This window comes from Pelmatolapia mariae, linkage group LG2, assembly GCF_036321145.2.
Source record: "Pelmatolapia mariae isolate MD_Pm_ZW linkage group LG2, Pm_UMD_F_2, whole genome shotgun sequence".
Lineage (NCBI taxonomy): Eukaryota > Metazoa > Chordata > Actinopteri > Cichliformes > Cichlidae > Pelmatolapia > Pelmatolapia mariae.
The window spans coordinates 31,786,940-31,859,028 of record NC_086228.1 but is presented as its reverse complement, the minus strand read 5'-3'; the positions used below and the strand labels follow the sequence as shown (position 1 = coordinate 31,859,028).

At 41.9% G+C, this 72,089-nt stretch overlaps 1 protein-coding gene and 1 long non-coding RNA gene across 2 annotated transcripts; one reads left to right on the top strand and one right to left on the bottom strand.

Moving 5' to 3' along the window:
• Window positions 1-20,301: 20,301 nt before the first annotated feature.
• On the bottom strand, window positions 20,302-22,952 carry LOC134637178 (arf-GAP with Rho-GAP domain, ANK repeat and PH domain-containing protein 3-like). The gene is made up of 6 exons (XM_063487543.1): window positions 22,768-22,952; window positions 22,625-22,660; window positions 22,404-22,467; window positions 22,213-22,327; window positions 22,047-22,085; window positions 20,302-21,922 (listed from the first exon to the last, which is right to left on the bottom strand). The coding sequence occupies exons 1-6, from the start codon at window positions 22,938-22,940 to the stop codon at window positions 21,873-21,875; spliced, it is 477 nt and encodes a 158-aa protein (XP_063343613.1). The 5' UTR covers window positions 22,941-22,952; the 3' UTR covers window positions 20,302-21,872.
• A 396-nt stretch (window positions 22,953-23,348) lies between these two features.
• Window positions 23,349-52,355, top strand: LOC134637187 (uncharacterized). The gene is made up of 3 exons (XR_010095085.1): window positions 23,349-23,461; window positions 34,238-34,350; window positions 51,680-52,355. It is a non-coding gene; the product is annotated as an uncharacterized LOC134637187 (long non-coding RNA).
• The last annotated feature ends 19,734 nt before the right edge of the window (window positions 52,356-72,089 follow it).

Genomic DNA, 72,089 nt, shown 5'->3' with positions numbered 1-72,089 from the left:
GTAAAATGTATAGAAATCATACATATATACCAACAAGACAGTGTACATCACTGTCACAACAGCGTTTGTTTTCATTCAAAGGTTTTATGGCTTTGTGGTTCTCTAGTCAAAATGCCCAGGACGATTTTTTGTCCCAGTCCAGCCCTGATTGAATTCAAGCTACTTTGTATTCAGACATGGCTACAATTTAGATGGAAAACAATTATACTCTAGTTGATGAATATTAAAATGATTAATTACTTGATCAGTTAACTTGTTGTAGAAAAATCCATTTGTGAAAATTCATACTGGGCTCTACAACTAGTTTCTCATTGGTTTAGGGATTTTTATATTCTTTTCTTACTTCTTCACAAATAGGAAAATGAGATACTAAAAGAAATGATGAGTTGAATGCCAAAGTAGTCCACCCTTCCACCCTTATTTGAAATAGCCAAAGAATTGTCAGTTGACTACAACAGTGAAATGCTGTTCACTCATTAATTACAGTTAAAATATACAATTAATAGTCCATCAAGTAAATATTTTACTGTTTCACTTGTCAGTTCTTTTAGTAAATGCTCCATCACTGCTCATACTTACCAAACAAGTAGAACAATTGGTGATTGGCTACTTTATCGTAGGTGTGCATGAGCAGACAGTCAGGGCAGGTCTGCAGGAACCTGTGATAGGAACTGGCAATTTTCACTGTGCAACAAAACACAAGCATTCATGATGGGAGGATAACAATTCTGATAAACTGAGCATGCAAATTGTACTGTGACAAACCTCACAGACCTGAGTGACAGATGTAACTGATGTGATTACATGTGTACATACTGTATGTTATTTACTGAAGCAACTTACTGTAGAACTCTAAGTCTTTGCCATCAACTAGGGACATGTTCTGAACATTCCTGAGGCAGCGATCCTCCCTAAAACAATGATCAAGCAGAATGGAAGTGGAAAATGACAACATTAAAATTTCATCTGGATTGATAATGAGACACCAAAAGAAATATTGACTTGCACACCTGGCCCGATGAAGTTTTTCCCATCTGAATGCATCCTTGACCGACACTTTCAAACCTGATTTGACTTTAATATGAGAAGACTGAGTTCTAAACAGAGTAATCTGTGGCATTTTTTAATCAACACAAATGAGGGCTGCATGGTGGCTCAGTAATGACCACCGTTGCTGTTGCTGTTCCTGGGTTACCCCCAGAGTGGACCTCTTTGTGTAGAGCACAGGTGTCGAACTCCAGGCCTCGAGGGCCGGTGTCCTGCAGGTTTTAGATGTGTCCTTGATCCAATGCAGCTGATTTAAATGGCAAAAAATGTCCTGAAGTTCTCCAGAAGCCTGGTAATGAACTAATCATTTGATTCAGGTGTGTTGACCCAGGGTGAGATCTAAAACTTGCAGGACACCGGCCCTCGAGGCCTGGAGTTCGACACCCCTGGTGTAGAGTTTGCTTACGTGGGTGTTCACTGGGAGTTCTGGTTTCTTCTGCGACTAGATACTCTTAATCTCAAGAGTTTCACTTACTGACTAAATGAATATTTTGAAGAATATACAAAAATTTCATGATGCAACGACACTAGTTTTTATATAAAGTTGCAATCAGTTCATTTCAGTATCAAGCAGTTTTCTACCAACAGTATAGCAAATTGGAAGTATTGGAATTTCAGGAGTGGGACCACACCTCCAAAAATGCTCCTTCCGGTTCTTATCTATATATGTCCCCCCAGTTCTACAAGCTGTTCATTCTCGTTTACGTGCCACACCCTCCCTTGACTTTTTCTCTTCTATTTTGTACATCGGGAGCCGTCGCCAGTCCCCTTCGAGGCCTTCCCCAAACCACAGCTCAATTTATGTCCAAGCCATTCACCTTTATCTACTAAAACGCTGTCAAACATAAAATGAGGATGTGAAATTTGAGGTTAAAAAACCAGCAGACCTGTTGACGCAGCGCGAGGTAGGGAGTAACATACTAGCCGGAATAAAACAGTGTAAATGCAGATCTCTGAGTGAGAGTTGAGAAACAGGTGGAGAACAGGATTTATCCAGAGAACAGCTTTGCTATCAAAAACTATTCCACCATTATCTCCGCCATTATGATATGTAGAACAGCACAATACATCTCAGTGAATCTGATCACCTCTCAGATGAATGAGCTCCTCACCCTACAGTTGGGTCCATGATTGGTTGGACAAAGACACAGTTTTCTTAGTTTTGCCTCTGTGCACACAGTGGGGTTTTAATTAAACAATCTACTGTTCAGCTACCTGCGTCTACTATGAGAACAGCTGTCTTACCTCAATTTTCTCCTGACTTGTGGTGGCTATGGTAGCTATGATGGAGCTATGCACAAACAACAACAACTCACCTGTGTATGACACATATCACCTACCCGCCTCATAACACCCTTAAAAAATCCCTCCAGAAATGTGACATTGATGAAAAACTCTGGGAATTCAGTTCTGAACAGAGGTTAGCGATTCACAAAGGAACAGATGTATGTAAATGAAAGACAAAGGCCAGAGCCAACATTGCAGAGAGTTCCTTTGAGCGTGGTTGCCTGTGTGGAGCAGACTTTGGCCTGAGATCCCACACCAGAGTACACAAATAAAAAGTGGTTGTTGTTCTCTTTGACTAGTAAGTGATGAAGGTAAGGTTTAATTATCTCTTAATAATATTAGAAGCATGGCTTACTTCATGACCAGATGGGGTGTGGAACTGCTGACAGGGTGGGAGCTAGGGTTTGAAGAAAGCTCAGGTCCCTGGGAATTGGTTGGGATGGAGGCGTCCTCCATCTTTGGAACTCTAAAGTCAAAATGTAAAGAATTAGCTCAATATGCAAAAAACATGTAATTTTAGTCTTTGTAGTCTCTGTAAATTAAAAATATAGGTAAGTTAAATGTATTGGTATTGGCATAGATATAAGAGATATATCACTTTTTTAACAGCAGCCCATGTAGGTTTGGATTTTTTTCTCCAGTGTCTCGTGTTTCCGTTGAAACAGTGTCATCATCTAGTTGTCTGCCTCAACCAGTTTTTGACTTATGGCCATTTGCTTTTGCCAGGATCACCACTGCTATCTGAATATTTACTGCCCCCCCTCCAGATTAGAGAACAGGGAAAAATGGGGAAAAATACTTACTGTGGCTGAACAGACTGATCCAGCTGTTGAACCACTCGGCCAGCTATCTCTGCCTGCAGGGTCCGACTGTCTGATGTTGTATTCAGCACCATCCACGTACTTTCCACAAACCTCAAAGTGTCGCCCAAGCTACCGTTACTGGCAAGCCCCTGAATAAAGATCCACCTACCCAGGATCTATTCAGAGTGAAAGAACATACAGTTAGGTTCAGAAAGGTTTGAATATGGATACAATTTTTGGTATTTTACCTCTGTATGTCACTGCAACTGCTTTCTTATGAAACTGCAAACAATAGCTGCTTTTAAATTTTTTTTAAATTCAAAAATTCAAAAAGAGGAAAAGATATTGCATTAGCTGTTGTGAAGTAACAGCCACTTTTCTACATTGTCTCACTTTTTGGGTCGCAAATGTATATAACATTACAATATCATCATGAATAAAATGCTGCCTGTCAAATTTGGTTAATCTGGCTAAATGAGATTAGATCCATCTGCCTCTAAATTGCAAATCATTAGCCACATCTGGACACATGGGGACCAATCGTGTTATCGCACTGACAAATGTAGCATGTGTAAAGGCATCATTGTCTGCAGAAATATCTTGTCATTATAACTGTTGATTGTTAGTCTGTGCCCAACATCTGGGTTTGGGTCCACTTCCTGAAACATCCCACACTGTCTGATAGCTCAGTTTTTTGTGACTGTTCCTTTGACCACATTATTTTGTTTAGCGCCAAAGCTTCCATATTCAAATGCCAGTGTTCATAAAACATGGTTTAAATCAATGGTAAATGGACTGGTTATTATATAGCTCTTTTCTACTCTGTCTGAGCACTCAAAGCACTTCACCCAATCACACAAGCACTTTTTTCTGAGGTCTTAAGTATCTACCATTCATACTCCGATGGATGCATCGGAGAGCAACATGGGGTTAGTATCTTGCCCAAGGATATTTGGCACACAGCCTGGGATCAAACCACCAACCTTCTGGTTAGTGGTTGACCTGCTCTGCCAACTGAGCTACTGCCACCCCAATCATCCCACTACATGGCAAGGTGTGAAGAGCCAACGCTGGGAAAACTCTGTAACTGACAAAACAACTCTGGGCCTAATTGCCATATTGTGAGGGAGAAAGACAGCTGAGGTTAGAGGTGAAGGGACCTGTACCTGGTGAAGCTCGTTAGCTTGCAGAGGCTGGGTCAGCTGATTGCAGTCGTCTGCTGTTAGTGCTGCTGCGCTGAAGGACAGCAGAGAGATGAGCGCAAAAGCCCGGTGTGTTGCAGGCATGGTGGATAGCTGTCAACTGCTGTTTTCCCTCACATCTGAAATACCTGGCATTTAGAGGCACGCTATTACAAAACCTACTATGTTGTGCTGTACTTTGCTCTGTACAGCAGCTAAAAACTCCACTGGATTGAAGAATTCTGGAAAGCTGAATTGTGCAAACATGGTGGAGGCACATAAGCAAACATGTCACTTATCAGCTGTTTGAGTAATGTCTGCGTGTTGTTTTGCCAACATGTATTGACCTGCAACAAACTGCCGAGCATAACTAAGTCCTCCCGGGTTTCCCTACTACAGCTGTTTTCACATAGTGAGCCTGTGCTCATACTTCACATTCTTTTAAACATTTGAGCACAAATTTGGGCATGCATAAACCGAAAATACATGCCTGTTCATAGTGAACGGAAGGCAGAAAACAGCTTTGGTGTGTACAAAGTTTATAGGCCTATAGAATTATTTTGGCATTTGAATCACAGCTACATTAGGTGAACCTGTTTAAATATGAAGTTTCAACTCATAAGACCTTTTATAATCTCAAATATATTTTGACCACCTACTTCTCCAACTGCTATGACTCTGTTGGTTTACGCAAGTTTACCCTTTTTTGAATTTGTTGTTGTTGTAGACAACAACAAATAAACAAACACCCATAGATGAATTGGATGGATGGATGGAGACTGAAAAGATTCGGCATGAGCCCCCGCATCCTCAGGACCTTCTATCACTGTGCCATTGAGAGCATCCTCACTGGATGCATCACCACCTGGTACGGCAACAGCACCGCTCACAACCGCAAAGCTCTCCAGAGAGTAGTGCGGTGCTCTGAACGGATAATTGGAGGTGAGCTTCCCTCCCTCCAAGACATCTACAGGAAGCGGTGCCTGAGGAAAGCGGGGAGGATCATCAAGGACTCCAGTCACCCCAGCCATAAACTGTTCAGACTACTTCCATCAGGAAGGAGGTTCTGCAGCATCCGGTCCCGTACCAGCAGACTGAGAGACAGCTTTTTCCATCAGGCCATCAGACTGCTGAACACTTCATAGACACCTCACCCTCACTACTGGAACTTCAACATTATGCACTCCATACTGTATATAAATACCACTGTTTTGCACATACCAACCTCTGTATATTTTATTTTATATATCTTATTTTATTGTTTACTTTATTTCATTTGTAAAACATGTATATACATACTATATACACACTCAAACACACACACGTAGAAAAACATATTTAGTATACACATTCAGTAATGTATATACCTTTACATATTGTACATATATTTATTACTTTTTAGATTAGCCATTTTTATATTTTGCTTGTTTTACATTATTGTATTTTGCACAACTCTGTTGCTTGTGAAGCTCGCACACAAGAATTTCACTCACATGTACTGTACCAGTGTACCTGCACATGTGATGTGACAATAAAAGTGATTTGATTTGATTTGATTTGGATGGATGTTCTCCCCAGCTTCTGCAGACTCTTTCACGTCTGTCACATGTCCTCAGGGTGAACTTGATCTCATCTGTGAAAAACACCTGGCGCAATATGCCAATTTTGGTATTTAATGGAACATGCCAGTCTGGCTCAACTGTAACAGGTGTAGGACCCACTAGAGGATGTTGAGACCTCGGGACACTCGTGAAATCTGTTTCTGATTGTTTGGTCAGAGACATTCACAAAACCGGCGTGCTGGAGGTCATTTTGTAGGGCTCCAGCAGATACTGGTCATATTGATGGGTTAAAGACCTTCTATAGTCCTGTCCAGCTCTTCTAGGGTGACTACAGGTCTCCTGGAATCTCCTCCATGATCTTGCTGGGAGACAAAGTGTGAACAAACCTGACATGATTTGACATAGATTTGAAAACTGCGTTTTCGTCTGAAAACGCTCCGAGTCCACACTAGCGTTTTCAGTCGTTTTCACAGAGTTGTGCGTCCACATTGAAACGGCCCAAAACGCTTACGTTCCAGTCCTGCGCATGCGCAAAAGCGAGTGAGTACAAACTGATATTAATCTTTTTTAGGGCTGTCAAAATTGAGAGCAATCAAAACAACTGCTGTATAATGCCCTCCGCTATCGTTGTTTAATTGGTCACATGACTGCATCACATGCCTAAAGTGTGTCATCGTTTTAGAAAGTCTGTGTTTTTGAGTGTCCACATTGCGGCAGAACAGCTCCATTTTGAAATGTATGTGTTTTCAAGAGCGTTTTCAAAACGTTGCATTTTTCCTTGAGGAAAATGCCATCTCAGTGTGGACGGGAGGCCAAAACGGAGAGAAAACAATGCGTTTTCAAACGAAAACGCACTAGTGTGGACGTAGCCATAGTCATGTCTCCTCCTGGAGGAGCTGGACCACCTGTGCAACCTCTGTAGGCTCCAGGTATCGCCTCATGTAGTCAGTAGTTACACTGACTCTGATCCAATGCAAACACTAGTGAGAAACCAGAAGTCAGAAAAGAGTGCATTGGAGGCTGATTGACTCCAATCTGTGTGCCTAGTCTGTGGGAACCAGAATTTTGGCTGGTTGTAGGTGGTCAAATATTTATTTTACATAACTTATTCTCAGTTCCCACCCTTGACTCCACTACCAGTACATAAGGTAGGAGCTGAAAACTTGAGTCTGATGAGAAAGACTCTGTGGAGTAATTGCACCTGTGGAATAGCCTGCCTTTCTGGAACTGAGGCGTTTATTAACACTGACATTGTGTTTGAAGTCTTCATCTTTGCTTATGCTGTAAATAAACCTTTTGATCTTTTAAGTTAAAAGTCCTGCACTTGAGTCCAAATTGCTTTAGTGGCCTTGACATAAAAAGTGAAAACCTGCCATTCCACTATCTTACCAGCAATCATTTAGTTAGTTTTGTGATCCACAAAATGAATGATCAACATGTGCATAAACAATAGTGTTTGATGTTTTTTGTTTTATGACTGAAAAAAATACTTTTCATCTTCCCCAAAAGGTTGATTCTGTTCATCTGGATGTCGTGTTTTCAGTGCAAAAAAAGTTTCGGAATGGAGTCTAATAGGCGATGCCTCATCACATGAGCCACATACGATGTGCTGCCTTCCCCCATAAATCTGCAGCTGTGGTTTGGAAAGGACCCATCCTGCCTCCTGTGTACAGTCCCAGCAACACTCAAGCACATGTTGGTTGGTTGTAGGACTAGCCTTACTAAGGGCAGATACACATGGAGATACAACCAGTTCCTCAGGTGTCTTGCTGAAAAAGTTGAGTACAAGAGGGAATCCATCAATGCTCAGCCTTTCACAAACCAAGAGGAGCATCAGCATCCATTAGCATTTGTCTGGGACGGGGACAAGCTGAGGACTAGCCCTTCAACCCCGGATGTGGGACCACTGAAGGTCGCCAGGGATTGGCAGATGCAACTCGACTTGGATCAGAGACTCATTTTCCCCACAGAGATCTTAACAACTACTCTGCGACCAGACCTCATCCTTTGGTTTAACTCCCAAAAACTTGCTTACGTCATTGACCTGACGGTACCATGTGAGGAAGCAATTGAGGAAGCATTTGAGTATAGGAAGCTGCGGTATGCAAACTTGGGAGCTGAGGCAGAGGACAGAGGCTGGAAGATCAGGGTGCGCCTGGTGGAAGTGGGGTGCAGGGGCTTTGTTGCCAGTACAACAGCAAAACTACTTATAGAGATTGGAGTCAGGAGACAGCTGCAACGGCATGCTATAGGAGAGTTAGCTAACACTGCTGAGAGGACCAGTCATTGGCTATAGCTGCAGAGGGCTGACAACACATGGGCAGCCTAAGGCAGTCAGCTAACCGTGAGACACATGCCCAGGCTTGATCAACTTTTAGTGGGCCTGTCTCAGCAGAGGGTGTCATGTGATAAAAGGCCGAAACACCCTGTTAAGTTGAGGCACATAACTGATGATGTGTCCTGCTGGTAAAGCTTCCAGTTCTCCATTAGAAGTGATGCAATATCAGGGATTGTAACATCTAGTCCTTTTATTGAATCAGACTTTCAAATTATTCACAAACTGAAGAAATGTTTTCTTTTGGGTGAGAAAGGTGTCTTCTAGGCCATTTGGAGCGCATGCAAAAGTGAAAATCGGGTTGTTTTTGTACAACTTCAAAAAGATGGCTGTAATTATTTAAAGAAGACACAGACAAATATATTTATGTATGAATACGATAGAATTAAGCATAACCATTGTGGGTAAACAGGATTTGCAGATGTTTGACCTAAGACTGCAGTTTGCCTATCGCTCCAACCGGTCAACAGATGACACCATCGCCACCACCCTACGCCTTGCCCTCACCCACCTGGACAATAAGGACACATATGTGTGATTGCTGTTCATAGACTTCAGTTCAGCATTCAACACAATCACTCCTCAGCACCTGATCAGAAACTAAGCCTACTGGATTGCAATACCCTACAACAGATAGTGAGAGCAGCTGAGAAGATCATTGGAGCCTCTCTTCCCTCCATCACGGACACTTATTGCAGCCACTGCATCCGCAAAGCCACCAGCATTGTGGAGGACCCCACACACCCCTCACACACCCTCTTCACCCTGCTGACTTCTGGAAGGAGGTACCGGAGCATTCGGGCCCTCACTGCCAGACTATGGAACTGTTTTTTCACCCAAGCCATCAGACTCCTGAACACTCAGTGACTGGAGTGACACACACACACACACACACCTTCAGACACCAAGCTACTTTTTGCACATTACTCAATTTTGCACATTTCCATTGTCCTGTTCTGTCTAGTGTTGCACTGTCTTGTCTTGTTTTTTTTTTCCAATTTTTGCACATTGCACTTTATGTAATCCTGTGTTTGTCTGTCATATGTAGCACCAGGGTCTTGGAGGAATGTTGTCTCAATTCACTCTGTACTGTACCACTGTACATGGTTAAAATTAAACAGACTGTTCATAGCCTGTACATAGCTTGTACACTTACTACAACCTGTACATACTTATAGTTATAGCATATTCATAACATACCTTTATACCGTGTACATTGTAACATAGATCCATCCATCCATCTTCATCCACTTTATCCTGGGCCGGGTCGCGGGGCAGCAGCCTAAGCAGAGATGCCCAGACCTCCCTCTCCCCAGCCACCTCCTCCAGCTTATCCGGGGGAACACCAAGGCGTTCCCAGGCCAGCCGAGAGATATAGATCCATATTCTGTAATATATCTGTATTATTGCTAAAGCACTTTCTGGATGGATGCAAACTGCATTTCGTTGCCTTGTACTTGTGACATGTGCAATGACAATAAAGTTGAATTCTATTCAGACTTCGACTCCACGTTAACCTGTGCCGGTGTTTCAGGTTCCTCTCCTCTCCAACCTGCTCGATGGACTTCCGCGGATGGTCCAGGACAGAGCTGGCCCTCCTGACCAGTTTGTTGAGTTTCCCCCGTCCCTCTCTGCCATTCCACCACTCCAGCAGACCACAGCATAGAAAATAGCAGACGCCACCACAGTGTCGTATTGTGTTTCTCCACAGAGTGACGGACCAGGAGAGACGATGGACACTGAGATAACTACAGAGCACTTTAAAAGCCAACGGGGGGGTTCATGGTCTTTGGTTCATGTTTAATACAGGGTTCGTACACCTTTTTCAGGGTCAAATTCAAGCACTTTTTAAGCACTTTCAAGGTCCATTTTCAACTTTTTCCAGCGCATCCCCCCCCCCTTCAATTCACATCACCTCAGTAAGACCATGTGAAAATTAAAACAAATCATCCTAGGTGAACTTAAACACCTTTGTTCCCCTTTTGTTATAACATAGAAAAACGGACCACAGAAAAATACTGCAAAAGGAAAAGGTTGTCTTAGATACATATAGTAAACTCAAAAAACATATTTCACTTAAAAAATTAAGATGTGCAAATGTGAACAAATCAACTTGTTAGAGATATTCATCTTCTGTTGAAAAAATGAAAAAAGAAATTATTAAGTCTTCTCATCAGATATTGATGCTTCTTTCCTGTATGAGAAAAAATAGGAGACAGATGTTTGTTTGTTTTTTGAGTTAATTCCCAATAAACCTAACTGTAAGATGGTTAACTACATTGCTGTCTGTATTATTGCTGAAGTCCTAAATGATCACCTTTAAAGTGTTTGTGCTAATAACATCATGTACAGTAAGACAGGCATGAAGAACAGCACTGACTGAGAGGCTTTGAACAGATAACATACTCAGTTCAGTTTAATATATACGACTTAAAGAATGCACAAGCATTTACCTAAAATCTACTTATTTAATCTATCATCAGTGATATTATTAGGTACAATTATAATGTATTGTTCATCTCCCTTAAATGAACAGGCAGCCTTAATGTATGAAATATCCATATACAAAAAGACATATTTGTCTACTGCCTCAGTGGCTGATGCTGCCCCACAGGCCTCAGTGTGAGCTTGAAGCCATTTATAATGTTTAAGTAGTTTAATGTGTCGGTGTTGACGATAAACACATTTTGAATGAAAGCTGGGGAACTTGGTAGCACAAAAACAAGTGACTATTCTTTGTGACCATATGGATCGGTCCCTCATATTACCATTATTTCACCCAGCACAGGGATAAACCCTGCAGGTATGACAACAGCAGGTGTATCACTCCTAACGTTTTCCACCTGGAGACAGCATTTACACTGAAATCTGCCTTTAGTGGCTTTATTGCAGCAACTGTGACATTCACTTGTAGAACTGACACACAAAACAAAACAACGACTACACTACACACTAACTACACAAGACAACACACTAACTTGAGACTCCAAACACTGTAAACGTCACGAGTCTCTCACCTGTGAAAACTCACTTTCTCCCTTTCTTTCGCTCGCTCACTCCTAAAACTTCCCCCTCTTCCTAAACAACCAAATCTCAGGTTTCCATATATAATTTTGATTGTTTGACACAAATAGGGAAGGGTGTTTTTTTTCCTTTTTTGCTCACAAGCGTTGAGTGTTTGCTAGTGCTGTCCTTAGAAAACGCAGTTTTTACCGTCTCTTCCTGTAGTAAACGCCTGTTTTATTTAGGAAAAAAACATGGCGTGTACTTTTGATCATAACTCTGGTTTTACGTGGCCTATCAACACAGTTTAAAAAACTGCGGTCAAGTGAGCCCTCACTTGCAAAGTCACAGTCAAGCTAGCCGCCCCGCCAGCTGCACCTAAAATGTGGTTGCACTACTCTTACGCATATTACGGTATGGATGCCGACTGGCTTAGAAACGCAGTCTTTTGTGTCCTGACACTATTTAACTTCACAATCCACTCCGTTTTGGTTCATCTCCACTTTTCCCCTTGTGATCCACAGCCAAGATTACTGTACGAATCAGAGAAAATTAACAATAAAATTTGCCTAATATACAGCACTGTACTTTTAATATCTTCATCTTTGACCTCAGATTACATATAAACTGTAAGAGGTGCCGCAGATATCTCACTGGATTCTGACTCTAGGCCATCTCCACTCTTCACCCTGTGATCCACAGACAAATTTACTGTACTGTTTTTGAGAAAATTAATAGTGAAATTTTTCCATTTTGCTTTACTGTACTCTATATATTCCCAACTTTGACCTCAGATTACAGGAAAACTGTACGAGGTGCCGCAGATATCTCACTGGATTCTGACTCTAGGCCATCTCCACTCTTCCCCCTGTCATCCACAGACAAATTTACTGCACGGTTTTCCAGAAAAATTATATTAAACTTTGCACAATTTACTCTACTGTACTCTACATATTCTCATCTTTGACCTCAGATTGCAGGAAAACTGTACGAGGTGCCGCAGATATCTCACTGGATTCTGACTCTAGGCCATCTCCACTCTTCCCCCTGTCATCCACAGACAAATTTACTGTACGGTTTTTGAGAAAATTAATAGTGAAATTTGCACAATCTACTCTACTGTACTCTATATATTCTCATCTTTGACCTCAGATTACAGGAAAACTGTAAGAGGTGCCGCAGATATCTCACTGGATTCTGACTCTAGGCCATCTCCACTCTTCACCCTGTGATCCACAGACAAATTTACTGTACGGTTTTTGAGAAAATTAATAGTGAAATTTGCACAATCTACTCTACTGTACTCTATATATTCCCATCTTTGACCTCAGATTACAGGAAAACTGTACGAGGTGCCGCAGATATCTCACTGGATTCTGACTCTAGGCCATCTCCACTCTTCCCCCTGTCATCCACAGACAAATTTACTGTACGGTTTCTGAGATTGCTGTGTTAACAGAGTATGACAGAGGCTAAGAAAATATACTGCCTAAAATATTATCAAATTTAAACAAGAAATTACAAAATTTCCACATTTGCTGTCATTGCCGTGTGTTCAGTAGAGCATTATTTAGTCATAAAAAATACATATCATTGAAATATCATCAGTAAAAGAAATACTCTCACTATGTAAGACAGGTTAGCAAATTCAGTTAATAAATAGTGTATCAAATCTATACAGACCTAAGCAGACCGATCCAGGCGGGAGAATCATTTCTTGTTTGCATTTTTGAGAACACACATCAGGATGGCCTCCATATCACTGCCACGCTGGAAGAACCTCTCCGCGCAACAGGCTTTGGCCTTGCTTCAGGAAATGGACGAAGCAGATTCTGATGGAGGAGAGGTTTCATTTGTCCAGCAGGCAAATGACGCCTCCTCAGAAGAATCTGAAAAGGAGACGGAACAAGAACCCAACATGCCTCCACGGAAGAGGCCCCGTGGTACTGGGAAGCCCAGCCAGAGCCACACGGCAAAAGACGGCACTGGGTAGAGGAGGACATTGGAATGCCCAGTGCAGAAGCAAATCGTCCGTGCTTCACTGCACAAGCTGGACCCACAGAGTCTGCTAAGGTTTGTCACTGCCATAGTAGATATGATATTTATATAAACCCATTTAGAGTGAGGTTCATGTAAATTTACCATTTTCTATTTGTTTATCTTCCGACAGCGTAAGATTCCAAGTGTGCTCCAAAGCTTCCTTTGCCTTTTAGACGTGGGAATGCTGCAGACCATCAGAGAGTGCACGGCACATCAAGCCCGCAGAACAGAGCCGGACCGGAGTCATTCTAGTGTTAAACAATGCCTTTTATTAGAACATAAGCATTTAAATGGAGTAATTGTATTTGAATTAGTTAAATATGAATGGGCAACTCAGACCATGACAAGACTGCATTTGCTCTAAGAAATTAATAAAAAAAATTTAGACATATTGTTGTCATTATTTTTAGTCTTCAATTTTATGTGTTTTTTTCTCTAAGATAGTATCAGAAGATGCTCCTCGACCATGAAAAAAACCATCTGCATGTATTCTTTCACTACATCCATGATTCTCCTCTGTGGTCTTCCTCATTCATCCTGTTTGGAGCTTAATGTTCAACATCCTTTATCTATTAAAATTACAGAAGGGTAAGAAAATAATCATCAGAGCAGGAATCATGATAAATGATAGATTACCAGTACATAAAAACATATCATTTGCATAATTTCTCTGATAACGCTGCATTGGATGGGTTTATTAACGGTAGGCTGAAATTGTACTACAGTCTGCTGATGAGGAACTATTTTTAGTGTTGAATAAAAAGTCCTCCACAATCTGTATATGAATTGTCATTAAAACCATAGAGATTATTACTTGTAAAGGAATAAAAGTGGGACAATGCCCATCAACATATAGTGTATATTTTTGGAAACATTACAAAGATACAGGTAATTCTGGGTTCACCGGAATTGCAGATTAGACTGGTGGACAACTGGTGACAGCATCAGTGACAGGGATGCCAAAAGGAAGAACAAATTAATCATCAAGGCTGGAAGCAGAATTAGGAGGCGTCAGAGTCAGCGAGGGTCAGAGATCAATGAACAAATTGCCCACCTTAATGGATAATGCATCACCCTCAAAAGGATTCAAACTCTTGGCCATGAAGAACAGTTCAGGAAACTTATTTTATTGTTTCGTCTGTGAAACTGTATAAATGAAATGTAAATTATGTTAAAGGCAAACACATTTGTAAGCCATAAGAAACAAACATGCTTTGCATTATGCCTTTAAACATCTGTATAGATTTGATACAATATTTATTAACTGAATTTGCTAACATGTCTTACATAGTGAGAGTATTTCTTTTACTGATGATATTTCAATGATATGTATTTTTTATGACTAAATAATGCTCTACTGAACACACGGCAATGACAGCAAATGTGGAAATTTTGTAATTTCTTGTTTAAATTTGATAATATTTTAGGCAGTATATTTTCTTAGCCTCTGTCATACTCTGTTAACACAGCAATCTCAGAAACCGTGCAGTAAATTTGTCTGTGGATCACAGGGGGAAGAGTGGAGATGGCCTAGAGTCAGAATCCAGTGAGATATCTGCGGCACCTCGTACAGTTTTCCTGTAATCTGAGGTCAAAGATGGGAATATATAGAGTACAGTAGAGTAGATTGTGCAAATTTCACTATTAATTTTCTCAAAAACCGTACAGTAAATTTGTCTGTGGATCACAGGGTGAAGAGTGGAGATGGCCTAGAGTCAGAATCCAGTGAGATATCTGCGGCACCTCTTACAGTTTTCCTGCAATCTGAGGTCAAAGATGAGAATATGTAGAGTACAGTAGAGTAAATTGTGCAAAGTTTAATATAATTTTTCTGGAAAACCGTGCAGTAAATTTGTCTGTGGATGACAGGGGGAAGAGTGGAGATGGCCTAGAGTCAGAATCCAGTGAGATATCTGCGGCACCTCGTACAGTTTTCCTGCAATCTGAGGTCAAAGATGAGAATATGTAGAGTACAGTAGAGTAAATTGTGCAAAGTTTAATATAATTTTTCTGGAAAACCGTGCAGTAAATTTGTCTGTGGATGACAGGGGGAAGAGTGGAGATGGCCTAGAGTCAGAATCCAGTGAGATATCTGCGGCACCTCATACAGTTTTCCTGTAATCTGAGGTCAAAGATGAGAATATGTAGAGTACAGTAGAGTAAATTGTGCAAAGTTTAATATAAATTTTCTGGAAAACCGTGCAGTAAATTTGTCTGTGGATGACAGGGTGAAGAGTGGAGATGGCCTAGAGTCAGAATCCAGTGAGATATCTGCGGCACCTCATACAGTTTTCCTGTAATCTGAGGTCAAAGATGAGAATATGTAGAGTACAGTAGAGTAAATTGTGCAAAGTTTAATATAAATTTTCTGGAAAACCGTGCATTAAATTTGTCTGTGGATCACAGGGTGAAGAGTGGAGACAGCCTAGAGTCAGAATCCAGTGAGATATCTGCGGCACCTCTTACAGTTTATATGTAATCTGAGGTCAAAGATGAAGATATTAAAAGTACAGTACTGTATATTAGGCAAATTTTATTGTTAATTTTCTCTGATTCGTACAGTAATCTTGGCTGTGGATCACAAGGGGAAAAGTGGAGATGAACCAAAACGGAGTGGATTGAGAAGTTAAATAGTGTCAGGACACAAAAGACTGCGTTTCTAAGCCAGTCGGCATCCATACCGTAATATGCGTAAGAGTAGTGCAACCACATTTTAGGTGCGGCTGGCGGGGCGGCTAGCTTGACTGTGACTTCGCAAGTGAGGGCTCACTTGACCGCAGTGTTTAAAAACTGGTATATAGTTTGAAGTCAGTACTTTTGACAAAAGTTGAAATGGAGACTCTGGGTCCGTCGAAAGCCTTAAGTTGGCTAGCTATGTATCGGGCTAATGTTTAAAGCTTTCACTTGAGTAAAGTAACTCATATTACTGCTACTGCTAAGTAATGTTAGCTAAGTTCACAGCATGCTCCATAGATCTCCATGCCATAACTAACTGCTATAATAGCGCTGCCGTATTGCATCACACTCAGTGCATTTCAATCATTTATCCCGCGGGTTTGATAGCTAGCGAAATAATAATCATAATTTTAAAAAATAGCATGTGTAACGTACATGTACTGGAAAATTATTTACTAGCACTCACCTATCATGCGACTGGAGAACGCAAACTCCGCTATTGTCGTTTTCTGTCAAACACTCATTAAAACAGCAACCTCCAGGTATGTTAGCGCACTCATTCCCGACTGTCCGGGGGAGGGTCACACATTAAAACAGACAGCGGTGCAAGGCAGCCCAGGCAGAGAAATTTTGCTTTTACATTTTGCGACTCATTTTATTTCTCTATCTGATAAGAAAACTATTCAGTCAGATAGTTATTTGTGGTGAATGAAATACAGTTACACTTTCAAGCACTTTTAAGCACCACATCTGAAATTCAAGCACTTTTCAAACCTTGAAAAGACAATATTAAAATTCAAGCATTTTCAAGGATTTCAAGCACCCGTACGAACCCTGTTAATAACTTGTCAGTTTAGAAGTGATAAAGTTAAAAAATTGGATGTAGCTTCCTGATCTGAAGAGTGAAGCCGACATGGAAGCGCATTCTCTCTAAAATCCGGCAGGTGGCGAACCCGCTGACTGTGAATCAGAAGTCCATGAGAAAACCATCACGGACCATCGCGACCATCACCGACCCCTCCCTGTGATCAGTCAGCTGGTATTTTAGCTGACAAACTGATGCTGTGGGTTCCCTGTGAGCTTCTGGATGGATCGCTAACGCTGCCGCCACAGTTCTGACGTTCCTTTGGGAAATTTGTGTCTTTGTTAGGAAAGTGAATAAATAAAGTTGGATGTGATCTTTCTGTTCGAGTTTGCTCTCAGATCTGATTGATTCAGCTTCTTTGATGCGAGAGGCTGTCCACACTCTGACACGATGACTCTTCCCTCGGAGGAAACAGTTTCTCTGAAGACTTCCCTGCAGAATGTTTGAATACCTGCTGCCACCTAGTGATGTGCGGATCGATACTGAAATATCGATTCCTCCGATACCCGTCATGTATGTTCTAGAATCGATTCTCATATTAAAATATTGATATTTTAGTAATTTAGGGTAAATTTGTAGTTTATCATTAACAGGAACACAGTGGAAAGAAACTATATCATTCGGATTGTCAACATTGGAAGGAACTACTTCCTCTTCCGCCTTTCATAGTCATGTGCGAAACACGGCTGTATAAATGTGTCGCAGCCCCTGGCGTGTGCACTCACAACAATGGCTGAGCGTAAATGGAGTCATGTGTGGACGTATTTTACCTCCACAAACAGCCAAGACGCGGTTTGCGATACATGTGGCAAGACAGTGAGGTGTTGTGGCAACACCACTGACCTCATCAAACCCCTCAGAGTAAATCATATCACAGAATATGACGAGCTTATGTTGAGGAAAACTGAAGAGGAGGAGAGGGACAGGGACAGGTGCTGCTAGGGCGAGACACGTCTCTCACGGAGTCCTTTAGTGCTGCAGGCAGGCAAGATGTTCACAACTTCAGTTTTTTTTATTTCTATATGATGATTTTGCATTATTAAGTGATAAGAACAAGTAATCTGATGTCCTGTAATCATTATGACGCTATAATTTGAGATACAATAAAAGATACAATAAATAAAATAAGTTTTTGTACAAAGTATCGGTATCGGATCAGTATCGTCGATATCACCCTGAATTTTACTTGGTATCTGATCGGAGAGGAAATCAGTGGTATCGCACGTCACTACTGCCACCTGCTGCTCACTCTCTGCATCACATCCTGCCAAACCATCAAGAGGAAGCTTTTCAAAATAAGAGGAAATACTGGATAAGGCGTGACAGCTCTGAACCAATCAGTTTGCAGCAAACCAGCAGTTTAATAACACATCACAAATCTGTACAGGAACATGAGCACACGGAGGTTTCAAAACACAAACCAGTGAGGCCAGTCTGTCCTCACCAGCAGCTTTACTGGAACACTGTGGCTACTGGGAAACACTCCCATAAATACACACGTGTGTGTTACTGCAGATATGTTTACAAGTGTCTTTATATGAATAACACGTTTATAAAAATGTTCATACAGCTTCCAAAATAATACAAAGTGATAACTGATGGAAGTACTGCAGCACTCCTACGTTTGCAGTACTATGAACGGTGCAACCAGGGCAAAAGCACGGTCACCCCTAGATTTAAGTCTAGATCTAGGCTGAGCCAGGAGTAATTGGGCTGAAGACCTGAGGGCTCGCCCAGGGACATATAGACTAAGAAGATTGACAAGATAACGAGGGGCTAAATTATTTATAATTTTAAAGGTGAGCAACAATATTTTAAATTTGATGCAATATTTTATGGGTAACCAATGCAAATCAATAAGAACAGGGGTGATAGAGGCATGCTTTCTAGTGCCAGTCAGGAGGTGAGCCGCAGCATTCTGGACAAGCTGAAGTCTGTGAAGGAGAGCAGAGTGAAGACCAAAGTAGAGAGAATTACAGTAATCCAATCTAGAAGTCACAAAAGCACGAATGAGCTTTACAAGATCTTTATGAGGGACATAGTGCTTAGCCTTAGCAATAAGGCGCAGTTGGTAAAAGCTAGATTTGATTACTGAAGACACTTGTTTGTTAAATTTGAAAGAGCTATCCAGCAGGACACCTAGGTCACTAACTGAGTCAGAGAAAGAAGTGGCAAAGGAACCAAAGGTATCAGCTAATAGGCCCCTAGGGATATGGTTGCCAAACACCACAATCTCCGTTTTCTTTTCATTCGGGATAAGGGAATTGTCTGAAAGCCATTCTCTGACTTCTCTCATGCACACAAGGAAGCAGTGCAACGAAGGAGCAATGTCGTCATCAGTGTTGGGTAAGTTACTTTAAAAAAGTAATTAATTACTAATTACTTAGTCAATATTGTATTTAAAATACTTATCTAATTACTGTGTCAGAAAAGTAACTTAATTACTAAATAAGTAATTAAACTAAATACTTCTTAAAATCCCTATAAATCTTGAGTGGACAAACAATAGAAATTAAACTCTTTAAATAATAAATAATTTTTTTAAAGACGGAGACTCTACAGCAGCGGTCCCCAACCTTTTTTGCGCCACGGACCGGTTTGTGCCCGACAATATTTTCACGGACCGGCCTTTAAGGTGTCGCGGATAAATACAACAAAATAAAACTAGTACTGGTACCGAAAAAAGAAGATTTATTCATAACACACGTGAAAAGACCCAGGAAAACCGAGTTAACGAAAAAAAAACGATAACAAAATAACGCTAAAAACCGATCAAAACCCTGAAAACCATACATTTCACACCCGAGTCTCAACTCTCGCGGCCCGGTACCAAATGACTCACGGACCAGTACCGGTCCGTGGCCCGGGGGTTGGGGACCGCTGCTCTACAGTGTAGCCTGCAATCATTTTTTAAGCTCACCTTCAGATGCTTTCTGTGCAGCTGAAGTAAAATCAAGTTTTGCCTGCTTAGCAGGAGTTGCCGCGGTGTTATCCATGGATGATGAACAAGGATCACTCAGAAGTGTTCGTCTATGCTCTGGTGTCAGGCGCTTCAGTAGATTTACTCGTGCTATTAACAGCAGCCGATAGTTTTTTCTCCCCAGGACATAGCTTACATATTACTGTAATATTCTTGTCTGCTTGTTTACGAAAAGTGAAGAGACGGGAATATGTCCATTTCATAAAACAGCCACACGCTTCAGCCGAGTCCGACATCTTCCGCTTTAGAATACGACTATGCAGCAAACTGGCGCGAAATGACGTGCAGCTGCACTACAGCGATGTTAAAGCGGCAGAGTTTACTTTTACGTTTAGAAGATAAATTATTGAAATTAAATAATGATATTCAGCGAGTTTAATTATTTTACAATGTAACGCAAGTACATTGTAAGTAACTGTAATTAAAATACCTAAAAATGAACAGTAATTAGTTACTCTACTTTTTCAGTGGAAAAGTAATTTAATTACAGTAGAACACTACACTACACTACTTAGTAACGCGTTACACCCAACACTGGTCGTCATCATCTAATTGAAAATATATTTGTATATCATCGGCATAGAGGTGATAAGAAATGTTATATTTTTCAAAGATTAAGCCTAGGGGGAGCATATATAATGAGAATAACATTGGGCCAAGCACAGAGCCTTGGGGCACACCACAGCATAAGGGTGCAGTTGAGGAAGAATAAGTACCCAAGGTAACGGAGAAAGACCTGTTCAAAAGGTATGATTTGAACCAGTTAAGGGCTTCACCCCGAATGCCCACAGTGCATTCTAACCTCGTTAATAAAATATTATGGTCAACCATATCAAAGGCTGAGGACAAATTGGTTTCTTTTTTTACATAGCACTTTATCAAACTGTTGTTTGATAAAGAGTTACAAGTATACTACAGAGTTACAAGTATTATACTAGTAGTAATATAGCATCCACCATCTCCTGCTTGCATATTTCTGAAAAACATCTTAGTAGTGTGGCAGCCGTCGGATCGAGCCAGCCCTGCAAACCCTGTGGATGGACGATGCAGTGGACAGTGGGAGGAAGCATCCTAAAGCTCTTTGCAGACAACCCTGTGTGATTTTCCACTCGCCGACCAGAAAAGACAAACCGCAGGTCTCAGTTGCAGCATCCCATCCACCCATGTCTGATTTTGCTCGGGCAGATTCAGCACGCTGCCAGAGACTTCCTGTAATCTATTACAGTTGTAAAAGAAACGGGCCAGGAACAGGTCACTCTTTGAATTAGGACAGCCTTTGTCACGTCACTGTGACGTGATTGCCTCCAAATACGGCATTTGAAGCATCCTTCCCCCTGAATTCAGACACAGCTGTAGACCGCCAGTTTAAGACTGAGGCAGGCGTCTCATCCGTCACTTTACATGCAGACGTGTAGAACTGACCAATGAGATGCCTGCGTTTAGATGTGACCAACTGTGTTCACAGTTTGATTTGTTCCGCATGTTGCAGCTTGTTTACTTCAATTTAATTTTCAAGGCACCGAATTTCTATGATGACATTGTTTGTGTGATTAGATGTGTAATCCCAGTCGTCACTGAAGCCGGCTCTCTGTCACTTAGTCTCTTCTAACTTTATTTAAACACATCCGCAGGAACAGCGCTGCGGGTTACCTGTTACTGAGTCACACGCACGTGACACCTTCCTCCTTTACCTATGTGAGCTTCATCTAGTATTTGAACTGACAGGTTAGAGAAGGTTACTGATGCAGCACTGAGCAGTTCCTTCGATGGCGTGCAGACTCCCTGCAGGGTCTGCCTCCTTCTCACCGCGGGCTGGCCGACGGTGTCGGGAGTCGGGAGAGCCTGCATCTCCATCGCCTCCGCCAGCTCCTCCCAGCTGCTGCTGCTGCTCTGCTCCAGAGTTTCCACGGAGCCTCTCGCCATCCGGACCACTTCCAGGATGATCACTGATCCAAATGTCTGGTCTCCTCGGGAACCAAACTGAGTGGGGGGTGGTCTGGCACTTCCTGGGTCTCTGCGATGCTGCTGGACAGGAAGCTGGTCTCCAGAGACTTCAGGAGCTGCAGCCGACCTCGTAGAGTGGCTCAGGCAGGTCAGGAGACTCCAAGCGCTCCTCGAACGAGTCCTGCTGGACCTTCATGGGCTGGAGACACACACGAGACACACCAGAACACAGAGAGATGGGATCGGTCCCAAGGTTAAACCCCGCCCCCCCAGCGTTTACTACAGGCTCACGAGTGAGACGAGAGGAAGGACAGAGTACTTACAAAGTACATGGAGAGAGTTCTCCGGTCGTGTAGTTTCCTCTGCAGGGGGAAGGCAAAGTACAGATAACGAGTTTGTGCATTTGACCTGTGAGAGTTTACTGAGCATGCCTGAGAAACAGCTGAGAGAGTTGGACTCTAACTAGCGTCTGATTGGCCGACAGCATACTGCTGCTGTTGCTCTTGTCTCCTCTGATGGGGACGAGTGGCATCGTTCCGAACTTCTGCTTGGAGATTCCAGTGGGGGAGTGGCGGCGCAGCACCGGAGGACCCGAGTCATCGTTCTGCAACAGAAGCACATCCATGATGGCCAGCACAGGAGCGACGGCTGATCCCAGACCAGCGTGCAGGTAAACGTACCTGAGCTCTGAGAAGGCTTGTGATCCAATCCCACAGCTCAGCCTCGTTGCTGCAGCACAGGTACCTGGTGGAGGGGAGGGGCAGATACTTTTGATTTCATGCAAAACTGAAACGCTCAGAGCTTTTATTTTAATGCACAACGTCCACGTGTGACTGAGTCAAGCATCAGTTGCTGCAGGTGAGTGTGACGCTGAGGAGGACAGGTGAGCCCTGATACTTACAGCTGGTGTTTGTCTGACATCACTGTGAAGCCCCACCTGCAAAGGAAACACACAAGACATCAGATAATGGCCATCAGCCTCTGACGCTCACTGCTCAGTTCAGACCGCAGGAGTGTGTGAGTGTGTGTGCGTGTGAGTCCAACCTGATGTGCTGCAGTGATCCGCTGGGTGGGAGTGGCGGCCATTGGAGTCGTTGGCGAGGTGAGCTGACTCCACCTTCGATTCGCTGCAGTCTGAGTCTGACCTCATCGACAACGCTAGGATCTATGAAGCTCTCCCAGCAACACGCTACACACACCACCACACAGGTGTGCATTACAGCGTCCTAGCCAGCTTCAGTTATGTTTACAGTTGCAGCCGCATGCAGCTGTAGTTAAAGCTGCATGAAGTTATATCACGCACGAACCAAAACAGTGACAACAATGTCCTTTATGACTAGAATAACTCAGTCTTGTTGTGGCCCGTCTCACCCCAGCATGCAAACATTAAACGTATTTATTTCATGAAAGCAGTCGTTTAATAGCTGTTTATGATTCGTTATAATCATAAATAATCATTCGTTCATAATTCAGCTTCGTGTGAAGCTGTTTATCCTGGTCCCAGTGTTAGGGTCAGTGAATTCAGGTAACGGAAAGACATCATGGATATGCTGACCTCACTCCATGGTACAGGGCTCAGAGGCAGCAGCTAGACTGTCTGTTTACCCTCATGATTAACATTCACAAGGAAACTATTCGTCACACAGATGTCAAGGCAAGTTTGATCGTGTGCAAGAAGAGCTCACCCTGCACCCAATAGGTTTACCAGGGCCCCGCCCTGCAGCCAGTCCTTCAGAAGGTAATGATTTTCTTTATAAAACCACCAGCAAAGGTAAAGTGGACTATTGTTTTGCTGCTCATGCTGCATGTTTGTTGAGAGTTTACAATATCTGCAAAGTTGTTGTTCCTACTGAATCCCAGTTTTGAATAGCAGGATGACTTTCCCCTCAATAATGAAGTCATAGATCAAGCAAACTAGACAACACGATATAGTGCTCATAAAGGGACTTTTGTTTCCCTCTACGTAGTGGAGATATCAGGGATAGGCACGATTGTGGCACTGATTCAGTCTTTAGCACTACGGTTACCCCGGTGTGTCGGCCAGAACACCACCTAAAATCTCCCAGAGTATGGAAAACGGAGCTTGAGGTTCGGTTTGAGGCACTTTATTGTCACAACTCAATTCCTGTGGCTGTAAAAACAGTTGCGTGTGTGTGGTTTTCTACAAAGGAAATACACAATACAAATAAATGATAAATAAGGTGAATAGATAAGTGACATATTCAGATATAGACATAATACAATATAGTTAACATAACCATATAAAAATCAGAGCAATGTAGCAAAACCTCTACCTAAACTGTGCAAGTGAACGGCATTGCTGCGAGGTTAAGTTATCGACAGTACTTCCGGTAGTTGCACAAAATAAAAGCTTCCCTATTTTACTCCGCCGTAATGCTCTTATTGTGAAGAGCAAGCGGGAACGTGATACTTCCGGTCGAACTACGATCGTCATTTAACGATCCTCATAACAAATTGTCCGCTACAAACTCCGAATTATAAAGTAAACAATCACAATCACCAGATACAACATACAGAGAAGCTCTGATAATACAGAAATGACATATGAGAGACATATGAGAGACCTTACATGTGTCAACGAGAGCGAAACCAGGATAAGCTAACAAACTAAATTAGCATATGAAATGAGGGTGAACTCACGCGTTGCATGCGTGGCCTATACCGCTCCAACTATGAACTACATTAGCTTCGAAATGGTAAACATAGTACAGTATCAGCATAAACAAAGGCAAAATGCAACACAGGTTAATACTCACTTATCATTCACGCACACATAACATCCCACAGGAATCACTGACCCCCACTGGACCAACACCGCTCACCCCACATTAAACTGCCCACCTTACTAACCGGATGATGTCACCAGACGGTGGGCTGGCCCAAACTGACAGAAGATTGAACAGTAGATAAACATATAAACTTATAAACCAATAGAATTATTCTATGAACTTTGGGACCTTTTTATACACTCTATAACCCTACATTAATCTTGTATGACATAGGCAAAATTGCAGCACCTTGGTATCCATAACAAAAGGGATGGTTGAGTGACATTTACATATGTAAGCTTTACTTACTTCATTTCTGATCTTTAAATGAAGTAACATCCCTCTGTGACCACATGATGACAGCTCAGGTATTGGCATGAATGGCCCATCAGTGATTCTTGAGATAAGGGACAAAACATGTCCGCCAGATAAAACCCAATTTTGGGGTTAAAAATATGCATTCAAGTGTTAACCCAACTGACTAAAAGACAAACCAAGGCAATGTTTATACAACAAAAGTATGATTTTGCATTTTTTATACATATATATTTATTTTAAATGGTACAATACATTACCAGTACCTTAAAAATCCATTGTCCAGAAGCAGGTGTGATAATATTAAAATACAGAATTTTTTTTTAAAAGTAATGTAAAATTAAACATCATGGCTCTCGTCACTAAGTATTTAAGTCAATGCCTTATATAATATCAAAATATGCAATTGAAAATTTATTTTTGCACATTTTTAAGTGATTTCAATCGTGTCCAGCGTTTTTGTCAACACCATCAGATTTTTTTAAAAGTACAAAAAAAATCAGAAATTATTGTGAATAGCTTACACTCTGAGGACCCCTTTACCACTTCCTGTTTGATACACATGCCATGAGGTCACTGCTGTGATAAGTTTTTTAAATTTTTATTTCATTTATGGCATACCTTAATGATTAAATCTATGGCATACCTTAATAATTAAATCTTGCACTTCATCGACACCACAGTCGATGAAATGCAAGATTTAATTATTTCTTTTTGTAAAAAGAGCTTCATTTAGGCCATAAGCAACTGATGAAAAACAAGATGGCTTCTGGCAGAAAAACATGTGTTATGAGAGAAAGTAGGGTATTTTGTCAGCACCATCACATGTCAACACCATCAGGATTTTTGTCTGATGGTGTTGACCCTTTTCAATGGTGTTGAAATGGTGTTGACAAATGCCACAAAAGTGTGCTATTCATCAATTATATTACGTTATTTTTGTTAATATTTCAGTCATATTACTTCCGGTGTATTTTACTGCTATTTTTGTTTTACAGATGTGTCGAATATTATCGAATATGCCTTATCTTGAATTATGTATACATTATTAATCCTGTAGGAAAAAGCTTAGTCCTCTGCATTTACCCATTCACTCAGTGATGCAGTGGGCAGCTACAAATCCAGGATGGCCGCTGTTCGTTGGATTTGAACGCCCAACCTTCCGATCATGTGGCATCTACTGAGCTATCTCTGCCCCGAGAGCTGGTCTTTAAGTGATGATGTATGAATCCTGCTTCCGTGCCCAAACTACTCTGTGTTTATTAAGCCTGTTGTGCTGTTAAAATGTTTTAATGCTTTTTATCTTGTTCTATTTAATCTGAACAAGCCCCTAAAAACAGTCAGTGATCACTGTTGGCCTAACCATCAGAAAGCCTGCATTAACTTTTATCAAGTGGAAAAAAGTTAGCGTTCATCCTCCAGCTTCACTGTGTTTATGTTATGCTAACATAGCTGTGTCGCTAGCGATCACCTAACACATCATTATATACCAGCTAGTCCAACTTCAGTAACCCGACAAAAGTCACTGCTGTTTAGTTTTGTGTCTTCATTTATGGTGGAATGTAGGTGGAAACCAGCGAGCTAACTTCTAACTCAGCCACACTGATCATTTTATTAGAAATGAAAGAATTTAGACAGTTTGTAACTCTCGGTGATGCCGCAGAGTTCCCTTGACTTTGGGATGTGCAGCGGAGTTTGGACCTGGAAATGGCTAATGACATCAGATTTAAAGACCGGATAGCATTTCTATTGCTTAATACATAATTGTGTTGTGAATATTCATCCTTAATCTGTATAAATGCATATGGTTCAGAAAAATTATAGTAATTACAAAATGGTACATTTCAGGCTAGAATGGCAAAGGGGAACCTGTCAGCAGAGGAAGGAAAGAGACGGGACAGGGAGTGTCAAAAAAGGAGAAAGAAATTAACAGCCAGCCTGAGTTGAGGAAAGAGTTTCTCATAAAGGAAAGGGAAAGATCTAGAAAGAGAGTGAAAGAGGGAAAAATAAAGAACATCAGTGATCTGAAAGAAAGAGAAAAAAGGCAGAAGAGAAGGTTTTGGAAACAAGCACAGAGAGACAAAAGGAGAGAAAGTACAGCAGGGTCTAAACACACAGCCACAGAGTACTTTAGGAATCAAGGAGTAGTAGGCAGCTACTTGCTGGTGAACTATTGAGATGTAGAACTTGACATGTGCAAAAACAGAATTGTTATGATGTGTCTTGTGATATTACGTAAGTTGTTAAGGTTTAATGGTCATTTTGAAAGAAATAATATCTTGTTTTCTACTAGTGTGTCACCACCGTCAGATTTGTGTCACCACCATAATATGTCCTTGTCAATGCACCTTGTCAACTCCATAATATGGAGTTTTTGTTTATTTTTCTCTTTTGGAGAACCATATATTTTCCTCCCTCATGATCTTCCAATAAAAATACATAATTTTCTCAATAAATGTGTAATTTGCATGCTGCTAAATATGATTGTTTCTTATAGAGATTAAATACAAGCTTCTGAAAATATGTATGACTGTAACTCTAATAATAAAAAGCCAAAGAATCTTACTTTTAAACGTGGTATAATTAGTTTGAAAACATATGTGCATAAACAGTAGAACAGAGAAGCTGCTAATAGTCAAAATAGGTGAAACAAGTTAATTTAAAATATTTATTTTTGCATTTCTTTGTGTCTGATGGTGTTGACAAAAACCTTGCACTGCTCCAGCAAAAACATAAATTATTAAAAAATGTTACACCTGGGAGACTGTACCAAAACATGGTGAGACAGCCAAAACTTTGTGTAATAATTATATGTAAATATGTTTGGATAAATATGGATGGATATGTTTTTGAAAAATCAAAAAATATATTTTAGAAAATTAAAACCTGTTTTGTCCCTAATCTCAGGAATCACTGCCATAATGTTACACCAATAATAACAACATCAGTGATGTCACAAAGGTTCTCTGTGGCAGGTCGCCAAGCTGACACATTGCTAACAACTTTACAGCACCATTGTTAATATAACTTTATGGCAGCTTTATAACAGAAAGAATATTATGACATGAAAATGTTATCTTTGTGTAGATTTCGCGTTGTCTAAGAAATATATACTTTTCTCCTGTCCAAGATAGCTTTAAATATATTATTTATGGCTGGGCAGCAGATGTTGTGGGAGAATTTGGATGGGAAAGCTTGGCACATATGAACACAATATATCTTAATATACCTATCAATTTAAAGTAAATGTTAATATGATTATTAAACTCCCTATCGAAAGATTGGGAATAACTGTGGTTTTTCCTTCTTGCCTCTTCTTTTTTTCTTCTTGTTTCTTTTGTGTATATTTGGTATTTTGTTTGGTTTTGATGGCCAAATTGGGCCTCATAGTATGCGTTTTTGGAAAAAGTTAAAAAATGCAAAACATCCAAAACCTAAAACAAAACATCTCTGTTATCAATAAATGCACCTTGAGAATGATTCTTAAATTTGCATTGTTTTATAGTTATTATGATTTCAGATTTAAGCAAGTTTATTTTGTTTTTTTAATATAATTTCAGCTTCATTGTCAAAGTTTTAGATCATTTTCTTTAATATTGATTGGTTTGGTGGGAGATGTTTATGAAAAAGGAATAGAACGTAATTTTCCCCCTTAGTCCTGGGAAAGTGCACCTGAATTCATTTGAAATAAACTAAATAACAATTTCTAACATACCTAACCCTAACCCTTCCCCCTCCCCTAATCCCTGAAACCCTGACCTCAGGGTAAAAGGAGAGATCAAAGGGGATCAGGTGACTAAGTCAGGTGACTTCTTGCTGACACCAGGTGGGAGATAGAGGTGCAAAAGATGGGAGCAGGAATGGCCTGTGCATTGCATCCCTGTCGCCTTCTTCCATTCCTCCAGGAGATGGCAGTAAAAGCCTGCTTACCAAATATGATGAATGACGCTGTAGTGCCAGAGCTGCTGTTGTTTTGTTAAAAGCTAAAACTTGTCATTTAAAACGCATGGATATTTAAACAGCAGTAGAGCAGGAGCAGGACAAGACCTCACTACACTGCCAAAACACATGACTTCAAGCCTGAAAAAGGCAAATGTACGCCGAAACGTCGCGGCGAGCCCAGTGAATGCAAACGGCCATTCTAAACCCAAGTTAGGCAAGATTTAGAAGATTTGGTGCCCCCACAATCGTCAACAGATTGTTATCTGTTGGCAAGGCTCTACAGCAGGGTGGGAGGTGCTGCAACCCAACCCTACCCCTTTCCCTCCCCTAACCCCACAAAGCCTAATCTCAGGGTGAGTGATTAAATTTAAAGGGGGATGAATAAGCCAGATAGAAGTGCCAGAGCCTGGAGCAGGATCCTTGATGATAAATAGTTTTTGACATCATGCAGATAGCGTTCTTGTTAACCCTCTGACCTCCACCCTTCCCTTTTTCTCCCTCTTTCTTTACCTCTCCCTGGACATTATGATGTCATGTCTCTCCCCTGCAGCCTCCCCTCCCCCCAAATCCCATGGGAATATAACCAATTAGCCAAAGTGCTGTCCTCCCACTGAACCTCTTAACTCTCCAAACCTCCTTCAAACTTCTGATCTGTCATCTCACTATCAACTGCTTGGCAACATTCATCTGACCCCTCCAGAAGGTTCAGAGAGAAAGAGTCAGAGAGCTACACTACGTAGGTAGAAAGAGTATCTTTGTGTTGGCTTAAGAGGAATTTATATTCCAGCAGAGGTAACACGTTTGCTATCTGCTGCCTGTATTCCTGCAGAGAACTGTTGCTAGATGGAGCCAGTGTACAAAGAATGTGGTACAACTGGTATGTGGGACCTTTTTGCTTGTGCTGTTGGTAGTCCATGGAGAAGAGCAAAATTATAATATACATAAAGCTGGAATTCAAACTATGTATTAAAAACAATGAAAAGTGCCCACTGGAGCAAATGTCTGTGCTTTCTGCAACATAAATGGTATAAAAAGCATAAAAGGTGTAAAAAAGCACAGACATTTGCTGTCTAAAATTTGCTGTTTCGCTGTTCTCCCGTTTCCAGTGAATTTGGCTTTTACTCTCCTTCCTTAATTCGACCATCTTATCAACCAGTCAGCATTCGGTATACATCGTCTGCTTCCAGTAATGCTCAGTTAGGATCTTGGAGGACTGCACAGGAGCATTTTTGGGTGAAACCGCTCTCGCCACAGTGTCAGAATAGACTATGTGCACGCAGATTGACCATATATTATACTTTATTTATTCTGGGAAATGAGTGAGTGAATCCAAGCATTGTTGTGGGTCACACCCAAGAGCGTTCTCACTTATATATAAGTATATTTTGAATTAGTACCAACAGTTTAGTCCTATAATCACCAATAGTTGAGCTGACACTGTGGCTAATAATTCGATTATAAAAATAAGTTATTTGCTTTTGTCACCCTTTTTAATTGAGTAGTCAGAAATAATCAAATCCACAGTAATCTGTCATCTAAGGTCAAATAAAAGTATCTGAAATCTACTCTTGTTCGGTTCAGTTAGGATCATAAGGAGACAGGCAGTGGAAACTCAGCTTCAGGAAAAACCTCCACTCAAAATGAGACACTGACAACGACTTAAAGGAAAAAAAAAAGTAAAATGAGTGTATTAAAATTTGCCCAAAAAATGTAGGCATGAACCAAAAACATTTAAATCCTTTCAAACATTTAGTTCGACTCAATAATTCGCCCTTCAAAATGTTCAATACCGTCCCTTTAAGTGTCCACAAATGTACCAGGTACGCATATCAGTGGAGTGCACTTAATGTTCTCTATTTGGGAAGTATTTCAACATTATTTGGATTGTCTTTAGTTCACAGTTTTTCCCTCTGATGTGTCAGTTTATGTTAGGTGGTATCAAGCCTGACCCAAAAAATAAGGTAGCAACATAAGGCGCTCTGAGAGCCCAGTAAAAACGTGAATCCTGTTCCTTCGGATTGGGAGTGTCCTTTGTAGACATCTCGATTGGCGTCCAGTCCTTAGATGACACTGCTCAGTCCTTAGCAGCAGATTTCTTCCATCTAGAAAAAAAACAGCTTGCACACAAATGTGCTGTGCAATCACTTCACTTGTAAAATAAAGCACATATTTCTACCAACTCATTGTTCCTGTATCCCATTTGTACAAAATTAAATAAAAGTAAAATCAAATTTCTCTAAGTGTTATCTTTTGTCTTCACATATCACTCATCTATACAGTTCTTATTGGTCAATAAAAATATTTCAATAACAAAAATACATTTCAGTGCAAATAAAATGAAGCATGAAAAGTGTCTCATATCGTGTATTAGCTAAAACCTCACATACAGGTGCATTAGCCCAGGGAGCGCATGTTGGTACACTAGCATACTTTCTACAGGGCTAACACAGCTAAGAAATCATTAGCAGCTTCTACAATCACATTTCTAACAAAATATCATATCCTGACTGGTTTTGTACTCAGCCAGACTGTGAATCACAATCTGATTTGCAAACATACGAGACTCACCAGGTTCTCTATCATATCGAGACTATCTCTACACTCTGTTACATATTTTTTATGTACGGATTACGGGGTATGACCCCCCCCCCCCCCGGTAGTGGTGTGTGGATACACTCGGCTAGCCCGGCCACACTCCACAGCTTACGCATAAAACTACTGTGCAAATGTGAAACCAGTGATTGTTTGATCTCCACTGGTTTGTGTTTGTGGTTGACTGGTGGTACCTACGTGTGTGTGGCAGTGGTGTCCGCTCGTGGGAGCCTGTCTCGGCAGCCTCCCTGGACGCTGCCTATCCCCGAGCCCCTATCCCTTTAAAAACTAAGGCAATCGAAGCTGCTGTGCTCGAGTGGCTCTTGTAGGCTGTGTTCCCCTGGCATATTGCCCGCGTCTGCCGGCTTACATGCCAGTCGGACCTCGCTGTGGTGAGTGAGAGTTCTCCATCCTACTTAGCTGGGTTCTTGTCTGGCATATTGCCCGTGGTTTGCAGGTTTACGCAGCCAGTGGGGCCCCACTCATTTGCTCAGCAGTTAAGTTGCCTAACTTTCTAAGCGCTCCACACACCAGTAAAAAAGAAAAGAAAAAAAAAGAAACAAAGACCTAACACACTGTGTTAGCTTACCTGAGAGTCAGTGTTTTCCACTGAAGTAGAGACAGAGCATGCACGGTGTCAGGCCAGGTGGGGTTCTACCAGATCATTGATAGAGCATCCCAGGTACTGGAGCTGGCCCTCCCTGAGGTCCCTGCCACAGCAACCTCAACATTTAATGATGTCACGCTGCCGCAGCCCCTGCTGTTGCAAGTGCCACTGTTTCCAGATTTTCAGGACCTGTATGCAGGGAGTTTGAGGCCAATGGTGCCCCGCATCGATGGTCCCCTGCCTGCATACAGTTTGCTGCCATGCATGGCCAGGAGCAGATTGCCCGTGGCCCACTCCACCTAGTGGATCTGCACCACTGGTTGCACCTCGGGCTCCTTCCTGGAGAGGGCTGCATGTCTTAACAGGGACCTGAGGGTGATAGACTATCTGTTGACCAAGCTGCACAGAGCCAGGGCCACTCAGGCTTGTCTATCCAACTCGACGGCCATTTTGTCGCTCCACTTGCAGCAACTGGCTAGTCAGTTTCAGGCGAGCTCTGGGGACCCAGTGGAGCGGCTGGCTGCTTCCTTGCACCTAGCCTCGCTCATGAAGGAGCAAGCCATAGCTACTGGCTGCTCCTTAGCCTCATTTTGGGTGGCATGCCGCCACCTCTGGCCGTCACAGTCCAGCTCCGACCGGGCAACCAGAACCGCCTGATGAGGCTGCCGGTTCACCCTACAGCCACGTTTGGCCCAGCTCCTGCAGCAAGCTACAGAAAATCGCTGTGCTGCTCAGGCCAGAGTGGGGAGGCCCAGAGCTTCTGTGTATCAACCTGCCCCCGAGGCTTCCGCTTGGGGCCCTGGAGATCTCCAGCCCCAGCTGGAGGCCTCTCGTAAATGCAGCGGCCGCACACAGGGGAGGCGGGGAGTACGTGGTTCCAAGGCTCAGCCGTCCTCCAGCCGCCCCCCTCCCTCCTGACATCTCTTGGAGCCAGGCCCCTCCCCTGTCTGCACAGCACAGGGTGGCCTAGTTGGCTCTGGGGGCGGACCCTTGGGTGGTTTCCACCATGACCCACGGTTACCGCCTGAAGTTTTGCTGCAGACCCCCTGAGACGACCATCCCGGCCTTTACCTCAGTGGGTGACCCAGAGCAGGTCCTGGTGCAGCGGGAAGATCTGGCGATGCTACTGGTGAAGGGTGCCATACGGGAAGTAGACACTTGCAACCACCAAGTGGGGTTTTTTTCCCTGCTACTTCCTGGTACCCAAGCGCAACGGGGGTCTCCATCCCCTTCTGGACCTCAGGGGCCTCAATTGTTATCATCGGCCCCTAAGATGCAAGATGCTGATGGCCCCCAGTGTGCGTCAGGCCATCAATATGGGGGATTGGTTTGCCACTATCGATGTGAAGGATGCCTACTTCAAGATCCCTATCTGGCAGGGGCACTGGCGGTTTCTCAAATTTGGGTTCGAGTTGGCATCTCCCTGGCACCCCGGACCTTCATCAGGTGCATAGACGCGGCCCTAGCTCTTATGAGGCTGCAGGGCCTCAGAGTCTTGAATTACCTGGACAACTGGCTGGTTGCACCATACCACATACATATGTAATAGAGTGGAGAGATAGCCTCTCTCACTCAAAGAACCAAGGTTACAATGTAACAGTATGATAAAGACTATGTGCACCTTAGCACATGCTACTTGCATGTGGGTGGGGGAACTCCGGTATAGCGCTTCGTTTCTGGTGTGATATTCGCTCCTTTTTTAAGGTCGGGTTTTCCAAAACAAGTCAATTAAATGGATGAATCAAGCGGCGATTTACATTTCTCAAGATGTCTTGGGCATTTACCGAATATATCTGTAGATGATGTTCAGCGACTTTTGCGATATTTTTTCCCCCGTCCCTCAGAGCAAAAGAGAGAAAGGATTCAAATTTTATATTTCTCAGTATTTGTATACAGTGGTCCCTCATTTATCGTGGGTGTTATGTTCTAAAAATAATGCGTGATAGGTGAAATCCGCAAAGTAGCCAGCTTTATTTTTTACAATTATAGATGTTTTAAGGCTGTAAAACCCCTCACTACACACTTTATACACTTTTGTCAGACAGGCATGAACAATTTCGCACTTTTCTCTCTTGTTTAAACACTCTCAAAGTTCAAACCTTCATAGAAAACTAAGTCCAGTATTATAGAATGAAACCAAAGATCAAACCCTGTTTTCAGGTCCAGAACATGGGAATAGAACAGCTGACAGAAAATTCAACATCAATGAATCATTAATGAATCAATGAATCAGAAGTCCAACTTTGTGTGCGATGGTTATCTTCTTCAGAGTCACGCTGCTAGCGATCGATGTAGCAATTCTGTACTGTACAGGACGGACGGCATGGAGGAGATCGACAATGATGAACAGCGTTATAGCGAGGGACCACTGTAATTTTGAAGGTCAGTCAAAACATACCCTTCATAAATACTAATATGGTATTCACGGTTTGTTGACATGCTGTGTGTACTTCACTGTACTAGCTGATATCGACTTTACTGGGGAAACATCTGGCTTGAATGCTGAACATTTGCCTGTTTAAATCATAAGAACCGTCACTATACAGAGATGTGCTTCTGATTTTGTAAGGCGGTTCTGCTTGTGCTGAGTGATGTAAACAACCAATCGATCCACACTCGTCAAAGGTCAAAATTGATCATTTGATTTTTTTATGACACGGTAATGGTGAGTGTTCCCACCTTCTGCTCTTTGTAACTTAACGTCATCTTTCCGTTTTATTATTTTGGACATGATTTTGGAGTCAATCTTCGCAGTAACGATTGACCGCAAAATAAAGCTACCGGAAAAGTACAACCCTACATCCGGTCTTAAAACAGGAAGTTAGCATTTTCTCATGCACAGGGTCAATTCCTCACAGACAGCGTTGGGAAGGTTACTTTTAAAATGTATTCCACTACAGATTACAGAATACATGCCCCAAAATGTATTTTGTAACGTATTCCGTTACGTTACTCAATGAGAGTAACGTATTCTGAATACTTTGGATTACTTAATATATTATCATGCTTTTTTACAACTACACGAATGTACTATTGCTGTGTTGTTTATTACTTTGACTCAAGGTTATTCGCCATACCAATACCAACTAGATTTTTAAATCTTAATATAAAATGAGCAAAAGTAGGTTTATATAAAACAGGTCCGCAACTCCGAACCGTAAAGGCATAAAACCGTAAAGGGACCTCTAGCTAATATGTCGGGTTCGTGTCGGGCTCGTAGCTGAAAACTAGCTTCACTTTGTTGTCTGGGTCAACTTTGCTAGCGAGAGACAGAGAGAGGTGTTGAAAGGTTACGCCAACTGAACTTATTGTTTCGGAGCAAAACATGAACACAGTGTAACAACTGGGCTCGTCAGGCACTCTTTTTGGCTGCAGTGGTTTTTATTATATTTACATGCTTCCAGCTCCCGGTTCTGCTCGGTGACAACTCGTACTTTTCGACTCTCCTTTTTCTCCCTCCCTCGCTCACAGACACATAACGGGTATGGCAGTCCATTCTCCCTGCAGCACGGACTACACTGCCCATCAGGCTACATTCTTTAGGGTGATGCCTGTAACACTCTGCCTGTTGCCTTCATATTAAATAATTTTTGTGAATAATTTAAAAAATATATTTCTTCACGTCATTTTGCGGGCCGCAAATAGAGGTGACATGGGCCGCAAGATTGAGAAACAGACATTAGAGCCTCTTAATGTGCATTTTGTTTGGGTTTCCACCACTGTGGAATTACCAAAAATAGAGAGGGCATAGAGTAATACATGAAACAGGAAAAGACCGCTGTGTAATCCATTTATTTCAACAAAGTAACTGTATTCTGAATACCACCATTTTAAACGGTAACTGTAACGGAATACAGTTACTCATATTTTGTATTTTAAATATGTAACGGCGGTACATGTATTCCGTTACTCCCCAACACTGCTTACAGAATTTTGTATGTGTATCTGCAAAACAAAATCATTGCTCAATACCACGTTTCATGGAGCTATTCTACTTGTTAAACACAGAGGCAACATATAGAGAGAAATTTACCTTGTTCCGTGCAGATAGATGCAGTGAAAGAAAGTTACCGGGCATTGAGCAACGGTACGGTGCATTCAAAGTACATGGGAAAACTCAGTACTGAACAGAAAAGTAACACTTAAAATACAAATAAAATACCATTGCGAATAAATTAACCATGTGTTATACGTTGATTCTTTGTTTAATGCATAGCCCTGTTGCGCGCCGCTGTCCCCGTGTAAACACGAGTGCCTCACCCACATTTGTGACTAAAAACATCCCTGCAATAGAAAGTATTTAGGAGCAGCGTATGAATTAAAAGTCTGAAGACATTAAAGCCCACACAGACCCCAGGTTTTCAACAAAAAGACTGATAACACAACAGCAGCAGTGATGATGACACTGGCAAGGTTTAACATGGAGCCTGCTGACACACACAGACTTTAGCTCTAAGCTGTTACAGAGATCGTGAGCTCAGGTCACGTGAAAAAGCATGTTTCTAGTGTCCAAAACAGTACCACCTTTTTCTGTAATCATGATTAAAACCTTTACTGGGAAAAAGCTAACTAGAGGACGTCTACAGGAAGGGCCAGAGTTGTCTCTTATTTCCTGAGATGGCTGAGATCTTTCAACATCTGTCACACGATGCTCAGTATTTATTGCGAGTCTGTTGTGGCCAGTGTCATCCTCTATGCCAGACCTTCCCAAAGTGTGGGACCCGCCCCCTAGGGGGGGGCGCAGAGCCATTGGGGGCGCGGCATGAAAGAGGGGGGGAAACAAAACGCTTGGACACTACTAGCACGGGGCGGCCACAGAAACGCAAAGCAGGAGATGAAGCATCGCTGAATATGTTTCCAAACGAACCTCATTCTAAGCCAAAGACTAGAAAATATGGTGAAGCATATCTTCCCTTTGGCTTCACCTGCACAAGTGCTGAGGTAGGTCTCCCCTGCAGAATTGGTTTTCCCTGTGTCGGGAGCAGCGCTGGGCTCTTCAAATCACGGACAAACAGTATCCCACAGTTGTTTATGTTTTTGAACCCATTTTGCACAGAGAGACATTTTTTGAAAAATGTATTGATATCAATGTTGAATATTATTACACAGGAAAAAAACAACTACACGTAAAATAATCACACCGTGACGCCTCTGCCTTTCTAAATGGAGGGACAGTAACTGTGTGTGTATATGTAAGCGTGTAAAACCTGCAGACAGTCAGATTAACAGTATTTTGTCTCTATCTGCCATTCTGCAATTCATCTCATGTAAACAATAACGTGCGCACAGCGTGACCTGAAAAAAGCCACATACCTTTGACGTTGCGTGATGAACTCTGTATTCCTCGTCCACACGTAAACGCAAAAAAGGAGTTTTAAAAAATCTCCGTTTTCGGTGATTCGAAACGCCGTTTACATGTGGACGAAACAGCTGCGTTTCCAAAAATCCCCTTGTAGGTGTGGACGTAGCATAAAAGAGTTAGTAGTTTATTTTATTACTACCTGTAATTTATTGCAGATTACTTGTATTTGCTTAATTTTTTACTAAATGTTTGACGTGTGAAATAAACCGCAATGGAGCAAAATATGGGTGTGTGTGGTTGGAGGATGTGTGCGCGCGTGCATGGGGGGGGGGGGACATTTTTCTTGTAAACAAAGGGGGGCCCAGCAAAAAAAGTTAGGGAACCACTGCTCTATGCTGTTGCATGCTGGGGCAGTAGGTTGGGGGTCGCAGATGCTCCTCGGCAGAGGCCAAAGAGCATTATTAAAGCCGACCATGGGCACCAAGCAGACATCAACAGGATCCAGGAAACACAGAGACATACACAATCATAACGATTGGGAACAATCCATGTGCTGGTCGGAAAACAGCAGAAAAAATCCTTATTGAAAACTTCGGCTTCCTCAGCCTACTGCTTTGTTTACCACGGCACCGACGACGCTTTTGCCGGGAAGGTAGCGTGAGAACCTGTTATGGGTAACCTGGGATTTCCGATGCAATTGGGGCCAAGGGTTGCTGCCCACCAGCACCAAACAACACAAAGTTATGGACCAGAGGTTGGAGGTCCAGTAGTGTCTGGCTATCAAAGCTCAGCAGAGACTTTGTTTCATGAATGACACAGGTCAGAAACATTAGAAAGAGAAACAAGCTTGGGAGTGACACACCGGCGCCATCATGGATCAGTGCCAGTGCCATATATTAGTCCATCCATTCGCTTCCGCTTATCCTTTTCAGGGTCACGGGGGGTGCTGGAGCCTATCCCAGCTGTCATAGGGTGAGAGGCGGGGTACACCCTGGACAGGTCGCCAGTCTGTCGCAGGGCTAACACACATTCACTCCCGCATTCACACCTATGGGCAATTTAGATTTTTCAATTAACCTATCCCAACAAAGTGTATGTCTTAGGACTGTGGGAGGAAGCCGGAGTACCCGGGGAGAACCCACGGAAACACGGGGAGAACATGCAAACTCCACACAGAAAGACCTGGGCCTGATGGTGGAATTGAACTCAGGACCTTCTTGCTGTGAGGCACACACAGTGCTATTTCTTATATTTGTAAACTTTGTAATATACTGTATTATTTAATTAGTTTAGTCTGTTACTGTTATTGTCTTGGAGCAACTGTAACCCACATAATTTCCTTAGGGATTATTAAAGTATTCTGACTTGAGAGTTCTTGATGAAAGCACCTGATCACAGCAAACTTTGTAGCTGACAGCAGCTGTCCAATTTTACATAGAAGCAATACCTTTTTCACAAGCCAATAAAAATGTACTTGAACAAAAAGTCATAAACATGGACACACACCTCATCCAGGAGATAAAACCCTAACTCTATTAATGTCAGAAAGCCTCCAAGAAGACAGAGGAAACATACATTTTTTATGCCTTACTTTTGTATTTTGAATGTCAAAAAAATCTTTGATTTTTGAATCAGTTTAACTATTTATGAAATTCAAATTGTCAGTTTTAAAAGAGCTTTGAAAATCTGTTACCTTGGAATTCGAAAATTTAAAAAGGGGTTTTATAATTGCTCTTTTCATTTTCCGTTTATTTATTATTATCATCTAAATAAATAAAAGTATTAAAAATGAATTTGTAAATACATTTACTAATGTATATTTTATAGCACACTTCATTATTCAAACACAGAATACTTGATGCACGTTACTCTTCTGGTGCTTCATGCTGGAGACCTGAATGTTTCTGTCTACTTTCATAACCAACTGGTCAGTATTATATTACAACCCGTTCAAATGTTTACTTTCTGCTTGCTCTCGGGTTATTGTGATTACTAGCTTGTTTAGCAGTATAGCGTCTTTATTTGTACCTTCTGCAAAGTCTGTTTAACTATTCCTCAGCCTCCTTTTAGTAATAATGGCACTTGCAATAAATGTAGACTGTTTGTTACTCAATGAAGATGAAAGGCCTTGCAATGCACCCTTGTAAATCCTGTAGCTCTCCAGGCCCCAGTGGAAGTAATGGTAACAACTGCTAGGTTAGCATTAGCAACCCCAACAGATTGTCCTAAGCTGGAAAACCAGGCCAGCTGGCTCATGAGAGGAGGAAGTGTAACCCTAACCCTGGTACCAACCTTTCACATTGGCAACCATAGTGAATTGTCTTCCAGGAGCCAGAGCAGGGGACACTGAAACAAACTGCTGAAACACGGAAACTTCTGGTTTATGATAAATGTAGATTTCATAAAACTACATATAAAAAATCTAATAACACTTGGTTGTGTCAATTGTAGCTTACCAGAATTAGTAGTGAGAATTAGTAAGTCTGTGTGTAACAATGTCAGATGCTGTCACCTCCCCTGGCACAGAATGCTGGATGAACAGCTGGATTAAAGGGCAATGTGAGATACATTTTTTTTAATTGCCTAATGTTCATACTTTATGTGATGCTACGGTATACATGACTACTATACATATACCCCTGACTTGACTGTTCTTTTAAAGGTGGACACACCTTCGAGCACATTCAGAGTGAGAATTCAGTGTTCAGAGACATGCTAATTCTGCATCAAATAGATGCAGCAGCCTGGAACAGTTATTTTGCTTTTAGGGTTCTGTAACTCAGGAAAACACTTATTACATGCAGCATGTAATCAGTGAAGCAAAATAGAGGATCATGCCACAAACAAGCATGGCTGAATGAGTCTTCTGCTGGATTGACTTCATGACACTAGTTTGAGAGGTTCCCTTTTACTTCAGGTCTGTGCATCTAAAACGACCATGAACATGTGCTAAATTGAAGGTGTGAGATTGAGGGAAGCATATCTAATTAAACTTATTTTACATTAGAAGTGTATGAGAACTGTACTAAGCAGGATTGGACTTCATCATTAATGAAAAATACACAAGTGTAACAAATATCATTAACAATGCTTCCACTATGTATCTAAGTCAGTCATGCCTATGAGCAATCATACATCATGTTCAGTAAATAAAAGACAAGTGGAAAGCACTGATACTGACAATACCCTTTCTTTTCTTGCTTCTTGGAGCTTAATCAAGTTTTTTTTCAGCCTATTGTCAAACATCCTGCTGGGATCACTTAGATTCACACAAGGTATCTGAGAGACAACAGACCCCAGTGCCCTTTAGCACTGATCAGTGACATAGCAGGTTGTGGTGTCGCATCTCACATTTTTTGCTAAAATTCTCTAGGTTAAAAAATTATGGATTTCAATTCTCAGAGTTCAGTTAATTCCAGAGAACCAGAAATCACAAGAGAAGAGCAGAGTTCGATGCCAGCTGTTTTATTGAACAGGCAGGTTCAGCAAAAACATAAAGAAAGCAAAAGCTCCCCTACGGTGTTTGCCGTAAGCACATGCAGGCCAAGGACCAACGTAAGCAGACAAAACAAAAAGCCCACAGGGGCACATCTGACCTGTCTTTTATAGGGCCTGTACCCACTCCTTATCGTTTGTTGCTGAACCTTTTGGAGTCACATGTTCATAACATTAGTGTCCGTTCACTGCCTCCTACAGGACACTCTCTTCTTCCACCTTCTTACAGGAAATTAAAGAATTGAATTGAATCTTTATTTTGAACATGTTAAAATAATTACAACCACATAGAAATAAAAATGAGACAAACAAACGAAGCAAAACAAAAGGAAAACAAAGCAACCACAACTACAAAGTAACACCTCAAAGGACACGCAACCCACGGATATATATACCCATACCAACATACCCGTGCATCCACACACACATAAACACACATCAGCATTATGAAAATATTGGACAAGAAAACATTATCAGAGCTCCCTGTACCCAACAAAAACCATACCCTTGAACCGCTTTTTAAACTGACTCATGCTGGGACATTGCTTCATTTCTTTACTTAGTCTGTTCCACAGCTTCACACTACAAAAACAGAGATGCAAAAACTTTTTAATGTTGTATGGATACAAGGATGTTTTAAATTTAATTCCCCCCTCATATTGTGTCCCCGTTCCCTTTTAGAAAACAATTTTAAAATATTATCAAGAAGTAAGATGTTTATTGCTTTATACATTATTTGTGCTGTGAGAAAATGAACCAGATCTGTGAATTTTAGTATTTTTGATGTTAAGAATAGTGGATTTGTATGATCTCTGTAACCGGTTTTATGGATTATCCTTATGGCTCTTTTTTGTAATATAAAGATTGATTATAGCGAAGATTTGTAAGTATTGCCCCAAACCTCTGCACAGTAATGCAAGTACAGTGCAATCAGTGAACAGTAGAGACTGTGGAGTGATTTGTGGTCCTGAATGTTTTACTTTTCACTTTACTCAAAATTGAAACACTTCATGAAATTTTGTTATGTATATGATTTATATGTGATTTCCAGCTTAATTTATCATCTATTATCACACCAAGAAACTTGTGTTCAAGAACTCTTTCAATTTCCACACCATCTATATAAATATGCACCTGTGCTTTAGTGATAGTTTATTCCTGTCAAACCATTTTTTAATTTTGCACATTTCTGATGTAATTGTATCCAGCAGCTCCTTTAGATTCCCCCCAGAACAAAAAATATTTGTGTCGTCTGCAAATAATACTAATTTTAATATATCAGATGCCTTACAAATATCATTTATATAAATAATAAAAAACTTTGGACCCAGTACAGAGCCTTGTCGAACACCACAAGCAATGTCCAAGCATGATGAGGAAAAGACACTCAGCTTTACAATTTGTTTCCTGTCACGTAAATAATTTTTCACCAGTGCAGTACAACCCCCTGATCCCATAGTGTTCCAGTTTATTTATTAATATGTCATGATTGATTGTGTCGAATACTTTCTTGAGATCCAGAAATAGGCCAGCTGCATATTGTTTCTGATCTATAGCATTTTTAATCTCCTCAATTGATTCGATTAATGCCAGAGATGTTGATCTTTTTTATCTGAATCCATATTGACTGTCAGAGAGTAATTTATATTTATCTAAGAATTTGTCTAATCATTTATTAAACAGGTTTTCTAGGATTTTGGAGAATTGTGGTAGTAAAGAAACAGGCCTGTAATTTGTGAAGTGGTGTCTATCCCCAGTTTTATACAACGGCACAACTTTAGCTATTTTCATGTTGTTTGGCACTTTTCCAGTCTGAAATGAGAAGTTGCAGATGTATGTTAGAGGTCCTATGATTCCTTCTATGAATCCATATTGACTGTCACCACACCATTGTTTTTCTTGTGACATTACCAATAAGTTTGATGTGTCACATGGCCCTCTTCCTATTGAAAAAACAAAAGTTGTATCCAAGATGGCCGACTTCTAAATGGCCACCATGGTCACCACCCATCTTGAGGAGTTTGCCCCCTCACATATACTAATGTGCCACAAACAGGACTTTAAAATCACCAACCATTCCCATTTTATTACGGTGTATCCATATAAATGGCCCACCCTGTATTCTGTTCATGTATCAAGGGACTTTCTGTTTTTATTGTTGTTAGGCTCAAATGTGCAGTGTTATCAGAAGTTTTAATATGTACAGAACTACACATCCTGGTCATGTTTATAAAAATCTAAAATAGTCACCACAGCTTAACTGTAAACATCATGCTATATCCAGGCATTGAGAACTGAAATTCCGTATGTCATGTGTTACTCCCGACTCCTTATTTTTATCTACTTCCAATTTATTTTAGCCCCATTATTAAATCTCCATCTCTCAAACTCAGCTGTCTTCTCTCTTGCTCTCCCTCTAGTCCTCGCTGGCAATGAATTCTAATGACAAAACACAGGGGACCAACAGAATAATTAGTTTAATGTCGATTTGCATGCCCCCCTTCTCTGTTTCTGAGCATTTGTACACACACACACAGATGTACACAAACTTGTGTTAACATCTGTACAATATGCACACACAGACATGAATTGTCCCGTTAGTCCTCTGCGCGTGCGCGCATGTGTGTGTGTGTGTGTCCCTGTTTCTATTTCTATGTCTCTCCGGGGAGTAACAGATAGCATCCATTACTGTCAGGCTCATTTCCCCTAATAAGCTGTGATTGGAGCCTGTCGACCCTGTAAGGAGGGGCCTCAGATTCAATTAAACCCTATGATAGGTCCCTTTAAATATTTAATATCCAGGACTAAAAACAGCCAGTGCAACACTTCCTGTAACCTAACTTGGTATGAATAATACCCTTAGTGTTCATACATGGATACAAAGAGAGTAAACGCACAAATACACATTTGTCTTTCTGTAAATGTATAATGTATCATTGTGGTGTGTATGTGACACCCTTTTAATTTTCTTCTGCTTTATATTATTTTTTACAATTCAATTCAATTTTATTTATTAAGTGCTAAATCACAACAGTTGCCCCAATGTGCTTTGTAAGGTCCAGGGACCTTTTTGTTAAGGTTTTAGCCAAATCATCATTTGTGAGATGTTCACTGGAGCCTTTTGTGGCTGGTATCTGGACTGAGTTTGATTGTGGAAACTTAACCCTCTGGGTTTGTTCAAAATCACGACCCTTTCAGCTTGTTCATGGCCAAATGTCCACCAACAAATTGGGTCTGAAATTTTTTATTATTTTTGTGTTTTTTGCCATTTTTTCTGCATAAAGCTTTTAACTAACTTCAGTTCTTTTCATAAATATAAAATAATTATTACTTTTTACATTTTTAACCCTTTAAACACCAGTTTGTTTGTCCACTGCACTAGCTGGAAGACAACCTCAAATCTCACAATTTTGTATATTTACATTGCTACTGGCATTTCTTGTATTATTAATAGTAGAGTCTGGGAGATGTAATTGATTCACATCAACACTGATTATAATGCATTGATATTTTTGTGCAGGGAGAGCAAAAACATAAAAAACCTCCCTCTCAGCTTGTTCTTGGCCAAAAATGGCCACCCCTTGTTTACATTTCCAAAATGCTATAAAATTAATATATATTAAAAGAAAAATTCCACTTTCATTGACTTGATTTTTTAAATTGGCATCAGTGCTGTTCATGAAAATCAAAATTCAGAATTTTAACCCTTTAAATACCAGTTGGATCACATAATTGTATCAATGATTTTTGTGCATCATTGTTTTTTGTGCAGTGATAGAAAAACAAAAAAACTCCCTCTCAGCTTGTTCGTGGCCCAAAATGGCCACCTCCTATTTACGTTCATAAAATGCTATAAAATTAATATATATTAAAACATTTTAGCAATGGTCCTAGTCATAAAAACCAAAATATAATTCAAATTCAGAAATTATACCCATTGAATATCACTCAGATTACGTATTATTACTACGTTTTGGGGGGAAATAGCAATAAAGATCACATTTTTTCAGCATATGAATGATGAAACCTAATTTTTTTTTAATCATCATTGCAGATCAGTACCAGTAACAGTAACAATGAATTATATTTTTTACTTTATTTTATTTTCTATTTTTTTTGGATGAATGGCCAAAAAGAAAATCACACATGGTGTGTTAGTGGCCAGAAAGGCCATTTAATGACCAAATAACCACTGAAACGACCACTAAAATGATCAAAATGTATATTCCAGTGTGTGTGCTTCTGTGTGCATCCTCATTAGCAGCACGATGTGCTAACCACAGTAGAGTGGTTTTTGTAGGCACACTGTCCACAGCTGGTACAAGGGGCTGCTGTTCCAAACCTGGAGGTGCACCTTTTGCACCTTCTTCTCATTTTGTTGGTGGGGTGTGGGTCACACTCTGGTTCAGTCTACTGTATCTTGAGATCAATGGCAGAAGTGGCTGAGAATCAGGGACAAGGCCGTCTTGCAGTTGTTGAGGTCACCAGCATGTGCCCCAGCTCTCCCAGGATCACTCTTCATTTGTAGGTTGTAGAGGACTCCCCCACTTCAGTGAAGTTGTTTCCGATGGGACAAAGGCATTGTATCCCAAGACATCCAAGAGATTGGAGAAAAGATCTAGCAGCCATCAGTTAGTTTTCCTTCAACAACTCGATGTTGGCACCAGAGGACTAACGGGACAATTCATGTCTGTGTGTGCATACTGTTCAGATGTTAACACAAGTTTGTGTACATCTATGTGTGTGTACAAATGCTCAGAAACAAAGAAGAGGGGCATGCAGATCTACATTAAACTAATTATTCTGTTGGTCCCCTGTGTTATGTCATTAGAATTCATTGCCAGCGAGGACTAGAGGGAGAGCAAGAGAGAGGACAGCTGAGTTTGAGAGATGGAGATTTAATAATGGGGCTAAAATAAATTGGAAGTAGATAAAAATAAGGAGTCGGGAGATAGCTTGTTAAAACTTCCAGAGTAACACATGACATACAGAATTTCAGTTCATATCATCCTCCAGTCTTCACACCTTTGCCTCTCGTGCAGGTTTGTAAGGGTGCACAGCAGCTAAAAGATCTCCTTTGTTATATAAAAGTCAAAAGTAGATCTCAGGCTGCTATTGCAGGGAACTGCATACAGCAGGGGTGGGCAACTCCAGGCCTCGAGGGCCGGTGTCCTGCAGGTTTTAGCTGTGTCCTTGATCCAACACAGCTGATTCAAATGGCTAAATTACGTCCACAACATGTCTTGTAGTTTTTTAGAGGCCTGGTAATGAACTAATCATTTGATTCAGGTGTGTTGACCCAGAGTGAGATCTAAAACTTGCAGGACACCGGCCCTCGAGGCCTGGAGTTGCCCACCCCTGGCATACAGGGTGAGCCCTGGTTTGATACCAGTGGGTATTGGATTGTAGAGCAGTCTCTCTTCAGTAGTTGGACCCACACGGTTTTCCCGTCATGAGAGATCCACTCAGTTGCCGGCTCCTCGTTCTCAGAAAATGCTCCTATGTTCTTTTCCATCAGCTGCTCAGCCTCCACCTCCATGCCCCCCAACCCCAATCCCCCCCAAAGAAGAGGATTTACTGGCTAGTACTCATCATCAGTGGTGATGCAGTCAGATTGTCCCCTTATCTTCTGGAGAGGAATATTCTTCATCTTGGGCAGATGTCTGTTCTTTAAGGGCAGAGGACTGCTTGCTGTCTGACCAGATCATATAGACAGTGCTTGAAGCAGTGATGACCTTCTTGCCATATTGCCAGAATAAATGATCTGGAAGCTGTTAGGCTTACTTACAGCAGTAGCTCTGTCTGCACCTGCATAAACTCCAGGACACGTTTACAAACAGTGTTTGTTGTTGTTTGTTGTTGTTTGTGCTGCAGCTGCGAACTCTGCAAAATGTCCTGTGATTGGATTTTTTTTTAGAGTTAATATTTTGAGTATGGTATCTTTTTATGAAAAATACAAGAGTAAAAGTGCTTTTAACATGTGCTCCAAAGCTAAGTTTGACTGGGAACCTCAAAGCTCAATAGCCTGCATCCACAGAAATTCACTGCAGCCTGTGTAATATTTGAGGCGTCATAATTTATTCCAGTCTGTCTTGCAAATACATGTTTGTGCTGCAATGTCATGCACAAACACAAACTATTAGACCCTTAAGATCAAACCTATGTCAAAATTGTTTCATTCTTTTGGTCCATTGGAGTGTGGTAACCCATCAAACGCCCCTATTGGAAACTAAGAATATTACATGAAATTGCTTGTTTGGCCAAAAATGGGTAAAAGATGTTATTTGGTAAAAAACATTAAAAACTACAATTTTCATGTGTTGAGTTTAGAATGAAAGCAATTTTACCTAAATTGCATGATATATTACTGTCAATAACAAGGAATCAAAAAAGGTGGTTATAATGGGTTTCAACTGGCCAAAAATGGCCACGATAGAACCAAGAGGAACAATTTGGTGTATAGTGAATATTATTGATATCATTAAGGAGCTGATGTTGAAAATTAAAAATTCTGAATAAAAAATTTAGACCATTGGGAAGTTTCATTCCATTTGCATTAACAGAACAAAAATGGTTGAAAAAAGAAAAGTGAAGTGGCCACAAATGGCCAGGATAGAGCCCAGAGGGTTGGGTGAGTAAGCTAGCATCACTGAATTAAGTTAAGTAAACCAAAGCTAAAGACAAATCAAAGGTGCATATTGTTGGGTCTGTGTTTCCACAAGCCCCGCTGGTTTAGAAACTTATTCGTCATGAAGAAAACAAGACAGTCAGCGATCGATCGATTTACTTGCAAGGGAGGCCTCGGTCGCTATCTCAGCCTAACACGAATGACCCCGACTCCGGCCTCCGCTCGCTGCCTTTTATTGGGAAAACAGTTCACACAATACACATCGCAGCAAAAGCACCTCCCACCGTAAAACCCCCCAATGGTTCTAAGACAAGGCACTATGTGTGTGTATCTCCAAAAGTTGAATCTGTTCATCTGGACGTAGCGTTTTGTGGAAGAAACGTTTCGTCACTCATCCAAGTGACTTCTTCAGTCTCAGCTGACTGCAGGTTTCCCCAATCTTATAAACAGTGCATTTGGATAATGACTGAAACCAGCCCACTGAAGGAACAATGGGCTGGGAGGTCAGGTCCTTAATCATAATGCAAATTCTCATGACCATTGATCAACAACCACTGACCAAAACCCACTGATCAAAGACCACTGATCAATGGTGATGAGAACCATTCACAGAGAGTTGGGGAATGGCTGCAATCACAGCATTGTAAGATGGTGACAGATGGACCCTTAGGCCCCCTCGTCGATTCAGAGATGGTCTTTCCCTTTTCACGTGAATGGCCTCCTTGACTCCGCGCTCAAACCAGCGTTCCTCCCTGTCCAGGATGTGTACATCCTCATCATTGAAAGAGTGTCCACTGGCCTGTAGGTGTAAATAGACTGCAGAGTCCTGGCCTGACGAGGTAGCTCTTCTGTGTTGTGCCATCCGCTTCGCCAAAGGTTGTTTGGTTTCCCCGATGTATAAATCCTGGCAATCCTCCTGGCACTTAACAGCGTACACTATGTTACTCTGTTTGTGTCGGGGGACCCGATCCTTGGGGTGGACCAATTTTTGGCATATCGTGTTTTGGGGTTTAAAAGCCACAGAGATGTAGTGTTTATTAAAAATGCGTCTCAACTGTTCCGATACTCCTGACACATATGGGATCACTACAGGTTTTCGCTTGGGCAGCGGTTGTCCTTCTCTCCTGGATCGGCTGGAGCTTTCTTTAGGTGTCTTTCCAGCTTTGACAAAAGTCCAGCTGGGATAACCACATTTACTCAGGGCCTTCTTGATGTTCTTCTGCCTCCCTGGCTGCTGTGTCAGTGGGGATGGTGTTCGCTCTGTGTTGTAGCGTCCTGGTGACGCCCAGTTTGTGCTCCAGTGGATGATGAGAGTCAAACCTTAGATACTGATCCGTATGTGTAGGTTTATGGTACACGTCAGCTTTTAGATGTCCCCCATTACTGATGGAAATCTCACAGTCTAAGAAGGCTAACCTGCCACTTTTCATATCCTCCCTGGTGAATTTGATGTGTTGGTCCACCGAGTTAATGTAATGTAATGTAGTAATGTAATGTAGTTAATGTAGTACATCCTCAGATTTGATTTTCACCCAGGTGTCATCCACATATCTGAACCAATGGCTTGGTGGTGTTCCAGGGTAGGATCGCAAAGCCCTCTTTTCCACTTCTTCCATGTACAAATTGGCCACGATGGGTGAAACTGGGGAGCCCACGGCACACCCATGTTTCTGCCTGTAGAGCTGACCCTTGTATGTGAAGTAGGTGGAATGAAGACACGGTTCAAACACACTTGGTCGATGCTGAGAGTGGTCCTGTTGCTGAGGTTGGTGTCATCCTGTAATCTCTTACGGACTACCTCCAACGCTTCCGTGACTGGGATGCAAGTGAAGAGAGATGTAACATCGTACGAGACCATGGTTTCATCTGCCTCCATCATGACATCTCTCACCTTCTCAACAAAATCCAGGGTGTTCTGGATGTGGTGTTCAGAGCTGCCCACCAGCGGGTTGAGGATCGAAGCCAGAAACTTGGAGATGTTATAGGTGACCGAGTTGATCATACAGACAATCGGTCTTAAAGGTGCACCCTGCTTATGTATTTTCGGTAAACCATACAGACTTGGTGTAGACTCCCCTGGGTACAGCCTGTGGTATGAGGTCCGGTCAATAGCCTTGTCTTGTTCTAACTGCTTCAGACAGTCTATCACCCTCTTCCTGTAGCCACTTCCTGGGTCTCGTTTCAGGGGCTCATAAGTATTTTCATCACTGAGCAGTGACAAAATCTTCTCATGATAGTCTTTCTGGTTTTAGCAATACTGTGCACCTACCCTTGTCTGCCGGCAGGATGATAATGTTGTTGTCATCACTAAGTGATGTGAGTGCCTTCGTCTCCTCCATGGTGATGTGGGATGCTGGGGGCTTTGCATTGCTGAGACAGGCCGAAACTTTCGTCCGTAGTTGCTCTGCTTCCACTTCTGCAATATTGTTGTTACAAATTGCTGTTTCTGTGGCTGTGATCAGCTCCACTAGCGGGATTTGTCTCGGTGTGACAGCAAAATTCAACCCTTTAGCAACGATGTTTTTCTCTGTTTGGGTGAGCTGTCTGTCAGACAAATTCTTCACCCACTTGTCCACATCCTCCGTGACGCATCCTTGTCTCTTCTGGCCACTGAGGACACTCTCCGTATTTTGCGGTGGTTTCCGACGTACAACAAGTAAGTCAAACTTCCTTTGTTGCCTGGTCTTAGACTTCTTGTGCTGTGCTAGACGAGCCTTCTCAGTAAAGTCAAACACCTTTTTAAGAGTATTCTCATCTAAAAGCATTGTCAGTCTCTGTCGGATCCGCTCCGCTTGAGATTTTAGCATGTCGATGGTAAAATTTGTTTGCCTCACCCGTTCATTAAGCAACTGATGCTGTGCCTTCTGGAGGATTTTTGTTGCCCGGAAGCCTTTAACTGAAGAGCTCATTTGCAGACTTTTAGGAGTAATCCTGTTTTGTCGGCATCTGAGGCTGAATCTCAGGTGGTTCCTGTAGTCCGCCATCTTACGTGCTGTTTGCTCATACTGACGTACAAGCTTTAGGCAGTCCTTGCCAAAGTGGGTTAAAACGTCTTGATGCATTCTCAATCATCCAGGAAAGTAAATCTCCAAAAGTTAAATCTGTTCATCTGGACGTAGCGTGTGTGTGTGTATGCATGTGAGAATGTGTGTGTGTGTGTGTGTGTGTATGCATGTGAGAATGTGTGTGTGTGTGTGTGTGTGTGTGTGTGTGTGTATGCATGTGAGAATGTGTGTGTGTGTGTGTGTTTGAGTGAGTGTGTGAGAATGTGTGTCTCTCTGTGTGCGTGACTTCCAACTGTTTCTAACAACATCCTTAGTCATAAAATGGTAATCTCCCCTACATCCAATATATGGTTCAATTCCTGTATTGGTTCACCATGCACAACACAGTGAAGCCACAAAAGGGCAGGAAGCTTACCACACAAGAATCAGATCTTTCAGACAGGACGTATCTGCAATAAAACCTCCCCCAGCACAGAGTGGCTGGAGAGGTGGTCAGAGACAAAGGAATGTCTTGATCCTATAGATTGAACTCAGACCTTACAAATTTAAGAAGCACAATGACAACATTCAACAATTAGACTTAACACATATAAATTTCTTGCCTACTGAGTTTGGTTGGAGGAGCAGACTTTAGAATAAAAACAAACTGTTAAAAATCAAGATTTATTTTCGTTCCCTGTCCCCCACACACCACCACCTCCTTTATGTAGTACGGCTATGTCAGATCGTTTCTTTCTCACCTAGTCAACAAGTTTGAATACTAGCTTGCAAACAGTGCAATGAATCAACTGTTAGCACAATATCAAAATGCAAGCTAGGAACCTAGCTAACTCCGTGTTCGGTTGTGGCTTAGTGAATCGTCCTTGCAGTTTTGGAACGTTGGCTACATTTAAGTCACCCCTGAGTCGGAATCACACACAGTAAAATAAAAAATCTTCATTGCTTTACACCTACTAATATAGATGCAGTGATTTGCAATGTTGAGGGATGCTTCCTTGTTCTGCTCTGCAGCCTTGATGAGCTTTGTGTGGTGGCTCATGAACCAATCATCTGCAGGTTCTGTTAGAGTAACCCCAGCTCACAGCTCAGAGCAGCATCAGCTGCAGTCTAAGGGCTGGGCTATCCAAATGCAAACAAAATACTGAAAATACATTTTGTTGTAATACATGAAGTCTAATTTTAATTATTTTATTTAAGTTATAATGCATAGAAGAACAAGGGTTGTGAAAGGAAGTGGATTTAAAGAAATTATATATTATATATTTTGTCTTGTGCTTGCAGGTTCATTTTACAAATCAACCCTGAGGGAACCAAATGCACAAATGCACAACCAAATGGAGCCAATGAGGAGACACCAATACAGGAGAAATCTGCTCTCTCCTTCTAGTCCCTGTCAGGATTCTTACTGCAGCATTTTGGATTAACTGTGTCATGGTCCTGAGTCTGGTGATTCAGTGTTTATGTTTTTGATTATTAATATCATTGATTCAGTTAGTTTCTGGTTATATTTTAGTGATTTTTAGATCTCAGGTTTTGTTACTGTGTTCCATGTTTCACGTCGAGTCCGTTATGTTTTCTCGTCTGTTCTTTCCTGGTTTCTGTTCGTGCATCTCCTGTCAGTCAGTCAGTCAGTCAGTCAGTCAGTCGGGTCTCCTTTGCGTCTCCATGCCTGTCTTGTGTTTCCTCTTTTACTTTGACAGTCTCGTGTCATGTATTCAGTGTTTTCAGTTTTGCTTCCGCCCTGTCTGGTTTTGTCAAATTAGTCCCAGCTGTGTTTCCCTCTTGTTTCCCATTCCCTTGTTACTCCCTGGTGTATTTAAGCCCTGTGTTTTCCTCTGTCCGTTATCGTGTCGTTATGCTTTCAGTGCTGTATGTTTTCGATGTGCTCCTGGTGTCTGTTGTTGTTTTTCGTCAGCTCCTAGTCTCTAGTTTTTTCCTTTTTGTAGTTTTCTAGTTTTCTGAGTTCAGTGTTTCCAGTTATTATGTTTTTTCTCTTGTATTTTGTATTTGAGTTTTTACACTACAATAAAAGCTGCCTCATTTAGTTTATCCCTCCGTGTCTCAAATCCTGCATTTGGGTCCTACACCATGCCTGCCACACAGCTAACCATGACATACTGAAGGCTTTCAGGGAGTTTTAGGACTTCCTGATAATAATGAATTACAGTAGTCCAGCCTAAATGTAATACATGCATGAACTAATTTTTGAGTTTCTGAGACAGGATATTTGTAATTTTAGCGATATTGTGCAAAGGGCAAAAAAATTGTTGTACATATTTGCTTATATGCACATTGAAGGGCATATCCTGGTAAAAATGACTCCAAGATTCCTCTCACAGTGTTACTGGAGACCTCCAGAGTAAATATCTGGTTAGATACCATATTTCTCAGTTTTATCTGAATTTAGAAGTAGGAAATTAGAGGTCATTCAGATCTTGTAGTCTTCAAGACATTCCTGCAGTTTATATATCCATAACACAGACCAATAAGTTAAAGTTGGGTGTCATATGCATAGCAGTGAAAATGTATGTTATCATACTTTCTAAGGGAAACATGTATATTGTAAACAGAATTGGTCCCAGCACGTAACCCTGTAGAGCCTCCTTCAGTAACCTTAGTGTGTGTGAACAGGACTCTTCATTTACATGAACAAGTTGGAGTCTATTAGATAGATATGATTCAAACCACTGCAGTGCAGTAGCTGTAATACCTACAGCGTGCTCTAATCACTGTAATAATGTTGAAATGATTGTGTGCATACCCATACCTGCACATATGTATTCATGAGTGCCTATTTAAACAATGCGTTCTGACATACAGTAAACATATCTGTGTTTCATTCAATCTAATGCAGTTTATACCAGTTTATGCGCACGTATTTAAATAGATACACAGAGAGCCTGCTGTGCATATATCTGCTTCTTTCTTTGTTTTGATTTTGGATGTGTGTCCAGTTAACCCAGCAGGATCAAGGGAGAGTGACTGGAACATCAGGGGCTTTTCTCCTCATCCAGCCAGTGCCACAACACAAACACACACACACAGAACATGCACACACACCCCCGCCCATTGGTGGTTAACAGTGACTGCCCTTTCCAGAGGTCCTAGAGCCCTGGAAATAAGGCTACACTGTTCTAAAAAATCAGAAAAACATTTGGGCCCCTTTAAACCCATACACTCTGTATAGAAGTCAGTAAAACCTCATACACATCAACCTGACAGTATGGTCAATGGAGACATTTTGAATTTTGACAAATATGTGGTTTACAAGGTCAAAACAAATGGTTTATAAGGACTTTAAAGGGACAGTGATGTCACTTATTAAACCTACCTCGTTAGCATAAATACACCTCTGTCTATCTATCTGTATGTGTGTGTGTGTGTGTGCTTATATATATATATTACAAAAGTATTACATTAAAATATAGAACATTTAATTTTTTAATCTGGCTTTACAAGAGCTGTGTCCTTGTGAAAAAATTTTTTTCTTTACTTTTTAGTTTTCATTTATTAGGTATTAGAATAAAAACAGAACCTTTTGAAAGCATTTGACTCTAGACATTTTTCAGTCATTCTTTTCTGCAAATCCTCTCAAGGTCGGTCAGGTTGGATGGGAATGTCAGTGAACAGCTATTCAGGTCTCTTTAGACATGTTTGAAATGCGGAGAGGGATGCAGCTAATCACCGTCCTCAAAGCAGGGGGGCAGCCTGGACAGAGCCAATCAGGCGAATCTATTTTTGACCAGTTTCAACACTGGACCCCCTGTTATCCTTCTGCACACAGCACTACTCTTAACACCTCCCTTAGCTATCAAACAATCCACCACTACATCCTGCCACTCCACAACAGGGCTTGGGTGCTTAGAGTCCCCCACTCCCGCCCTCCTCTCATAGTCCCTTTCCATACATGACTGTCACGGCTTATAAACAGTACATTTGCAAATGTACTGGGCACAGAAAGGAATTTGCAGGAAAACCAGAGTGGCGAAACACCAACTACTGGTCGATAGAGCAGTCGCCCATGAGACTGTGGACTTCCTGGACTGACTAAAAGAAAGCCTATTACTCAATGCCCCACACATGGATCCTGGAATGCCTAGAACTGTACAAGATCATTGGGACCCATAGGGCCTTCATCAAGAACTCAATGGGGATGTGTCGAACAACACTACAGGTCAACTTCAAGCCAACAGCACAAGTCACCCTCAAGTACGGGATTTACCAAGTAGATGCTCTGTCCCCACTGCTGTTCTGCATACAGCTGAACCCCCTCAGTTAGATCACTGACAAGACTGGCTAGGGATACCAACCATAGAATAGAGCTTCTGTCAGCTTGGATGACATCAAGCTGTATGCAAGGAGTGAAAAAGACCTTGATTCACTGATACACCCCACAAGGATCTAGAGCAATGACATCGGAATGTCATCCGGATTGATTAGCTTGCTGAGATAATGAGCTCGTCAAACAAGGCGATAGAAGTTACTGACATCAAGAAGAGGAAGCTCCTGACTGTGCATGGAGGGTTTCGCCCCACATCCAGGACCCTGAGACTGTAAGATAGCCAAGGATTGGTGAGTGTCAGACCCAGTGACCAGGATGAGACAACAAACATCCAGTAATACATCAGGGAGATGGCCACAACTGAATGGTGTCCCCTCCTCTTGCAGGGGAAGGGTGGAGCAGTGGGTTCAGGGTGTGGTGTCAGGGGAGACTGACCAACACAGGTGTTGTCTTTCATCTAATCATGCCTGTCCTATTTGAGTTGGATGTCAGGACCTGATTGGAGAGGTGCAGTGTGTGATGATCAGGAGAAGGCAGCAGGAAAGCTGCGCAAACAAAAAGTGACAAGAAAACGCTAAAAGACTCACCCGCTTGCACCAGTATGTGTGTCTGGTCCTTTTGTACCACACATATCGTCCCAGTATACACCATTGTTCCTGTAAACCATATACCTAGGTGACTGCACACATACACACAAATCCAGCTGTTAAACTGACTTGTACTCTCAGGTCAATGTCAGGCTTGGAGACCGCAAAGTTACTAACCCAACGTGCGTTTCGACTACTCGGCATTCCTCAGGACATTGTCTCCGAACGCGGGCCCTAGTTCACGTCACAAGTTTGGAAGGAGTTCTGCTCTGGGCTGGGGGCGCAAGTGAGTCTATCTTCGGGGTTTCACCCTCAGACGAATAGTCAGGCAGAGTGGGCCAACCAAGAACTGGAGGCCGTTCTTCGGTGTGGCGCCTCCTCCAACCAAACCACTTGGAGGGACCACCTGGCATTGGTGGAGTACATAATTCAACGGCCACTGGGGTCTCGTCATTCAAAGCATCCCGGGGGTTCCACCCTCCTCTGAGGAAACAGGTTTCCTAACTCAGGTTAAAAGTGTGATTATTAATTGAACGGTATGATTTGTCCCCGCCTAATTAATTTAATAAATGTTCTATCTGTATTTAAAGACTCTATGAGCTAAAATGAAGATACTTAAAAGAAAAATATAAACTTAAGATGAAAACACTTTCTGATGAAGAGAGACATCAGAAAGTGTTCATCCAGCAGCAGCAGGAGCAATATGTCAAGATAATCCATTTTCACTTGGCAAATGGCCTTTAAGGTGAAGTTAAACATGTCTCTGGCCAGGTTTAATTTAAGTCCTCATTTAGACCTGGATTAGCGCTAGGCTTAATTCAAGAAATTATATTATTTAACTCCAGACTAGAAAAGTCTGACACTATTTTAATTAATGTCCTAGAAACACAGTTCAACAAGTTCTTATTTAAAATGGGATTTAGTCTACAGTAGGGATGTCAAACTCCTTTTACACCATTGGTCACATGCAGCTCACTTTGATCTTCAGTGGGGCAGACCAGTGAAAGAAGTGTAACTACACATTAAATCGCTGCAATATCTTAATACAAGAAAAGAAGTGCAATTTCAACAGCATGTTTCAGTTTTCCCACTTGGTGAAGAAATGTTGCTGTAGTAAAGGAAAGAAACATGTTGATGGGGGGTATTTATGTTTACAGGGCTTTGCATCTAGAAAGGAAGGAAAAAAATAATAAATGGGGAAAAGATCACTGTGTTCTAATGCATGATAAATCACCATTTTGGTAGGGCAGAGAGACCGGGAGAGCTATAGGAGCAGTGACTGTTAAAGGCAGGCTTCAGTCAGTCTAAGCTGTATTTCTTCCCATGACTGTGTTGTGTCATCATGTGATGTATGAGCAGAGATTTATGAAACACATCTGCTGCTATATTGAATTTTACTGTTCTGAAGACCAATAAAGAATATAATATTTACTGTACAAACAACAGCAAGCTGGCTCTTTGCTGTGTGTGTTGAGTGAATCAGTATCTGTTATTAGGTTATACAACATACACACACATTCATGCAGAGCCCACTGTAGAAGTCATTACTACAGTGTGCTCTGATTCACTCAATGTACAAGTGCCCATGTATTTTGTGTTTTTTAGTGTAATTTTGCTGAGTCACATATCACACAAATATTCCTGTTTATCTGTTTGTCTGTCTATCTGTCCGTCCACATGTGTGTGCATCCATGTGTGTTTGTGAGTGTGTATACATGCAGTAATGCGTTGCTGCTTGGTCGTTTAGCTTGTTGACACTTTGGGGTCAGAGCCATGCAGGGTGAATGGTGTTGGCTGACAGCGTGGAACCTCTTCATTATCCAGCCATAATGTTCTCATCGCCGTTGGCTCCTCAGGCCCCCTCCCCCACCATCATCCCCTTGCTGCCACCATACTCAGACACACACACACACACACACACACACACACACACACACACACACACTGCTATCACCTTCACCCTCAATCATTCTTCTTCTGCCCTTTCTGTATCCATCCCTCCCCTCCTCACCTGGTTATTTCTCCCCCTGTGCTCCCATTCATTCCTGTTGATTCATCCTCTGGCTCCCTCCATGTCTTCTTTATTGTCTCTGTCTTTCTCTTGCTCTCTCTGTGCATTTTGTTTTTTTCTCTTTCCAGCTTTCTGACCCCATTCCACTGAAATTATTACTTTTTCACTTTTTCATGCTTTTCCCTCCCGTCATTTTTACCTTCATTTATAAATTTGCTTTGATTTATTGGCTTAACTGCTGTGACTTTTTGAAAGAAACTAGTTTGCCAAAACCAACTTTGCAAAAAATATCTAATACTTTGCATTCACATTCTATCATCTGCATGGCCACAAACTGCAGAAGGAACTGAAATTATCAGAATTGGTTACCTTGGGAGAGTTTAAGTCTGTCTTAAAGGAACGAAAGGATAACTCTTTTACTCAGTGTGATTGTTTTTAATGTACTCTTAATTTGATCTGTTATTGTATATTTTACACATGTTGGTATGGGATATTGTATTTGTTTTAAATGTTATATACTTATGTGGTATGTGTATTTTGACTTTTGTTGCCATGATGCCAGGTCTCTCTTGAAAATGAGATTTTTAATCTCAATGAGATTTTTTACCTGGATAAATAAAGGACTAATAAATAAAAATCATGGTTATAAGTTGGATAATTTGGTACAGAGAATATGAATAATGGCACGTGATAGGCAAAATGTAAAATCATCTTCATTAAACATAGAGTGTGTAAAATCTCACCATTGCAAATCAGATTATAGATTCCAACTAATTGAATTTAGTTTTCCTATTGGTATAGACTGGTATAGATGGTCTCAATGAATACAGACCTATAGCCCTCACGTCAGGAAGTATTTCGAGCGGGTAGTGTCTCAGCACATCAGAGACTGACTGCCTCCCTCCCTCGACCCCTCCAGTTTGCTTACAGAGTAAATCTGTCACGGCCGAGGCCACACAAGACAGGTTGACTCAGAGCAGAACTCACACAGAAAAGCGGGACTGCGTGGTTTACGAAGATTTATTTACAAGACAACACAGTAATGCAAGAAATCAAGACCATGAACTATGAACTAAAGTCCAACTCAGCCCCCATCGCTTCCCCCACTGTCACTCAGCATTTGATCCCTAGCACGGCTGCATTCTCAGCCCCTACTCTATGCCCTGTACACATATGACTGTATACCAACCCACCCAATTGCCATTGCCAGATATGCTGATGACACCACGGTAGTTTGGGCTCACCTCTGATGAAAAGGGTGCAGGTAGAGAAGTTGTCCCAGTGGTGCTCAAAAAAATAACCTGAAACTGAATGTCCTTAAAACAAAAGAACTCATAATAGACATTAGGAGGCACAGACAGATCCACTTTACTCTCTCTATAAATGTAGATCAGGACCCACAACACAAACGCCCTGGTAAAGAGGGCCAACAAAGGCTGCACTTCCTCCGTGTCACTTCCTCCGAGGAAGAATAACCTGGACTGGAAGCTGCTTCTGCTGCTCCTCAGTGGAGAGAAGCTTGCCAGCAATTGAGAAAAACTGTAAATATGCCTGTTCTCAGAGTTAATCCTGCATGTTGTCAAAGGATACCTGCTGAGCTCAACTTTACTAAAAAGAACAGACAACACTCTCTCTCCCTCTCACTCACACAAACACATTCAACAGTGTGAACATACAGTATAAGAGTTTCTGAAAGAGAATGCTTGAATCCATCCTTCAGACAAGCTGACAGCAAGATGAGGACAGAAGGTGGAGGACGATAGGGAGAGATAATGACATGAAGCACAGGATGAATGGAGGGGTAGATTAGAGAGGAGGACAGTAAATTGAAAGTATTGAGTTATTGGGAAAAGAGTGGAGGGTTTAAGAAAGAAGCATCCCCAAGTGAGTCAAGTTGGCAGTCAAAAGAGGAAAGAGACAAAGAGAGGCGAGAAAAATAGGGTTCAGGGCTGAGGAGTGGAGAGTATGTGGAGAAATGTTAGAGAGAGGATCAGAATCCTTTTTATTGTCATTAAAATGTTCAATGAAATTAGAAGCAACGCCGTGGTAGCAAGATTTAACAATAAAAACAAATAAATAGCTAACAATAGAAACAAATCTAAAACTACAAATTATACAATCACAACTATACAAATGTAAAACAGACAGATAAGAGAGAGAAGAGAGACATGATAATATATGGTTATACCGAAACTAGAGGGCCAAAGTTGAACAAGGGAGGATAAAAAAAATCGAATCAGAGAAACTTTATCAATCCCAGAGGAAAATGTAGTCGTCATAGCTGCGCATACATACAACAGATAAAGTGATTTTATAAAATGAAGCATAGAAATAGAGATATAAATAAATATATGCATAAAAAGACACAAATATTAACATTTATGTTTCTGGGATATTACAGATATTCTAAGTGTACAAGTGTGTAAGTATACGTTGCATACATAGTGACAGTGCTAGCAGTCTTGCCAGAAATCTGTCACTGAGGGTGGCGAGCTTCATGCTGAAAATAGACTCGGCGTTCCTGATGAGTTTATTCAGTCTGTTTGCATCCTCTGCCTTGATGCCTGTACCCCAGCACACCACAGCAAAAAGGAGAGTGCTTGCAGTACTGATAAAACAGATGCAATAGCATGCTGACTGAGTTGAAGGACACTTTTTGCAGGCAACGTCTATGTTGGCAGACCACTCCAGCTTGTCATCTAGTTGGACTCCCACTTGAAGGATGTGACTATTTCCACATTGGTCCCACCAGTGCAGACAGGGGAGGGTGGGGATTTCTTCCTGCCAAAATCCACCACCAGCAGCTTTGTTTTGGCCATATTCAGCTGCAGGTGATGAAGCGGTCAATCAGACCTCTGTATTCCTCCTCTTGTCCCATCTCCACACTCCAGATAATGGTCGTGTCATCAGAATTTCTGGAGGCACCCATCTAAAACACCCATCTAAAAAGGAAATTGATCAGTTTTTAGACAACATAACTCTCCCAAAATTATTAGACTCTCAAGCAATTGCACTGGATTCGCCACTGACATCAGGTGAACTCCAGGAAGCCCTGATAAGTATGCCCAATAATAAGGCTCCAGGTCCAGACGGCTTTCCTGCAGAATTCTACAAAGAATTCTGGACGATTCTAGCACCAGTCTTTTACAGAACGTTGTTGGAAATCAAAGAAAATGGCAGACTTCCATCAAATATGAATTCTGCAAACATTAATCTCCTGCTAAAACCAGGCAAAGACCCTGTATATCCCTCAAGCTATCGTCCAATATCCCTTATAAATGTAGACCTCAAAATAATCTGCAAAGCTCTCTTGAAGAGACTAGAGGTAACCCCCCTCTTAATTCATCCTGACCAAACTGGTTTCATAAAAGGTAGGCACTCATCAACAAATACACGTAGATTACTTAATTTGATAGACTACTCATACAGTAAAAACCTTGAAACTACAATATTTTCTTTAGATGCAGAAAAAGCGTTTGACAGAGTTAACTGGAAATTTCTATTTGCAACTTTACACAAATTTGGTTTTGGATCTTCTTTCATCAACTGGTTAAAAATATTATATAATTCCCCAACAGCTTGTGTCAGAACAAATGACCAGACATCCTCCAGCTTCTGTCTCCTGAGGGGCACCAGGCAGGGATGCCCACTCTCCCCTTCACTGTTTGCAATTTTTATCAAACCACTAGCAGCAGCAATTAGACAGAATTCAGTAATTAAGGGCATAAAATGCAAGAACGTGGAACATAAAATCAGCCTTTATGCGGATGATGTGTTACTTTTTCTCCAAAACTCATAAACCAATATCTCTGGGGTGATTGAATTGATAAACTCTTTTGCAAGAATATCAGATTACTCAATTAACTGGTCAAAATCTACAGTCCTTCCGATTAATTGCTCTTTCCATAATTCCTCTTCTACTCCACTGCAATCGGGAAATATAAAATATTTAGGTATTAATGTTTCTCCCAAGCTTGCATATCTAACTAAATTAAACCATATCCCACTTTTAAAGAAAGTAGAAGGTGATCTGGCTAGGTGGAAATGTCTACCCATATCACTCATGGGAAGGGTTGCCGCTATAAAAATGATGGTATTACCAAAAATAAATTATTTATTCTCAATGATCCCAACTAAACCGCCGCAAGATTGGTTCAGATCTCTAGATTCATATACAGTGGCTTGCAAAAGTATTTGGCCCCCTTGAACTTTCCCACATTTTGTCACATTACAGCCACAAACATGAATCACTTTTATTGGAATTCCACGTGAAAGACCAATACAAAGTGGTGTACACGTGAGAAGTGGAACGAAAATCATACATGATTCCAAACATTTTTTACAAATAAATAACTGCAAAGTGGGGTGTGCGTAATTATTCAGCCCCCTTTGGTCTGAGTGCAGTCAGTTGCCCATAGACATTGCCTGATGAGTGCTAATGACTAAATAGAGTGCACCTGTGTGTAATCTAATGTCAGTACAAATACAGCTTCTCTGTGACGGCCTCAGAGGTTGTCTAAGAGAATATTGGGAGCAACAACACCATGAAGTCCAAAGAACACACCAGACAGGTCAGGGATAAAGTTATTGAGAAATTTAAAGCAGGCTTAGGCTACAAAAAGATTTCCCAAGCCTTGAACATCCCACGGAGCACTGTTCAAGCGATCATTCAGAAATGGAAGGAGTATGGCACAACTGTAAACCTACCAAGACAAGGCCGTCCACCTAAACTCACAGGCTGAACAAGGAGAGCGCTGATGAGAAATGCAGCCAAGAGGCCCATGGTGACTCTGGACGAGCTGCAGAGATCTACAGCTCAGGTGGGGGAATCTGTCCATAGGACAACTATTAGTCGTGCACTGCACAAAGTTGGCCTTTATGGAAGAGTGGCAAGAAGAAAGCCATTGTTAACAGAAAACCATAAGAAGTCCTGTTTGCAGTTTGCCACAAGCCAAGTGGGGGACACAGCAAACATGTGGAAGAAGGTGCTCTGGTCAGATGAGACCAAAATGGAACTTTTTGGCCAAAATGCAAAACGCTATGTGTGGTGGAAACTAACACTGCACATCACTCTGAACACACCATCCCCACTGTCAAACATGGTGGTGGCAGCATCATGCTCTGGGGGTGCTTCTCTTCAGCAGGGACAGGGAAGCTGGTCAGAGTTGATGGGAAGATGGATGGAGCCAAATACAGGGCAATCTTGGAAGAAAACCTCTTGGAGTCTGAAAAAGACTTGAGACTGGGGCGGAGGTTCACCTTCCAGCAGGACAACCACCCTAAACATAAAGCCAGGGCAACAATGGAGTGGTTTAAAACAAAACATATCCATGTGTTAGAATGGCCCAGTCAAAGTCCAGATCTAAATCCAATCGAGAATCTGTGGCAAGATCTGAAAACTGCTGTTCACAAACGCTGTCCATCTAATCTGACTGAGCTGGAGCTGTTTTGCAAAGAAGAATGGGCAAGGATTTCAGTCTCTAGATGTGCAAAGCTGGTAGAGACATACCCTAAAAGACTGGCAGCTGTAATTGCAGCAAAAGGTGGTTCTACAAAGTATTGACTCAGGGGGCTGAATAATTACGCACACCCCACTTTCCAGTTATTTATTTGTAAAAAATGTTTGGAATCATGTATGATTTTCGTTCCACTTCTCACGTGTACACCACTTTGTATTGGTCTTTCACGTGGAATTCCAATAAAATTGATTCATGTTTGTGGCTGTAATGTGACAAAATGTGGAAAAGTTCAAGGGGGCCGAATACTTTTGCAAGCCACTGTATGTCCAAATTCCTTTGGAAAAATAAGCCCCCACGTATAAGCTTAAAAACACTACAAAAGACCAAGGATAAAGGAGGATTAGAACTACCTAACTTTCAGCACTACTTCTTAACCAACAGGCTTCAATTTATCTCAGGATGGCTAAAACATACCCTCTTAGATGAACCTTGGCTAGATGTAGAACAAGCACTTTGCAATAATCTAGAGATTTCAGATCTACCATTTATCAGCTCAAACATCCAACGACATGAATGCTTCAAAAGCGTCAACATCAGCTCTTCTCTGACAGCATGGTGGGAGTTTCTAAAATTGACAGAGTCTTCATTAATCCCATGCAAACGTACACCTATCTGGAACAACCCTGACATATTACAAAACAATAATATGATAAACTTTCCAGATTGGAGTTGTAAAGGAATCAAATACTTAGAACATATACTAGAAGGAACAGAATTTATTTCATTTGACAGACTAGTTACACAATATGGGATCAACAAGAAAAGATTTTTAGAATATCAACAAATTAAATCCATAGTAAAAGAGAAATTTAAACCGGGTCAAGTTGAACTACAAACACCACCAAGTGTGGTTCAATTTCTTACTCTTAAAACCCCAAAGTTACTTTCCAAAATATACAAAACAGATGAATCAATATCACTTCCTATTGCAAAATGGGAAGCGGATTTATCACTTAACTTAGACCAAAACTTCTGGTCTCAGATTTGCTTAAAAACCTTTCATCTAATTAGAAATCCCAGTCTTCAATTAATTCAATACAAAATACTACATAGAGTGCACTATACAGGTCATCGGATGTTCAAGATGGGCTTTACGTCTACCAACAACTGCTCACACTGTTAAACCAATTCACCGGACAATTATATCCACGCTCTTTGGTTCTGTCCACCAGTTCAGAAGTTTTGGCGCGAGATATGTGAAGACTTATCAAAGTGTCTGAAATGTAACATTCCAACTTCTCCTTTAGTGTGTTTGTTGGGCAGCTTAGATTAGGTCACTACAGAAAAGAATATAGCCCATATGGTTTTCACTGCCCTATGCATAGCCAAGAAAACAGTCCTCATGAACTGGAAAAATAAAAATAATCTTAATTCTAACCAATATAGAAATTATCTATTAGATTACATTAGTCTTGATACAGCCTCTGCCACCACATCAGATCAATTGCTCTGGGCTCCTTTGATCAGCTCCATCACCTAGTGGGGGTGGGGGGTCATAGTTTGGTCCCACCTTCACTGTTATGATTGGTGTGGGGGTAGGGACAGGCTTAGGGTGTCAGGGGGTTGCCCAGGAGCATCTTCCTTGGGGGGCTCAACCTGGGGTAGCGGTCATGGCCAATTAAGGGCTCTGTTGGCTCTTAGGTGACGGTTTCCTCGTGGCTGCGTGCAGCGGGGCTAGGGGAGGGTCTGTGCTGACGGACGTGGGTTACTGACCTGGTAGCCTGGCTGCCCCTGGGTGGGTCCAGGACAGGCATGAGGTTCTGGGGGCGCTCCGTCTCTGGGCTGGGGCCCTGGCCGGGCCTTGGGGGCTTGGGTCCTGGTTGGTGTGTTGCCGAGGTTGTGGGCGGGTGGGTGTATGGGGGCCCGGCCCTGGCGCAGGGTGCCGCCGGTGCATCGAGCCACCTGGGGGGCTCTTCAACTGGTGGGGGAGGTTGTCACATCTTGCAGGAGCTTTCCTCTCTTCAGGAACTCTCTCTGCAGGAGGGGGAGATATAGGAGAGGTGGAGGAAGATCTCAGCCTGGGCGTCTATTGTCTTGTGTAGTCGCTTGCCCCTCCCTTTCTTCCCTCCCCATCTCCAGCTGCCTCCCTCTTCCCGCTCCACCACAATCACCCACACATGCAGGGCCTTGGGGTAAAGGTGTGTCACTAGGGTGCAGAGGAGGCATCCCCCCCGTCTGTCCCCTTCTGGCTGCCTCTGCCTCAATTTTATCCCACAACTTAGACATTCACATTACTCACACTCTCATTACACATACATATAGGATCTTAGAGGTGGGCACGCTACACGGAATCCAAATTACCATGAGGGTGTACACCTCACCCCTGGCGCCGTTGCCCACCTCTCAATTTTAAATACATGTAGACATTGAGGGCTAGCAGGAGGGGCTATGCGCTTACCTGCTGCTCTCTGGCAGGTAGCTCCATGCCCTCCTGGGTTTTAAATGCACCTTAGAACACACATACATCAACACTACATATGAGCGGGTGGAGGGAGGTTTGGAGTCTTCTCACACCCCCGTTCTCTGCGGCCTGCTGGAGCGGGGGGGCTAGGAGGAGGAGTTGGCCGTCCGACTGGGGTCTGGAATGTGGGGCCTCCCTGCTGCTGCGGAGTCGGGGCGGTCTGCTTCTCCCCACCCCAGGGAAAAGGGTAACACCACCTGGGTCTGGGTGCAGTTTCCCCCTCCAGGGGCAAGGGTACCTAGACCCGGTTCTTAGAGTACGCTTGGGGAGTGTGATTGTGTGTACAGCGTCTCTTTATGTCTGTCTCCACGTTGGTTGAGTGTGGAGTAATTGCCTATGAGAGCATGAGGGTGGGAATGGATGTTTGTATCTGTGTGTGCCTGTATGTCTGTGTCTATATGTCAGGTTGGGTATCAGACGCCACCTCTCTGGGGACATCTCAGGCCCTCCAAGGTTTGGAGGCCTATCTCCCCCCACCACTTCCCCTGCCAGTGGCAGACGCCATCAGATATCGGTGCGTTGGTGGTTCTTTGTGTCCGGGGATGGGCGCCCAGGTACACACCGGCTCACTCCTTGGCGGCTGCTTGTCGGGGCCTGGAGCCTGGGGCTTGCTCGGGCCACTTCGGAGATGGGGTGCCCTCGGCCTCTCGGCCTGGGGCTCGGTCACTCAGGCACAGCTGGCTGCCGGCGGAGCTCACGGGCACGTCACTGCAACCCCCCTGGCTTCGGCTCCGCGGCTGCTGAGTGACCCCTCATCTGGGACTCTCCTCAGCTCTTTCTGGGATAGTGGCGCGGCTGCCCCTCTGTTGGTCTTCCTTGGTCTCTTGTGTTCTGGGGGCCTCTGGATGTCTGGAGCCTGGATCTCCTCCATACCTGCTTCATGTCCTGGAGGACGGGGCAGTGGTCCCCCACACCCTCTAGCAGATCATTACATGAAGGAACCTTTTAAAAACAAGCGCGTCCATGCTCACAGGTGTACACACGGGTGATCACACACACAAACTACACCCTTTTTGGCTCCTACCTCAAAGCACACTGTGCGCTATCGATCTTACGTGCTGCACAATAATGATAATATTTTGTATTTACTGTCAATTCTGTTGGTTTTTGTTTTTTACCCTTTTTCCCCGTCCCTCTTCTCAGCTGTTTTTCTTTCCCTCTTTCTTTCTCCCCTTTCTTTCCCCCAGTCAAGTCTGTCCCGTATTCAGCAAATGAAAATAAAATAAACAATAAAAGGTGAATCAAATGGACCATTACGGCAAGGCTGGGATGGTCAATTTGGTAAAGTAAATCCGTTGGGCATCTTGCTTCGCCTTTAGACAATAATTCTGATGGCAAAAGAGCCAAATGGGACAGGCAAAAAAAAAAAAAAAAGAATTTCTGGAGAAAACAACTCCAGATGTGCTTTAAGTCGACCATATAGATGGTGAAGAGAAATGTGGACAGTCAACCAGATTACGAAAAACTATGATGGAAACAAAGAAACCAGCACATAACACTAAGTGTTAGTGGTTTAACACCATTTAAAGTAATACAGCTGTTCTCCAGGGAGGACGAAGAAGTGGAACCATAACCCTTCCATTTTATGAGACAAAACAAAGAAGTAACGACAGCTAACATTTTTCCTCCGAACAACAACACACAGGAGGCGACCTGGTGAAGCCTGGAGTCTGGGTCAAAGTGATAAGGAGAAAAACATGATCACAACCCTGGTTGGAAGGCCCATATCAGGTACTGCTCTTCACAGACACTGTTTTAAAAATAGCTAAATGAGAGACCTGGATACATGACACACATTGTAAACCTGCCCAACACATAGCATAGCCTCACACTTCCCCAAGAGCAGTCTGTAAATTAGGGATAGTTACCTCCAACTAAAGGGGCACCGGAAAGTCTGGCTACAAATGTGGCTGCATCCAATAGGGAGCGATGATCTCAACACCAGTGAAGATGTCCAAAATGGGATGCCTGGTTAGGGAGGAATAGGCAAATGATGGTCACAACTATGGTCACAACTACAGAGACTGGGTGCAGGATTAGAAGTACATGCGTCCCATACATCTCGGGGTGGTGTCAAAAGTCAGCCAGATGTTACTGTGACGATTTGGATCTCATAGTGGAAAATACAGGCCATGATTTGGGATATATGTTGAGACACATAATAAAGGATGACCTCACTATTGTTAATAGACCATGCCAAAAACATAAGATCATAATATCTCTGAAAAATAAAGAGCTGAGTGATTCTGGGCTTTACCCATTATGCATTAGGCATCAGGCACAGACCCACTGACATTTTTTAATATAGCAGTAACTTTGACTGGCACAGACTCTACATCTGAACCTCAAACAAACACTCCAGCGCAGTAACAACCCTAAACATACAAATAGTAAGGAGGTATTAGAGATAGAAACAGCTACACAGACAAAAATGAGGGGTTAGATAGGATGTTTTGGACTAAGATAATGTCTGTAGTTGTGTGACATGCTCTCACTAGACCAACCTTAGTCACATCACCATTTTAACCAACATTAGAAAATAATCCAGCTAGCACAGTATGTATCCCACTGTTGTTCAGAAGCACTTCGCTGCCCCAGAATGATACCTGTAAAGCTCTGTGTTATCTGTACCCAAATGTAAAACCACAAATCCCTCCCAATGTTAAATTCTACCTGGGGAATTACACTCTTATACTCTTTTTATGGGAATAGGCAAGGTTGGGACCTGCATGACTGGTTTAACATCAACTATTACATTACACAAGCCACTATCCCTTACCAGAAGCACTGGTTTGTTAACCATACCACTGGAAGGGCTAATGTGTGATGATTTTGTGGGGATTGAAGGCTGAGAGCTAAACTCCCTCCTGTTTGGAAAGGAACCTGTGCACCAGTTTTGCCTTTTAAAATGTTCACCTTCTTGGACTTTAAGCAAATAACCAAAGCCATAAAGGACCAGGAAATGGAAAAAACAAAAAACGTGAGTTAATATCCCTGGACTCTGGAGGTGTGTTTGTGGACATAATTGGTGTTCAGTGAGGAGTACCCAACAAATATAAAACTAGAAGTCAAATAGCTGTTGGGTTTGAGTCACCCTTTTTTGGTGACTATAACAATTAACAAAAATGGAGATTGGATCAATTATCTCTACCACAACCAACAAAGATTCCTAAATCACATCTGGGATGCTGTGAATGGGCTTTCTGAACAACTGCATGCAACTTCTGTGATGGCTTAGGAGAATAGATTGGCTTTGGCAGAAAGGGGTGGAGTATGTAGAATGTTCAAAACTACCTGTCGAACATTTCTCCCTAACAACACTGCACCTGATGGAACAGTTGCTAAAGCAGGGTTCACTGCCCTTGCCTGCCCTATGCTTACTATTAGCATTATGCTGTAGAACGCTGTTTAACTGAACTGTGTTCTTTGAAGGAATATGCAGGTAGGTCACGTCTGACCCGTGGATGAGTGTGGATTGGTTCACATAAGTAAAAAAGACTTGGCAGAACCCCCCCACCTCCCGGTGAGCACTTACATAAACTTTCTGTGTTGCTTCCTGGCAAGTCAATAAACGTGTGAGACTCGCTTTGCCTCCTTATGCGCCTGTGAGGTGGCATGGGATTAGGGGTGGGTTTTTATAATCGATTTATCGATTAAAATCAATTCTGGCTTGGATAACGTGAAATCGATTCATTAAAATCCTGAATCGATTTTTTAATATAAATTTATTTTGCCCGAAACGCCAAAATCTCAGGTGAAACCTCACAAAATTTCAACAACCACCAAACAGCTAAGACAGTAAATGAGAGCAGGTACACGGATTCTGCACAAAGAGGTAAACACACAGCGCGGACCCGCGGATCAGAATCAGTGAGATATCGCCTTTCTCACCTGGCGGCACGGACACGGTCAGGGCTGAAAGCCGACAGCTCGCTGATTCTGATCTGTCGGCGGGTCCGCGCTTTGTGTTCACGCCCTTTTTGCTCTGATTCTAAAGCTGTTAGTTTTATCTCTCTCCAAACAATATTGACTGAACCAGCAGCAAAAGAAGATCCAAACTACGCTTCACATAAACTTTGTCATGAATTCCCTCTGACTTTTACTGTTTTGCTTCCACCACGATAAAATCACACGTCATGCACAGCTCTCTCTCTCTCTCTCTCTCTCTTTCTGTACTTCAAGAACAGTTTCCCGTCTAAAAATCTGTTTTCTGCATTATTCGCTTGCTTGTTACGCACAAGTCTACCGTTGTTTACCGCGCTGTTGGCCGCTGGTTTTTTTTTTCGTTTTACATACTTCCGAAAAGAAAACCTAATTTCTGCCGTTCAACACTGAACAAATTTTAACTTTTTAAAATTATGCAAAATGCAAAACGCTTAGCCGTGTCTCTAATAAAACCTCTGTAACGTCAGAAGTAACGTTCATATGTTGATTAATGGTTTTCTTTCGTTTTTGATGTACTGCAGAATATTTTTATAAAATCCCAGGCCAGGAAAACCACCTTCATGTTTTTCTGTGTTTTATCTTCAGCTACTTTGACACAAAGGCATCTGCTGTGACGCTCACACCTTTGATAAAGTCTCAAAAGTGTCAGCTTCCTTTTTATAGATACAAAAATATGTAAATGTACTAATCTGAATTATAATATTTCTGACTGTCAAAATTTCCCAGTTTCAAATCGAATTGAATCGAATCGAATTGAATTGAATCGAATCAAATCGAATCGAATCGAATCGAATCGTGGATCGAATCGATTCGGGACCTTGTGAATCGGAAACGAATCGATTCTAGAAATCAGTGACGATACCCAGCCCTACATGGGATGGTCTTTAGGACTGCAGGTATCTCCCTGGGAGCTGGAGCCCTACAGCTGTGGCTGTGTTTCTGCCTTGGTTGGTGGTGGTGGGGCCACTGAGGCGTGAAGTATGAAAAACAGACAAAGACACTGCTTTTTGTCTCTATTGTGGGTGGCTGTACCTGAGAAGGTAGAGCATGTGCTAATTGGCAGGTTGGTGGTTCAATCTCTGGCTGCTGCAGTCTTTATTTTCTTTTTTCAGAGTGTGCACCACAGCCTGCTTAGAATAAGTAGGTACAACACCAGAGGTGAGATTTCTGTAAGTTATTGCTTGAACGTTTGTTCCAATAGTTTTCCAGAATCTCTGAAAAGGAAAGATGGAAGCACATCAGTGGGATAAGATGCTGACTTGGGCTTAATGACAAGTTAATTAAACAGCGATGATGTGCCTTGGCACACTGCATGGCATTATGACAGGGTAAAGATATGTTGAATAAAACAGGCATGTGATCGAAGAAGATCAGCATCAGCATTGGGAGCATCAGATATTTCAATATTAAAAACAGGAATACCACAAGATATAACCAGATCTAGATTGTGTCCTTGCCCTTGCATGGGAGTCATTATAAATTATACAAAATTAAAGCTTTGATAAGATTAATAAAATCTTTTACCAGAGTGTTAGACGGACAGTATGAAAGAATATTTAGGTCTCCAACGAAAGGTGAATGAAAAAGAAACACTCAGTGCATCATGGGAAGCCCCCAGCAGCCTAGACCTATTGGAGCATTGGAGCTAAGGGAGGATTCAGGGTCACCTGATCGAGCTCTAACTTATATGCTTTATCAAAAAGGAATGTTTAAAGCCTAATCTTTAGTGGTGTGCGGATCGATACTGAAATATCGATTCTTCCGATACCAGTAATTTATGTTCTAGAATCGATTCTCATATTAAAATATCGATATTTTAGTACTCTGGGGTAAATTTGTAGTTTTTCCATTAAAAGGAACGCAGTGGAAAGAAACTATATCATTCAGATCGTCTAATTTGGAGGGAACTACTTCCTCTTACGCCTTTCATAGTCATATGCGAAATACGGCTGTATAAATGTGTCGCAGCCCCTGGCGTGTGCACTCACAACAATGGCTGAGTGTAAACAGAGTCATGTGTGGACGTGTTTTACCTCCACAAACAGCCAAGACGCGGTTTGCGATACATGTGGCAAGAAAGTGAGGTGCTGTGGCAACACCACTAACCTCATCAAACCCCTCAGAGTAAATCATATCACAGAATATGACGAGCTTATGTTGAGGCGAACTGAAGAGGAGGAGTGGACAGGGACAGGTGCTGCTAGGGCGAGACAGACGTCTCTCGTGGAGTCTGCAGGCAGGCAACATGCTCAAATAGCGCACAACTTCAGGTTTTTTATTTCTATATGATTATTCTGCATTATTAAGCAATAAGAACAAGTAGTCTGATGTCCTGTAATCATTATGAAGCTATATTATTATATTATTATTACAATTACATAATACAATTATATTTTGTATTATGAATACAATGAAACATTAAGTTTTTGTACAGAATATTGGTATCGGATCAGTATCGTCGATACCACCCTGAATTTTACTTGGTACCAGATCGGAAAGGAAATCAGTGGTATCGCACGTCACTACTAATCTTAAAAGTAGACAGTGTCTGTCTCTTGAATCCAAACAGACTTTAAATTTCATTCTGGGTTTAACAGGAGCTAGTGAAGAGAAGCCAATATAGGAGAAATATGCTCTATTTTTCTAGCCCCTGTTAGTACTTTTGCTGCAGCCTTTTTGGATTGAAGTCTTCTAAAATAAAGACTTTTCAGGGAGTTTTTTGGAAATTCCGTTAATAACAAATTAAAGTAGTGCAATGCAAGTAATAAATGCATAAACTAGTTTTTCAGCTTCACTAATTTTAGAGTTATGGAAAAAATGGAAGAAAACAACAATATTTGTTTAATATGCACACTGAAGGAGAATCGTGGTCAAAAATGACTTTAA

Bases quoted from the DNA above. Each gene is read 5' to 3' on its own strand.
- LOC134637178 (XM_063487543.1), bottom strand. From the start codon at position 22,940: ATGCACACCTGTGTGGTGGTGTGTGTAGCGTGTTGCTGGGAGAGCTTC. The intron at 22,328-22,403 runs GTACGTTTACCT...CTTCTGTTGCAG, and splicing joins CAAGCCTTCTCAGAGCTCAG to AACGATGACTCGGGTCCTCC. The intron at 22,086-22,212 runs GTATGCTGTCGG...TTCCCCCTGCAG, and splicing joins AGACAAGAGCAACAGCAGCA to AGGAAACTACACGACCGGAG.